This window comes from Cyprinus carpio, chromosome A16 (genome assembly GCF_018340385.1).
Source record: "Cyprinus carpio isolate SPL01 chromosome A16, ASM1834038v1, whole genome shotgun sequence".
NCBI classification, from domain to species: Eukaryota; Metazoa; Chordata; class Actinopteri; order Cypriniformes; family Cyprinidae; genus Cyprinus; species Cyprinus carpio.
This window is the reverse complement of record NC_056587.1, coordinates 17,819,452-17,890,577: the sequence shown is the minus strand read 5'-3', so window position 1 is coordinate 17,890,577 and position 71,126 is coordinate 17,819,452. Positions and strand designations below refer to the sequence as shown.

The 71,126-nt window shown below is 36.2% G+C and overlaps 6 protein-coding genes and 1 long non-coding RNA gene across 10 annotated transcripts in view; all 7 read left to right on the top strand.

Annotated features, from left to right (window-relative positions):
- LOC109094687 (semaphorin-4A-like) overlaps nucleotides 1–1,511 on the top strand; it is an 8,512-nt gene extending 7,001 nt beyond the window's left edge. Inside the window, exons 13-14 of the mRNA XM_042773066.1 lie at nucleotides 4–71; nucleotides 777–1,511. Of these exons, the coding sequence (XP_042629000.1) occupies nucleotides 4–71; nucleotides 777–1,447 (739 nt within the window). The 3' untranslated portion in view covers nucleotides 1,448–1,511. The remainder of the gene's footprint in view (nucleotides 1–3; nucleotides 72–776) is intronic.
- A 4,072-nt stretch (nucleotides 1,512–5,583) lies between these two features.
- LOC109050011 lies at nucleotides 5,584–10,425 on the top strand. 3 transcript variants are annotated; one of them, XM_019067676.2, is made up of 8 exons: nucleotides 5,584–5,725; nucleotides 5,877–5,977; nucleotides 6,535–6,645; nucleotides 6,723–6,779; nucleotides 7,527–7,643; nucleotides 8,039–8,107; nucleotides 9,053–9,166; nucleotides 9,285–10,425. In XM_019067676.2, exons 2-8 carry the CDS (start codon nucleotides 5,918–5,920, stop codon nucleotides 9,369–9,371), a joined length of 615 nt encoding a protein of 204 aa, XP_018923221.1. In that variant the 5' UTR covers nucleotides 5,584–5,725; nucleotides 5,877–5,917; the 3' UTR covers nucleotides 9,372–10,425. The 3 variants fall into 3 exon arrangements, with proteins under 3 accessions (XP_018923221.1, XP_018923223.1, XP_018923222.1); XM_019067677.2 differs by having other exon boundaries at nucleotides 5,705–5,757; XM_019067678.2 differs by lacking the exon at nucleotides 8,039–8,107.
- A 1,915-nt stretch (nucleotides 10,426–12,340) lies between these two features.
- Nucleotides 12,341–14,485, top strand: LOC122148032. The gene is made up of 3 exons (XR_006162021.1): nucleotides 12,341–12,424; nucleotides 12,527–12,662; nucleotides 13,538–14,485. It is a non-coding gene; the product is annotated as an uncharacterized LOC122148032 (long non-coding RNA).
- Nucleotides 14,486–27,740: 13,255 nt separating this feature from the next.
- Nucleotides 27,741–38,399, top strand: LOC109053432 (metaxin-1-like). Its single transcript, XM_042773065.1, has 8 exons — nucleotides 27,741–27,885; nucleotides 32,359–32,428; nucleotides 33,524–33,603; nucleotides 35,100–35,192; nucleotides 35,268–35,450; nucleotides 36,282–36,358; nucleotides 36,475–36,632; nucleotides 36,740–38,399. Exons 1-8 carry the CDS (start codon nucleotides 27,805–27,807, stop codon nucleotides 36,958–36,960), a joined length of 963 nt encoding a protein of 320 aa, XP_042628999.1. The 5' UTR covers nucleotides 27,741–27,804; the 3' UTR covers nucleotides 36,961–38,399.
- Nucleotides 38,400–39,447: 1,048 nt separating this feature from the next.
- LOC109053455 (thrombospondin-3a-like) lies at nucleotides 39,448–53,301 on the top strand. The gene is made up of 24 exons (XM_042773317.1): nucleotides 39,448–39,463; nucleotides 40,005–40,232; nucleotides 41,079–41,285; nucleotides 41,609–41,862; nucleotides 42,520–42,622; nucleotides 42,727–42,753; nucleotides 42,844–42,926; nucleotides 43,004–43,055; nucleotides 44,187–44,335; nucleotides 44,515–44,655; nucleotides 45,320–45,394; nucleotides 45,473–45,625; nucleotides 46,215–46,325; nucleotides 46,704–46,811; nucleotides 47,139–47,298; nucleotides 47,388–47,506; nucleotides 48,009–48,061; nucleotides 48,243–48,445; nucleotides 48,527–48,705; nucleotides 49,437–49,485; nucleotides 49,563–49,759; nucleotides 49,855–50,027; nucleotides 52,600–52,739; nucleotides 52,915–53,301. Exons 1-24 carry the CDS (start codon nucleotides 39,448–39,450, stop codon nucleotides 52,974–52,976), a joined length of 3,042 nt encoding a protein of 1,013 aa, XP_042629251.1. The 3' UTR covers nucleotides 52,977–53,301.
- Nucleotides 53,302–55,177: 1,876 nt separating this feature from the next.
- LOC109102288 (hemojuvelin-like) lies at nucleotides 55,178–62,119 on the top strand. Of its 2 annotated transcripts, none has more exons than XM_042773063.1 (5): nucleotides 55,178–56,539; nucleotides 58,374–58,439; nucleotides 58,522–58,688; nucleotides 59,268–59,779; nucleotides 61,137–62,119. In XM_042773063.1, the coding sequence occupies exons 3-5, from the start codon at nucleotides 58,586–58,588 to the stop codon at nucleotides 61,752–61,754; spliced, it is 1,233 nt and encodes a 410-aa protein (XP_042628997.1). In that variant the 5' UTR covers nucleotides 55,178–56,539; nucleotides 58,374–58,439; nucleotides 58,522–58,585; the 3' UTR covers nucleotides 61,755–62,119. The 2 variants fall into 2 exon arrangements, with proteins under 2 accessions (XP_042628997.1, XP_018971171.2); XM_019115626.2 differs by having other exon boundaries at nucleotides 55,179–56,539; nucleotides 58,512–58,688.
- A 2,022-nt stretch (nucleotides 62,120–64,141) lies between these two features.
- Nucleotides 64,142–67,669, top strand: LOC109102290 (thioredoxin-interacting protein-like). Its single transcript, XM_019115629.2, has 6 exons — nucleotides 64,142–64,762; nucleotides 65,473–65,548; nucleotides 65,636–65,783; nucleotides 65,874–66,233; nucleotides 66,501–66,803; nucleotides 66,901–67,669. The coding sequence occupies exons 1-6, from the start codon at nucleotides 64,507–64,509 to the stop codon at nucleotides 66,907–66,909; spliced, it is 1,152 nt and encodes a 383-aa protein (XP_018971174.1). The 5' UTR covers nucleotides 64,142–64,506; the 3' UTR covers nucleotides 66,910–67,669.
- Nucleotides 67,670–71,126: the final 3,457 nt, after the last annotated feature.

Genomic DNA, 71,126 nt, shown 5'->3' with positions numbered 1-71,126 from the left:
CAGACGGCAGGATGTGGAAAGTGGAAATGTCAATGAACAGTGCACAGACTTCAAAAATACTGCTGCTACAGGTAAACACATCTTCTGTGCGTCCCACAAGACTTGAATTTTAATGTCATAACCAACCTCAAGAGTGTTATTTGCAACTACATGGCGTTTATTTGTGAAGGTGCCAGATTTTCAATTCATGATCACCAATAAGCAGTGGCAGTTTCTTGCAAAAGAAAGAAGTGGAAGTTTCTTGTAAAAATCTAGTATGAAATTTTTCGCATCCAGGCGGCTTAAAGGAATAGTTTACAAAAAAATATATTTTTGCTCAAATTTACTAACCCTCGGGCAATCCAAGATGTAAATGAGTGTGTTTCTTTATTGGAAAAGATTTGGCAAGATGTAGCATTACATCACTTGCTCACCAAATGGATCCTCTGCAGTGAATGGGTGCCGCTATTATGGATTATGGGCTGGTATCATTAGTTTAGATTTCAAACGTGTTAACGATGGATTTGTTTCTTACAAACATGCAGCCTTTCGCTTTACAAGACGTTAACAGATGGACTGGATTACTTGTAGATTATTGTGATGTTTTTATCAGCTGTTTGGACTCCTTCTGATGGCACCCATTCACTGCAGAGGATCCACTGGTGAGCAAGTGATGTAATGCTAAATTTCTCAAAATCTGTTCAGATGAAGAAACAAACTCCTATACAGTACATTTTCAGCAAATTTTAATTTGAACTGAAATATTTGATTAAACTGATACCTTTATCTTTCTCCAGTGACACGGATTGCACAGTTTAATGAGATTGTGGTTCTATCGTGTCAGTCTCGGTCCAGATTAGCGGAGGTGACTTGGAGGTTTTCAAACAACAGCATTGTTCCCCAGTTTCCGTACATGCAGCGGGAAGATGGCAGTCTTGTTTTCACCGTCACTCCAGAGACTGTGAACACCTACCACTGTGTATCAGAGGAACTGGGGTTCAAGCAAACCATCACCTCCTTCGATGTAACTCTCCCTGTTATGCCTCGTTCTTTCGGTTCTCCATCACACCAGCAACCTGAGGTCACCCTGGACTCCGGTCAAGGCACGGAAATAGAGCCCATCCCTGATGACTACACAACACTTGAGCTTGATGAACCTGAACCTACAAAAATGGAAAGGATGGATGCATTTATGACACCAGACAGGAGCGGTGAGAAAAAAGCCAGGACTAATCATCAGTCTACTATGAACATGAACAGGAATGCAGGAAAAGACACTGTTTGCATTGCACAGAAGAGTTACTACACTGAAATGGTTGCTTTTTGCCTCTTGTTTGTCATTTGTCTCTTTGTATTCATTGCTTTTGTGGTCCTTTGGAGGCACAGCATGAGGTGCAACAAAACCACCCCTCAGAAACAATCTAAAGACACTGAATCAGACAATATCTGGCAAACAGAACTTGAATAAAAAAAATGCTGAGCCCTAAAACCAGCAGAATCTCCACTGGAAGATTAAACAAACAAAAGAATGATTCTTGAACCATATTTAGTTAGAAAAATAACAACATTTCCACTATGAAATAAATCTGAGGCGATTGCTGGAATGTTACCAATACATTTCAATACCAATATTTACAATCATTTGATTTTATTTATAGTTTATGATTTTAGGTAACAATGCTTGTTTTGTTAACCATTGTTTAGTCAACTCTGAAATACTAAATATTTTTAGGATTTTAGGGTAAGACAGCTCTGCATGATGAAAAAAAAAATCATCTTGTTTGCAAAAAAGGCCTAATAGTACATAATTTGATGACGCTGAATAAAGACTTTAAATATGAAACAATATATAAGAGAACAAAGAATAAATACTTTATATATGATTAATGTATGAATATAAAAATAAATACTTTTTTTATTTGTAGATTTAATGCACTAAAAATAACAAAAGCAGTAAAATGTCTAAAGTTTCAAAGGGGTGGAACAAGTGGGAATCAGGATTAGGCATAAAAAATTATGTCTTGTGAATCATTAACACATGTGCAAATTGTCTGAAAATTTAACAAATAATTGTAATGTTACCTGGCTCAGAGAAAGATACTGTAATAAACCTCTAATTTAACTTAAAGAGGTTTAATCAAATTAATGGAGTGCAGAAGGTACATCACAACAGCAGGACTTCATAGAAAATCATCTCTTTATTGACAGTTGTATGCAGAAAAATATAACTATTATTTAAAGAAACATTTAAATAAATTCAAATAACATTTACTCTGTACATCCTCACTTGAAGAAATGGCGCAACACAAGTGAAACTTCAACATAACCACTCTAGTGGTTATTCCCATCCCCACACGGCATGCTAGAAATCGTGATTATATAAACTTTAAAACTCACAACTACAACATACACATACACACAACACATGAAGAGAATTCAACACTTCCCCATTTCCAGGAAAAAAGACCCCACCCCCGGGGTCTAGGGAAAGGAATCACCCGTGCCGGTGTTGTGCCCAATTCGGACCCCCGCCAGATTACTAACCCCATGGTTTAGGCCAGGGTTAGGTATGGGGGAGGGGTTAGGATTAGGCAGTCAGGTGGGTGGTTCTATAATAGGATATATGTTTGGCATTTCATAAAGTTAAGAAAAAAAAACTGTTCACTGACAGAAATTCTTTCCAGTATCATTTTGAAAACATATTCAATTTTAATAATTCAGTGCTTTCCAAACACAAGTTACTTCCTTCCTAAAAAACAGATGTCTTTATGGTATTGTTTGTCAATTTGTTACGGACAAATTAGGCAATGTGTAGAAATTACAATAAATCATAAAATCAAAAATCCTTCTTGTATCATTAGAGATGTCTTTTTGGTATCGTTTGTCAACTCCTTCTATCATTAGACAACCAATGCATACCTTAAAAATGTAAAAAAAAAAAAAAAAAAAGAAAAGAAAATACCTATGTCTTCACAGAACTGTCCACTTGGAACAAATATTATTATACTAAAAATGTATTATATACAATATCCAAAAAAAAAGAGAAATGTTGTTGAAATATTACAAGGGTGCATCATATCTCAATAATGTTTATGAGATTTTAAACAACAATTGCATAGTTGTTTGCGAAAATAGTTCATAAACAGAGTTGACCCTTTAAGTAACAGAATTGTAAAGTAACAGAATTGATAGAATTATCCAGTGGACTGTCAATTCTGTTACACTATTGTCAGCATAGTTTACTCTACCTTGGTAACAGAGTTTGACAGCAACAGAATTGACTATTTTATTTTATTTTTACCAAAAACTCCACTTGCTAGCATAAATGCTAAGAGCACGTGGCACTAGTGAAATCATGATTAAAACACCTTTCAATAACCCAATTTGTGATCAGTAATACATTTTGTATTCTTTTTGATATTGTTGTAACAGAGTTGAGGTTCTTCAAAATAACTCTTGGTATAAGAACTTTTAGATTACAATATTTTCTCAGAGAAAGCACACAGACTTTTCAGTGCTTCAGATCTTATCAGTGAGGGAAAGTGTCATTGTTTCCTGTATCTTACATAGTTGTGAGAGATAATTCCACCAATTTAAAGGCAAAATATGGTATGGTAACAGAGTTGATGCAAAATTTATGGATTTGTGGTGCATTCACAAGTAAACATTTGTGTTATCTTATTAAATCCTTGTAACATGGAGTGTTTAATAAATATGCTCATTTATTTAAAGAAGAGGAGGTGGTGGGAGGGGGTGGAAATTGTCTACAATTTTCCAAAAGTTTTTGAAAAAATCCTGGATCCTGAATCTTTTATTTATTTATTTATTTATTTATTTATTGCATTAAATTAAAATAAAATTTGCTTTAAAATTTAAAATAAGTTTTAGTTTGTAGTTTGGTTCAGGTTAATATATAACTATATTTCTCATATAGTGAGCAGATTCTCATATTTACTGTATATTTTTACGTCACACATGCCTGGTGTGTTGGATGAAAATGATGTCAACCCTTACGGCAGTGACTCCAATCTTCTGAAGGTTAGGGTGGATTGTGTCTCCAATCCCTGAACAGCCACACAGTTATGGCCAAGGTTTATCAAGTCAAAATTTTAATAATCATGTAGAGTTCTTTCTTTTTAATGGAATTGTTCGATATAATACAGCATATCCATTTCCCACTAGATGATTTGTAATTTTTTGTAGTTTCATCTGTTACACACACTTTTGTATGGTAATGTTCTTTGGGACCTTTAACACACTTCTTGCTGATTTCATGAACAAAATGCTCTATATTCTACATGCTGCTGTTATGTCATCTGTCTATGAAAGTCATGATGGATTCTGATTGGCTGTCAATGTTTTTAAAGTTGGTGGAAAAAATTATTCTGAAAGTTATTCTTAAAACATTTCCTCAATACTTTCCTAGTGTTGGGGAAAAAGGGCACAGTTATTTTAACTTTCTCTCCAATACAGATTCTAAAGAAAAGGCTTAATCATTAATTTATGGAAGCCAATTTCAGCTGCATAAGAAAAATCATGCTTTGATAAATAAATGTAAAATTATCACATACTAAGTCAAAATTATGACAAAAAGTTTAAATTGATATGAAAAGTCCAAAAATGTTGTAATTGTGATATAAAAAGTCAGAATTATGGCACACAAAGTTATAATTATAAGATAAAAATATGAAATTAAAACATAGCAAGTCATAATTATGGCATCATTATGAAATAATACATTTATCTCTTGATTTTGACTGTCAGAATGTCGGCTTATGTCATAATTTATATATATATAATTTTTAAAGCCTTCATTATAACTCACGTAATAATTCTGATTTATTTGTGTCATAGATTTGCCTTTTATGTAATAATTATGACTAATGACAATAAAACACCAGAGTTGGATATATATTTTACTCCAGTGGTTCCCAACCTTTTTGACAAGGTCCACCACAGTCCAAAGATTTTTACTCCTCACCCCCATTGAGGAGTATAGGTTTAAGGAGTAACCTCCTCACACCCATTTTTTAATTTACAGAAATTAGTAGTGTCCATAGATTAAAATAAGTAGCTAAAATAATAATGATCAACCCAAAGGTTGCAGGTTTGAGTCTCAGGTCGGGCAGGAATTGTCAGTGGAGGGAGTGAATAACACTCAATACCACGACTGAGATGAGACCCTTGAGCAAGGCACCGAACCCCCAACTGCTCCCCAGGTGCTGCAGCAATATGGCTGCCCACTGCTCCAGGGGTGTGTTCACTGCTGTGTGTGCGCACTTGGATGGGTTAAATGCAGAGCACAAATTCCAAGTATGGGTCACAATACTTGGCCACATGTAACTTCACTTCATTTAAATCATCTTGAGGCCCCATGAACGTTTGCTGGACCTCTGGTTGAGAGTCACTTCTTTATTCTTTACTCTAGACATGCACACCCCATGCACAGTCCATATATGCAAGACATTATGTACACAATTTACAATCCTGCAGTTTCTCCCAAGACACTCTTGACTCAGCTCTTATCCTTTATATAATTCATAACCGGTTTAAAAATACCCCGCTCTCAAGCGCATGCAGGGGTGTTTTCTGGAATATGGGCTGGTGGAAGGAGTGTATTCTGCTCGGGACCGAGCCAACCTGGTTTTCTCCTTGTTTAGCCGCCGCCTCCCCTCATGACATCAACACTGCGGAGAGCCGCCGCGCGCTCAGACTCTGCTGCAGAACGGCACGCCAGTGCGCAAAGGTAAGCGAGCGCTTCTCAGCACGCACGATCACGTTAGTACACTTAAAAATAGTGAATGGGTTGAAAATATCATTCAAAATATGCATGAACAACGCGTTAGCTCGTATGCACGCCGTTTCGTTGATGTGTGCTGTTGTGTCTGTGTTTGCAGCGGATCGTGCGGTATTGATGAGTGATTGGTGATCTATCAGCATGTCGCTGTACGCGTCTCAGATTAAAGCGTTTAAGAGCGCGGAGCCCAAGACACTTGGCGTGAGTTTTATTACAGCTCACTGTCACATTATTATATCGATAATTTGCCACTGAATCATCAGCTACAGATGTTTTATCAACTAGCCTGTATCGTTGCGCTTTTATAGTCTGAACACATTGTTTACATATTGTTGGAATGTTGCATATGTGTTTAAATTCAATAAGTGCTGTCCTATATAAGATCATATTTAGGCTTTAGTTTAATATGTAGCACATGTAGTATATTTAATAAATAATATCTGGCCAACATCCAAGGACACACCCATATCTGAGATGCAACACACACGTACACACTGACAGTCTGAACTTAATATAATCAAGATAAAACAGTTATAAATTAATTTCAACTTGGCTTATTTACCTTAAAAAAGTACAGTCTTATTTTTTTAATCAAGAACAGAATTGATAATAGGAATAATAATAATATGACATACAGATAGATTTTACAAAAACAAACAAGAAAATAAATAACTAAATAAAAAATACTAATATATTTCAGCATGTAAAACTACAGTTTATTTGCAATAGTGATTGTAATTTTGTGTGCTTTGGTTTAGGCTATTGAGATCATAATTGGTGTGTTTACTGTCATTCTGAGCACAATTGTGTATAAGCTGCACTACCATATCCAGCGTGAAATCATCATCCTCATCATCAACGGTGCTCAGGTACAAATACACACACACTGGAATACATTTAAGATGTTTAAAATCAGTCATGTGACATATGGCTCTGTTTCCTACAGCTTGTCATAACTGGTGTTGTCCTGGTGCACACTGGGAGGAAACCATCTAAATGTCTGGTACAGTATGATCACACATATATGAATATCATCTGAAAATTAGAAAGTGTTTGAGTGCAGTCAGTTGTCACAAATCAAGTCACCTCATTTAAATCCTTTTAATGGCCTTCCGTCTAAAGGACCTTGCTCCTCCTCGTCCTGTATTGACCAAATACTGTAAGTGCAGTCTCAGCAATAGCCTAAAGTGTAATCAAACTTTTCAACAAAGGTCCTCTTTGCATATAATGTATTTTGGCCAAGAACCACCCACTTAGATTGCAAGACATTACTTGAATGACTTCTGAAGTGACCAACCACAGTTTATTTTGTTTTTATGGGACAGTTCGGAACAGTGTTATTTTAGTATCAATGAGATACTTTTATAGTTTTTATTCATTTTTTGAATCAGCTTTTATGTCTATGTAGTTTTTATTATTTTTTATATTTCTCAGAGTTTTACTAATTTTAGTAGTTTTTGTTTTTTTAAATATATAGTTTTGGTAAGTTTTCAATTTTAGTTTTAGTTCATTTAGTAAATCAACTTAAAATTAAAATGAAGAAAGGTTGCCTGGGCAGCTATAGCTGAAATAAAACGTTTTTACAGTTTATTTTATTTCTTTAATTTTCATTTTAGTTAACTATAATAAGTGCCAATATTTTCACTGTATTTTTCAGCATTCATTATTGGAAATGAGGTTTTTACTATTATGTTATTGGAAATGAGATTATTATTTATTGTTGAAATACGTGTCTCTTCATTTGTTGCAGGTGCTGACAACATTTGTTCTGCAGTTACTAACAGCAGCATTTGATATTGTTGGATTTGGGCTGATGGCCAGACACATCCCATTCAGAGGAGACTCGTACTACTACAGGGACACAGAGGTAAACAAACAGAGACGCCCCATCCTGCTCGTCCTCGAGCCACGACACCTGCCTTCTCACAAGTGACTCAATATTTCAAATACTGTAAAAAAAAACAGATCACTCAGTTATTGAAATAACACAAGAATGTCTTCCTCTGTTAAAAAAAGGGAAAATGTTATACTTCAAATGGCCCGCTTGCATTGTTCATTGCCAAACAAAGATTTCAGTTGAGCTGGCAATTTTTATTTCTGCCTGTCATGAATGTGGAACAGAAAAGCAGATGATCTTGAGTGTAGGAATCAGGGAGCTGTACATCGATCTGAACGTCGGTCTCTGTCAGACGGCAGACTGTGGTTGAGTGTGTGTGAGTAGAAAGAGAGATGTGACTCCAGGCTCTCTCCTGCTTGTTTCAGTGGTGTTGTGACCCACTTCACTCTCTTTCGGCTTGCTGTGGAGATGGAGAGAAAGAGGCACAAAAAGAGGTGAGTCGCATTACAAGCTTTACGATGCAGTGGGAACACTACACACGCTGAGACTCCAAGCTGGATTCAAACTGTCATTCGGTTCAAGATGAATATAATATCAATTTCCCCTTAGTTTTAGACTGGTGCCATGCACAGTTCTTAGTGTTTAATGAGAGAACTCATGCCACAAGCATTTATTAATTTAGAATAACTGCTCTTTGATGCACAAATTAGACTAGTAGTCGACCAATATAGGTTTTTAAATGACAAATGATACCAGAGTGGCATAGCTGTATTGATGCATCAGTGTTATTGTTAAATAAACCAATAAAATCTTTGCTAATTGAAATAAAGCTGAAATAAAATGTAACTTAAAAATATTTTAAATAATTAATATTAAATTATTTATGTTCAATTATAATATTTAATTTAATAACTAATATCAAATAAAAAAATTAAAATAGAAATATAAGACAGAAAAACATAAACATTATACAACCTTAAATTTAAATTGGCAACTGCCTAAAATACAGAAAATCACGTAAGAAAATTATTAAAACTTAAAATGTTAACTGAAAGTATAAAAATAAAAGCTAAAATACAATAATAGTATATTAATAATACTAAAAAACACTGATGTATATAGGGTGAATGCAGAGTAATTCTAGCAAATTTATATTCTACATTTTCTTCACAAAAAAGTGTAAAAATAGAAATTGCACATAAAACAACTGGCCAAATATCAAAGTCTATAACTAAATTAGAATTTTGGAATATGATGACTGATTAATTGAAGTATAACATTTTCCATTTTCCCTCTCTGTGGATATTCATATTGTTTTTTGTGTTATTATTTGCATATGATTGTGCTTTACATGTAAATACTGGGGTGTTTGTATATATAGTTTTATCATAGAACAGTGCTGTTGGAATATACTGTTGTATTTGTGGTTTGTATTACAGTTCTTAGTGAATGGGATCTTGGTGACACTGATCGGTTTCCTGATGCTAGCATGTGCCATTGGTTTGGTTGTTTCTCTTTTTGGGGTCTACGCCCTTTCTGTTAGTGCCATAAAGGTACGTATTTTAGCATTGCTCGCAATATCTGAGAATTATGTTCTGTTTAAGGTATCTATTAATGTTCTAAGGCTAATTTGTAATGAAACTGATTATCCAACTGACTGTTTACCCTCAGGAGCTGACTCCTATCCCTCACTCTACACCAAACCAGCATTATGTTGATGGCGTTCAGACCCAGAAAACGATCCATGCCGGAAACTGACAAAATAAGAGGCAGAAGGGCACAGTTTTAGCACAGTTTTTCACCAACTGCAAAAGAGGACTGTTTCACCTACAAACCACTCACAGGTAACCAACCACAACCACAGGAAAAAAAAAAAAAAACCTTTTGTGAAGTTGTAAATAATTTTTTTTTTTAAATAAAATGGATAAAATCTCATTTTTTGCTTGGCTGTTGCTCTCACAGGCTGTAGGAATGCTGTAATTTCGAATGCTCAACTTAATAGTTATTCGTACTTCATGAATTTTCGCTCTTACAAACTGAAGCTTCTTAGCATGCAATTCTAACCAAATGTCTACCCAGAAATCTAGACCTGAATCCAGTGTTATCGATGTATGTTAGATGGGTAAGCGTGTTTATCGCATTTTGTACCACTTTTTGCATGACTCTTTATATCGGTCAACATGTTTGTTTTAGCCACATGAGGACATATGGGTGCTACATTTATCACGTTGATATTTGTTCATTTGAATTGCAATTTGAAAATAAAAGCACTTGAAACCAACTACACTGTAAGCAAGCCAAATTATTTTATATATATATATGCTTACAAAAAAAAATCCTTTAAATAAGAGCCTTGATAAATGTGGCCCGTGTTCAGTGAAACTCCTCTAAAGCAGAGTAATGTGAATTTAAACACCAGTGAATAACTAAACAGCATCGCTTGGCTTTTTTGTCATCTTGTTTAATCCGTACTGATTCTTCAGGAAAGCTATGATGACTGCCAACTCTGTAAGTGCCACCACTTGTGACCAAAATCATGGACACCCTAATGACTAAAGGTCAGAGGTTGAACCCTCAGTCAAGGGCTCGACTTTGGTGATGTAAAATCCTCTTGTGGAAGCATGTGTCGTCCGTTCTGTGTCTGTAGATCTTTGTCTTATGACAGCATGTGAGATTTACATTGTGCCTGTTCTCAGTGAACTCTTGACGTGTAGTAAAATGAAAACAAGTAGTATGTAGTAATATGGCTGTGTTTGTGTTTGTATTTGACTGAATGACATTTCAAATAAACTTGATTTAATACACAATCTGATACTGTCACATTAGCAATTTTTTTTCTTACAATGCACACACAATTAAATCAGCAGATATTAATATGAACTCTCAGAAAATCATTGTCGAGAGTACAGTTTAGTCCTGCAAATTAGTTGAAAAATCTAATTGTATTTTCAAAGGATTTTATAGTAAATTCCCTTCCTAGACAATCTGAAATAGTGTAATAATTTTATAATCAGTTTTATACCTGAATAATTAAAAACTAGGTTATATAAACAGACTTTTATTCTAAAACGTCAGAAGAAGCTCATGAATATGTATTATGTAGCATTACGTCAGACCAGTATGCTTTCCTGATTTGCAGAAAGGGTTTTAGTTAATATTCATAAGATGAGCCTTACAGCAGCGTAAGTGGACTTCTATTTTGAAACATCAGAATCCATTTTCCGGGGATCTGTTTGGATGGTGTTTGTTATGGTTTGAGTTCAGAGTCTGGACAGTATGAGTGTGTGTTCTGCTGTTAACACTCATTCATGCCCTCTGACAGTTTCCTGGATAGTTAAGTTATTCATCTTGATGAGTAGGCTACTGTATGTAATTCAGTATGAATGTTTTGTTTTACACTATAATATTTCAAATTATGAGGGAAAAACTTAATTATCATATTCTGTGCTGATGTTATACAGTATGGAGAAGGTCCGAAAGAATTCTAGTTCATCTGTCGAGGGTGCAGGTCAGCAGAGCTCAAATATATCTTGTATAAAATATTAATAATAATATGTTTCAAATAATAGCCTAATAATAATTTTATCTGTGTATTTTGTATATATTATAATTTATTTAATTTTACTTATAAATGTATAGTTTATATATATACATATATATATATATACACACATAATAATACAAACTAGTTAACTAATTAATAATAAATAACACACACACACCCACAATATTACACTATACTATATACTATAGAAATGTATATAGTATGAATATAGTAAATACATTTTATAGTAAATACATTTTACATATATATATAAAAGCAATAAGGCAATAAGGTACTCGAGGCATGCTGTATTGTGAATAAGTCATGGCTGAAGGGGTTTTAGGCAATCCGGTTGTGTAGTGGTGCCTTGAGAAGTGGGTATACTCTTAATTTATGACCCCATTTTTTTAATCAGCCCAGCAAAGGATGAACACTCTGTGTTATAAACAATGACATGTAAAATTAGTCTTGCATATATGGGTCAGTAGTATTTGCACACTGTTACTTAACTTCTGCTGCTTGAATTCACAGCGTAAGGATTATTATGAAATTAATATTAGCCACAGAAGAGGTGCAGATTTTGCAATAAATATTTCAAATAAAATGAATAAATAATTGACATTTTGTCAGAACCTCTAGTAAATGACATGCTATTATTATTATTAGTACAAGTAAATTTCATGCTATTATTATTAGTAGTAGTAGTAGTAGTAGTATTACATGCTATTATTATTATTATTATTTTCCAATCTCTTTTATTTGGCTGAGACATCAAATACACTGCTGGACAATAACCAATAATTTTTATTCTATAATATATATACAGTACATATATATATATATATATATATATATATATATATATATATAGTATATATATATATATATATATATATATAATTATAATAATATATATTTATATATTATATATATTACAAATTTTTTTTAATTATATATATTTTTTATATATATTTGTATTATACAACTATATATATTTTTTAAATTATTATATTTTTTATATATATTAATTAGAAATGTATTATTAAATAATTAATTTGTTTTTTTTACTGTAAGATTTTGGTGTGAAAGCAGCTGTGCTGCTGCAGTCAGCCAATCAGAGACTGTTGCTAACGCGTCGCGCCTCCAGCCTCCGGATCTTCTCCATGTATGGGTTTCACCGCCGCGCCCGGTGAGTGTGTCATTTCCCAAATGATTCCTCAGATCCACACTCGCATATGTGTGTCTGCTCATGTTTATGATTTACAGAGTGAGCTCATTTTGTTCAGTTTTGTCTGGTTCTGTGGACCACAATTTTAAATAGTTATTTTAAATAGTTTCTTTATCAATTTCAAATCTTACTTTCCACCAGAGACTGCGATGCTATCGGCTGCAGTACAAACAGCCACAGAAATGTTGCCAGCATGTGAGTGTGAGAATACTTTGGGGTTCAGGACTAATGGATGTAATTTGTTTGTTCAGGTGGCCATGTGGAGCTGGATGAAAAGGTACATGCTGTATTACATAAACAGTGCATTGTTAATCAATCAGTCAGTCAAGTAATTTTAAATTAATTTGAGAGATTTAGTTTGTGATTGATTGATGTTTTATAATTCATATACAGTGGGGTCCAAAGTCTAAAACTACTTGATGAATATTAAGTGTTTTGCATTTTAATTTAATACAATATTTTCATTACAAATTATATTATTAGCATAGCAGACTGTAAGTAATCCAGGGTTTTTAAAGTACTTGAGCTACGTGAACTCCACAAGTTTGTTATAATATTTTTACAAAGTCACAAATGTACTTATAGGATTATTGACCAAGAAATAGTGAAGAATTAGTTCTTTATTTTAATATGCTGGTGTTTTTCTGGTGGTACTGGGGGCAGTAAGATCTTTTTATCTTATGTTTACCAAGATGCTTTTATTTGATTAAAAATAGCAGCTGTTACTCCATTCAGTCACATGCTCCTTCAGAAATCATTGCAATATGCTGATTTGCTGCTCAAAAAGAATCTTTTTTATCGTCAATGTCGAAAACAGTTGTGCTGTTTAGTATTTTTGTGGAAACTGTGATACAATTTTCAGGATTCTTTGATAAATAGAAAGTTCAAAATAAATTTTTTTTTTCGTAACATTCTATATGACTTTACTCTCACTTTTGCTCAGTTTAATGGTTCCTTGTTTAATAAAAGTATTAATTTCCTTAAAAAAAAATCGTACTGACCCTAAACTTCGGAACATTATATATATATATAATATATATATATATATATATATATATATATATATATATATATATATATATATATATATATAAAATATTCTGAATGAATGCATGATACCATGGCTCATTGATTTCTGTGCTTGCCAACTAGCTGTTGGATGCAGGACTCAGGGAGCTAAAGAAAGAGACCGGTCTGAAACTGACCCCTGATGAGATCTCCTCTCAGCTGCTCGGCTTGTGGGAGGTGTGTGTTTATAGCACAGTGTTTATGTGAGACCTGCAGCCAAAGTCCAGAGGGGCCACTGCATGCTGAATTTGACAGATTGAGGCAGATTTTTTGCAAACCACAATTGTGTAACCTGGAACAGTCGGACGCTGCACACATCTGTTGTCCATCTCAGAGTTTTAATCGTTAACATTAAACTGTTGGCTCAAGATGTAAATCTAATCAAGCTAATCCAGAAGGTTTACTTTCTTTTTCACGAAACAAACATATATCAGATGATAAAGGAATGGTGCATCCATTTATGTTGTCATCATGTCTTCATCTCCATGTTGTTCCAACTCTGTATTATTTTTATTTTTTCCATGAATACAAAAGATTTAGACAGAATATCCAGACTGCCCTTTTCCATACCTGGAAAGTGAATGGAAAAGGACATTGAAAGGATCATAAATGATTTATGGAAGTTTGGGTACATGACATAACAAGTCAAGTACAAGTCTTTTGAAGACACACACTAAATGAAGGTGAGGAGCAAACTGAAACATTAAACATCCTGGTTTACCAAAATCTTAATCTCTGCTGTAACATTCAAATCAGTTGCGGTTGCATTTAATCAAACTTTTTGGCAGTAAAAATTACCATTCACTTTCACTGAATTGAAAAGAGCAGTTTGGACATTTTTCCTATGGAATAAAGTCAAAAATACAAAGTTGGAAGTAAATGACATCAAAATCTGAAAGCACACTACCGCTCAAAAGTTTGTAGTCAGTAAGATTTTTTTAAAATGTTTTAGAGAAAATGTCTCTTATGCTCAACTAGGCTGCATTTATTTGATCACAAATACAGTAAAAACAGAAATATTGTTAAATATTATTATGATTTAAAATAACTGTAATTTATTCCTGTGATGGCAAAGCTGAATTTAAATTTATTTTATTTTATTTATGTTATGGAAAGTATTATTTTTATGCTCAAGAAACATTTCTTATTATTGCTTACATAATCTTATTATTATCCAAAAACAAAATCATAAAAAATTTAATTGTGTGGAAATTAATAAAATATTAAATACAAAAAAAATAATAAAAAATATTAATTGAAAATAAAAAAAAAAAAATAAATAATTAAATAAATAAAAAAAAAAAAATAAATAAATAAATAAATTAAATGTAAATTGTTTATTTGAACTTGTCAATTTATGTTAGAATGGTATTATAAATGATTTAGACCATTGGTTTTTAACAAGGTGCCCAATTTTATAATATAAAAAATAATTGATAATTTAAATTGTCATTTAAAATGAAATAAAAAATTTAACGAAAAAAAATATAAATAATTAATTATTAAAAAAAAAATACAAAAAATATAAAGAATGTCTTTACTCTAATAATTAAAATAAATAATAATTTTGCTGAATAATAAGTATTGCTTAATACACTGAACATTTTAAATGATAAACGTCTAACTGTGTGTGGGTCTATGCAAGTTTGTTTTTTGGGGGCAAAATCAATGACCTGCCACAGTCTTAATCTCTATTAAAGGAATTTAAAAAAGTTAAAAACCCAAAAAGCGAAAATTGACTCCGGTCCCATCCAAGATAATATAATGATTTTTTGTTTCTTCATCAAAAAACAAATTTGGAGAAAAACTTGTTTGTTTCAGAATGAGAGTTTGTTTGTAAGAAACCAATCCATCATTAAGACATTTTACCTTCAAACCTTCAATTCTGGACTAAAGTCCAAAATGCATAATAATGCTTCCTCTACTACAGATAGAGGACTTTTAGCTGGAAGCAATGGTTTGAAGTTAAAAATGTCTGGATGACTGGAGTCATGTGGATTATTGTGATGTTTTTATCAGCTGTTTGGATTCTCATTCTGACGGCACCCATTCACTGCAGAGGATCCATTGGTGAGCAAGTGATGGAATGCTACATTTCTCCAAATCTGTTCTGATGAAGAAGTAAATTTTCATTTTTGGGTGAACTGTTCCTTTAAGTATTAATTCTATTGTTTTGAGTATCTGTTTTCTGTATGTTGTCAGAGTGACAGAGGTGTCTCCACACGGTGAGCTGATTGAGACTTTGCTGCCTGTTTCTGTGTTTCTTTAACCGGGCCCCAGATCGCAGCGAGGACATTGAACGAATCAGCACTGGAACCAAATTTGCCTTAGAACTGTGGTTGAAAACACTGGAGCCTCATTCTGAGATGGGCTGACGACTCTTCTCTGCCTGCTTCTGTTTATGTACGTTACTATTTAACCGGTGCCTTGATGAAGACAGCACCACCTGCTGGACTGGAGCTATTTCAGCCCAGCATTTTATTCGGGCACAACATTCAAATCAAAATGTTGTCGAAACAGCCTTAGCATAAGATATTGGATCAGAATATGGGTTTATTATTATCAGAATGTTTATTTAACCCTTGTCAATGTGTAACATTTTAAACATTTTTATTAATTACAACAGAAACAACGTCTCGGCCCACTATAAGTGGGTGGTACAAACTTTCTTCTGGTAAAGCTGGCAAATTAAAGTTAAATGAATGCAATGATTATCCTTTATAGTTTTACATTTTTCTTCCACACACAACTACAAATGCTTTGTTTTAAAGGTAAACCAAATTATTTTTTTTAGTTCACATGACCAGCAGAACATTCACTTTGTTTCAGTAACCACTCAGTGATCAGACACTTCCATATGCAGAATAAATTGATCGTGTCAAATACACCTGTTAATTGGATATTTCTTGAACAGCTTGTGTGTGTGAATTCAGGGTCAGTTTAAACAGCAGAGACAAAAATATGGGGAAAAATGAATTTCATCACAGATTACATTTGACCGCTAAAATAATCTGCAGAATTTCACTTGCCTCACCTTTCCTCTGACACATTTATGTTCTTGTTGTTCAAATACTCAGTCTCTTAATTTCTCAATCAGGCACATTTTTACCCTCTTTGCTTTTAAAAAGGATTTGAGCTGACAAATAGACACAGAGCCGTCTAGTTCTGTTTGGTTTATTTCATACTAAGTTTGTCACTCAATGCACAAAATAGCTTAAACTCCTGTTTTTGATCTGTGGTACAACCAGGCAGTGTCAACAAATATTTTAGGATTTTTTCCCAATGAAACAGTATTTTTCATTAAAAGAAAAAGAAAAAAATACCTAGTCACCCCACTGCCATTTTGAGAAGCTCTTTTTAATTTCACTAAATCCCTGTTAATACAGCACATGACTGTCATCATTCTATCCATTTTTACAAGTTACAAATTACTTTGTGCAGAGGTATGTAGTAGGAAAATAAATTCTAAATCAATCATAATGGCATGTAAAATCATTTCCCTGTCCGTTTAGCATCCTGCTGTGCAGTGCCGGATATATGACAGTTATCCATCCAACGTAAGGGTTTCTGCAGGCCTCATTCTTCTTAAGCAGAAGAAAGGACAATGTTGGGGGTCAGAAAACCTGAATTATGGAGTTGAAGAGAGTTTGAGCTCTGCTGGTTTTTTTTTATTTTTTTTATGTAAGTGTGTCATGCTCACTACTGCATATGTGTGTTTTACTATACCTGTGTCCTTCATTTGTTCACCATGTACATTCCTGTCTGGTTTTTCTGAGGTTTTTCTCTGACATCCTGTTAAAACAAGAGTCAGTTAACATTAGATGACAATGAAGGGCTTGTATATACTATAACGTCCATCAGCGTTAGAAACAACTTTTTATGTCAAAAGGTAATTGTTAATGTTAATGTTAATGTTAAGTACTTTAACTTAAAATTATTACTATTATTTACTATTATTTATTTAAATTATTGTTTTTGTTTATTTGATTTTATTTTGATAATTTTATTTCTGTTTAGATGTTGTATATATATATATATATATATATATATATATATATATATATATAGTATATTCCTGTCACGACACGCACACAAACAGGTAGATCCAATTGCAGTATGTTTTATTAGGATAATCCAAATCTCATGGTCAGCCAGGCAAAGGTCACAATCCAGGTAAGCAGTCCAGAAACAAGAAACATACACAACATCCGAGAACCCACGACAAACCCAGGGTGACATTCAACAAGGACTCCCTCAATGACAGAACAACCGGGGTATTTATACACAAGTAAATGACAATGCTAACGGGGAATTGGCTGAGTGCAATGATTGATAACCACGGGACAGCTGAGTGCAATGAGCAGTGATGAAACAGACAAGACTATGGGAAATGCAGTTCTAAAGTGGTGAGAGTGACGATTAAGGGGAAGTGAGACCTCTAGTGGCCACCCAGGGAGACACAGAACAGACACCGTGACACTACCCCCCCTCTAAGGAGCAGCTTCCAGATGCTCCTCAGAACAAAATAACCAAAAAACAAAGAGACCAGGAGGGAGGTTGGACTGGTGGAGGCAGAACAGGGGGAGGGATGGCGGGCCAGGCACGTGTAGGGGAACTGGGACCGGCAGTGATGGCTCCCCTGGTAGCCCAGGTGGCTCGGTCAGATCAGGGGGCCATGGTGGACCCGAAAGTTCAGGGGACCACGAGGGACCAGGCAGTTCAGGTGGCCACGGTGGACCCGAAAGTTCAGGGGACCACGAGGGGCCAGGCAGTTCAGGTGGCCACGGTGGATCAGGTCCATTCTCGTTGTGCAGACGGGCCAGGGAGGAATTCGCCATTTGAGTGGCCCGAACGGAACCTGCCAATCGGGGAGCCAGTAAGGAGCAGGCTGTGGCGATGGCCAGGTCACGGCATTGGGAACGGCATCGGGAACGGCCTCAGACAAGGGCACCGCCTCGGGAACGGCCTTTGCATCGGGAACCACCTCGGGCACCGCCTCGGCATCGGGGACCGCCTCGGCATCGGGCACCGCCTCGGCATCGGGCACCGCCTCGGCATCAGACATTGCATCGGGAACCGCCTCGGCATCGGGGACCGCCTCGGCATCGGGCACCGCCTCGGCATCGGACATTTGCATCGGGAACCGCCTCGGGCACCGCCTCGGCATCGGGCACCGCCTCGGGAACCCTTGACACACCTCCACCTGGAACGACCGCGGCCTGCTCGGGAACGTCCTCCTGGACGGCAGCGGCCTGCTCTCGGGAACGTCCTCCTGGACGGCAGCGGCCTGCTCGGGAACGTCCTCCTGGACGGCAGCGGCCTGCTCGGGGAACGTCCTCGGGCTTGGAGGAACGGCTGATGCCTGTCTCCTCCTCCTGCGGCCTCTATGATGACGTGCCGGTGGCTCCTTGACGGAAGACTCAGGCGTTGAGTCAACAATCTTGTCTGCCAACACAGGTGTAGATTCGACCCTCCTGTGCAGTGGTGCTGGGCTGGTGGTCATCTCGTGCTGTGGTGCTGGGCTTGCGGCCATCTTGTGCTGTGGCGCTGGGCTGGCGGCCATCTTGTGCTGTGGTGCTGAAACTGGCGGCCATCTTGTGCTGTGGCGCCGGGCTGGCGGCCATCTTGTGCTGTGGCGCTGGGGTGGCGGCCATCTTGTGCTGTGGCGCTGGGCTGGCGGCCCTCTTCTCTGGAGACACAGGTGTGGTCGAAGTATCCCATTGAGCACGATGGCACAGGTAATGGGGTAAACCCCCAAAAGTCTAGGATCTCCAGCCCCTTCATCTCCCATTGAGGTAAAGGGTCATCCAGGACAGTTGTTAAAAAAAGTCCTTCAGTGCTGCATCGTTATAACCCATCCCGACCGCCATGGTCCAAAACAATTGCGCCAGGCCACCCCACCTCACTCCCCCTTTGACGAAGGGTGGTTAAGTTCCGGAAATCTCCCCCTCCGTTCCTCCATGGTGGCTGGGGAACCGATTCGAAATCCCACACCGCTGGATCTAGGCATGACGGAGTCCTTCTGTCACGACACACACACACAAACAGGTAGATCCAAATTGCAGTATGTTTTATTAGGATAATCCAAATCTCATGGTCAGCCAGGCAAAGGTCACAATCCAGGTAAGCAGTCCAGAAACAAGAAACATACACAACAACCGAGAACCACGACAAACCAGGGTGACATTCAACAAGGACTCCGTGACAATGACAGAACAACCGGGGTATTTATACACAAGGGAAATGACAATGCTAACGGGGAATTGGCTGAGTGCAATGATTGATAACCACGGACAGCTGAGTGCAATGAGCAGTGATGAAAGACAAGACTATGGGAAATGCAGTTCTAAAGTGGAGTGACGATAAGGGGAAGTGAGACCTCTAGTGGCCACCCAGGGAGACACAGAACAGACACCGTGACAATTCCTTTATGTATTTACTTTATATTTTTGTATATTTGTTGTTTTCTTTTTATTTACTTTTTTCATTAATATAGTTATTTCTGTTATTAGATGTCTTTTTTCTTTATTTTATTTTATTTTCTTACTGTAAAATGTTGTTTTTATTATTTCAGTATTATTGTGTTACATTTTATATAGATATATATATATATATATATACATATATATATATATATATATATATATACATATATATATATATATATATATATATATATATATATATATATATATATATATATATATAGTGAATAGTTACATCTCTGTTTCTTCCATTGGGCTGTTTCAGGTGATTTAGATCATTTTGTTTATATCATCACTGTGAATCATCCAACTTGTTATTAATATAAGTGCCAGAACCCTAACAAACACCCCCGTTCAGCTCTGTTCAGTTAATCACTCTCTGCTGCTCTGATCAGCTGTCCATCAAAACCTGCTGCTCGGATGCATTCATCCCTGGAGGCCTCAGAGAGGGTTGGATTCAGAGTTTAAGTCTTTCTCTCCTGGCTCCCATTATTGTTCAAATGTAGGCAAGGCATTGTGAGCGGTGACGCCGGGGCTACTGGACGATGGAGGAGACGTGGATGGAGGCTTCACAGTCTCTGGTTGAGAGTCGAGTTTCCCACGCTTCAGGTTTCTTAGTCAGAGCCACACAAAGAGGGGCCTGTGCAGGCGATGGTGGCGCTGGAACGCCAGGTAACAGTAGCCAATTTTCCCTAGTTCTGATCTGTGATTGTGGGGTTGGTGTTTTACATGGACAGAGATGGTGATGGAGAACCCTTCTGAAAACCCCTCTTTTTCCCTCCACAATAAAGCTGCAATTCTATTTATATAGTTAAAAGTTGCAAAACAAGATTTATGTTTATATATAGTCTTTGACTTGTTATATTGTTAGACGTATTTTGTGAAATGGTTAAAATGCATGCTTTTCAACAAGTTTTGTCATTAAATTACAGGTTTCTTGATACTTTCTGACCATAGGGCTGCATTCACAAAGTCAGTGTTTTCACTACCTGCCTTTAATAACAGGTGTGACTCAAATTGTCCCGTTCATACAGCAGCAGGCAAGAGCAGATCCATTATGTCTGTATGAGCAGGTAACTGTAGCTAATCCCTTCTTTAACTTGAGAGTAAATCCTGTAACTGAAAACTATAGTAAATATCAACGTGTATTGAGTCTTTTACGGTATTTAATACTTAACTTACTCCTGCTACTTTCATGCTGCATCATAAAATGCAGTGGTTTAATTTTGTCTATTATTTATATACTATTACAAAGTACAAAAGCTGTCACTAGGGCAGTACCTTTTTAAAATGTACCCTTTTGTACTTCTTTTTACACCTAAAGAGTGCATATAGTACCCATATGGTACATATGAGTACCTTTTGAAAGGGTATTACCCCAGTGACAGAGAATGTAGAATTTTCTTTAATATTTTTTTATATTTTCATTTTAAATTTAGTAATTTTATTATGAACTTTTGTTAATTTTATTACTTTTTTTATATATTTCTATTTAGCTAAAAAAATTTATATATTTTTTTTAATATTAATTTAGAATTTTAATACTTTAAGTTTAAAGTAATTCTTTTAATTCATTTTAAATTAGTTGTTTTTTAAGTTATGTAATATTTTTAAGCAATCTAATATTTATATTTTTATGACAACTTTATTTTATTTTTTTATTTTAAAATTTTTTTATATTTTTTTATTTTTTTAATATTTTTATTGATTATATTGATTTTGTTGTTTTTTTGTTAATGATTTAATGGTTGAAGAGAATAATAAGATTATAAGCATAAGTTTGTAAGTTTGTGTTCTGTTCTTACAGTATAGCACATGCGCTTTTAAAATTCACGCTTGAAAGTTCAAGGGAGTCGCTTTTGTTTAGTTTCACTCTTTTTCATGACCAAAAATTATAGGAACAAAATAAGCTAATCTGCGTCAGAATGAGTTATGAAAAGTATCGCACCGCTTGTTTGCCGTTGGATGTATCAAATGTGCTTTGCGTTGAATACATAGGGATGTCTGGATTGAAGTACATGGGAGGATTCATCTCTTCAACTTCATTCATGAAAACTCTTCGTTTCGGACAACAGCACCAGAGCACCACCTGAGAGGAGGAACACCGTTGTCCTTTAATAGTAAACTGTTAACACTGACAAAAACACCCCCAAAATGTACCACCTTGGCTATTCTGTTAAGTATTTCACCACGAACATCTTGCTTTATATATAAAAATGGTAATGATTTAGTAGCATGGTATATAGCCTATCAAAGGTTACATTATTTATATATATATCAATGTACTGCTGAATAATAGTTCAGAAGTTGGTCAGTTTTATTATTTATTCAAATGAATATACAATCAAATATGTGACATACCACAAATGGGTTTGTTTTATTTTAAAGTTGGTACCATTGTCTTCTATAAAACCAAAGGTTCATATTACATTGATCCTAAACCCTCGATCACTCACCAGAATGATGAGGATGAGGAGGAGGAAGAGGCTGACAGCCGCCAGTGCTAACAGGGCAACCGCCCATCCAGGCAGCAAAATATTGTCCGAAGTAGGTGAATAGTTCATGGCTGTGGTCTTCGAGGGCTGAGCTGTTGAAAACACAGTGGAGCTGATTGTCGGTTTCTCAACAGTGCTGTGAATGGAGGTAAATGTGCTTTGGGGGGCTGCAGTCGTGGTGCTATTGGGGGCTTTAGTCGTGGAGCCATTTGGGGTTGCAGTGATGGTGGCATTTGGGAATGTAGTGATGGTATCAATGGTGGTGGTGCCATTGGAAGCTGTAGTGATGGTACCAATGGATGCTGCTGTGGAGGTCCTATTGGGGACTTCTGGGGTGGTCCCATTGGGTACTGCATTGTTGGGTGCTGTAGAAATACTTGTATTATCCATCAGTGAGTTGGTTGTGGTGTTTAGGTGCATTGTGGTGGTGTTAAAGGGTATGGAGGTGGTGGAGTGGATTGGGTTTGTGATGTTTCCTACAACAGCACTGGAGCTCAGCGGGAAGGAGGTGGACATGTTGGGTGAGTGTGTGGATGGAAGGCGACTGGTGAAGGATTCAGCATCCGTTATGATGTCAGGAGTGGAAGTGAGGGGCGTGGTCATGGAGGACATGGTCATAAAAGGTGTTTCTTTGTGTGTTGTCGTTGGTGGTCTGCTGAAGTTCTTCTCTTCCTCAAGAGGATCTTCACCTGGTAGTTCATCTGTGGGTGGGATTGAATTTGTTAGTTGATAATGTTTTTGTCAGTTTTATATGGATAAGCTTATTTCTGCCACAGAATAAGTTTTATATGGATAAGCTTATTTCTGCCTTTTTTTTCACAGTTTATTATTTTTTTAGGTTTATTTTTATGTTTTTAGGTATTATTTTGTATATGTAAGTATTTAGTAGAATTGCAAGATGTCTGAATTCTGAGAAAAAAGTTAGAATTGTAAGATATAAAATCAGAATTCTGACTTTTTTCACTATTCTAGGTTTACATCTTGCAGTTCTGATTTTTTTTTTCTCAGAATTCTGCATGTGTATGCAGGTCATAATAGGTGTCTAAAAAATTTAAAATAATAAAAATAAAGAACTGAGATGTAAACTCAGAATTCTGAGGGAAAAAGTCTGTAACAAAAAAAGAAAAAAACTTGCAATTGTAAGAGAATTATCAGAATTGTGAGAAAAAAAATCACAATTATCTTTCTTATGTTTTTATTCATTGGTGGAAATAAGCTTCCATATGTTTAGATGGTCAGTACTTAATGTCAATGTTAATGAACAATGTGAAAACAATCTAAAATCTACCACTTTTGACTGTTATTTTACTTTCAATGTAGCTGAGGTCAATCTCTAGTGCCGGCGATAGAATTTGTTTGTACGCAGGCAAAAAGATTCCTCTCAGGAGCTCTGGATTGACTTGAGTCGGCCCAAACAGCAGGCGAGAAGAGGCGATCACAGACCCATTACTGCAAGAGAAACATTATAAGATCAGACAGTCTGTCACTCTGTTATATTGGATGTAAATCTAAGATTATGAGTTAATCAAACCTGAAAATCATCTCATCTGCCCCCAAATATATCAGATGAGTGGTGTCATAAGATCTTTCATAAATATCTGCAAACTGAAAAAAGAAAAGTACAACGAGGGAAAAAAAAAATCAATATTCCTAAGAGTAAGACCAGTTTACTCATCTTAACTAATAGCAGAAACCTTTAAAATGTTTGGTAGTTTTTTAGATAATCACACTTTAAATAGTAGCATAATGTCACTATGTTTTTGGTACCATAGTAAGGTACTAAGGTTTCCATTACATTAATGCTTTTGGCAAAGGATTTTAATCCAAAACAACTTACTGTTCACTGCACTCAAACTATACATTTAATCAGTTAATTTTATCACTTTGATAATACTGGTATTTGATAAAGTGCCTATAGCTTATTATGTTCATAGTACCATGACAACACCATGGTTTCTTAGGTGTACGGCATACACTGTAATTTCTTTTAAATATAGCAAACTATTCTGTTATTAATACTGTGGCAGTCCCATGTTATGATGTTATTACCAAAGGTACTTTGATTTAATGCAAGGTATTTACATTTGAATGATAAATGGTACTTTTCTGTAAGTGCAACCATTCAGTAACATAATATATCAAAGTACTGTGGTATTTTTATCTGAAACCATCACTGTTCCTGGGATATATTCCGAAGGAGTTCTAGATGACCATTAGTCACTGACCTGATCATTTAAATGATTCACTTTCATCTATAGTGTACTGTATGTCTGGTGGGGGATGTAATATATCCTAGAATACTGTAAATATTCCATGAGTGCTTTACATATTCAAGCATGAATAACAAGAGACCCTCACCAGTTGCTCCACCTCTTGCTTGAGTGTTGTATACTCAGCTGATTGCTGATCAGCCAGTGAGTCATTATAAACACGGTTAGTGATTCTGAGATCCATGAGAACTGAAGTCAAAGAGTGTGGAGTCGAGGCATCTGTGCTTTCAGTTGGGGAATCCACCGCAGACGTACTGACAGAGTTTACACCTAAATCAGATTTTGATATAATGATCATGAAAAGTTTTTGTGACATATTTAAAATGTGAGTTTTAAGGTTTTTATTTCTTCAAAATAGGAAAATGTTTTCACCCTCAGGATAAAAGAAGATACTCTGAGGAATATGTTTTTGTCCATACAGTGAAAGTCACTGGTGTCCAAAACAACAAACACAATGACTTTTTTGTTTGAACAAAAAAACCCTGAGAAAATTTTCCAGAATATTTTCTTTTTGTGCTTCACAGTTTGGGGTGAGTAAATGATGACAGAATTTTCATTTTTGGGTCAAATATCCTTTAAAACTGATTTAATGAAAAAAAAAATTGTCAGTTTTTCATATTTCACATCATTTTTTTCATATTTTAATTTTTCATAAATCACTTTTTTAAAACATAGTTGCTACTCACCCATGAAAAGTACAATCCAACCAACAACTAAGACGGTGGAGGCTCTTGGTATAATCTTCATCATCTCTGAAGACGAGTAATCCTTCAGTGTGTGATCTCTGCCAGCACGATGAGTCAAAAACAACTAATGTTCTGGACTCTGGAGAAAGTGGCTCTTTATCAGAGTGAACAGTCTTTTTATTGTTTGAGCACCTGAGCAGGTACTGCACACAGGTGGGTGGAGCTCCTGCACCTCATTGTCTCTGAGGAGTGAAAAAAGATGATGCCTTTTCTAAAACCTCGAAAAAAGAAAAAACACAAATCAGATCTCAGTCATTTCTCTTTGACAGCTATTACATTGAAATGAGACTTTTGCTCATCTATCCTGCTTTTCAGATACCAAAACCCCAGTGAACCCACATCAGTAAAGTTTGCAACTTTAATCATTTCTCTAAATATGATTAGTGTCTGCATAGTATATAACTCTGATTTGCTTTTGAATAGTGAGATGAAACTGTGGGAGTATCACAAGGGCCCAAGCTACCATTTATTTTAATAATAGCAAATCATGTTCACTCATTGTTTTTTCTTTCTTTATTTACTTATTGTGGAAATGGGGTAGGTTATTATATATTTATGGTCATAACTTCTCACCATAAATAGCACATCTCACCTCTGCTGAAATGAATCTATGTGATGACATCATCTGTGACATCAGCAGTGACATTATACAGCAGAAGTGTGTGTACTGTATGTGTGTTTTTTTCTGGCTGCAGCAGTGTGCAACTCTCTCCTCAAGACATTTTAACAGCCATAACCACATCTGTCTGCCTTTTTTAAGTATCCCATCAGATAAATAAAACAATAAGTGTCTTTTATTGTGCCAGTTTGCATTAGAGTTAAAATAATGTTTTTGTCAGTTTGTGTTTGTTTCAGATGGTTCAACAAAATCATCTGCATTCATATAAATATTTAAAATCCGTTTATGTTTTTTCCTCCAGGTCAGAGACACTTGGTAAGAACTCTTCCTTTCAGATCAGTGATGTTTTATTCACTTGAGGTTTGAGTGTTTGTCTGTGTCTGAAATTTGAGTTGTTATACGGGTCATTTGGTTCTTCCACAGGGCTTCAGTGAAGTGTTTTATGCCACCCTGATGTTTGCTTGTGGGAGGAAGGACGTCATCTTACCACTCACAGTCTGAAATGTTTTGTGACACCCTGAATTTATAGTTGCTTTAATTATTTTACATTAAATAATAATTATTAGTATAATTTTCCAGTCCTTTAAATATTATTGCATGTTCCTTTAAAACCATGCTCATAAGTGACATACATGTGCATGGTTCCTTTTGCCCTTTAGTCTGTTCTTGGAACAGTTTCAGGGAATTCCGGAATGTCCCAATGATGCCTAAAGCCCTTTTCCAGACATTTTCTCAATATGTTGAATTTTTCTTGTCTTTACCCTCGATGGAACTTAATTATCTAAATGGGAACACACAGTTACATTAAGTGGTCACATATGTTTTCCCAGACCACAGACTGAGTAAAAGTGCTCTAAAGAAAGAGAAGAGGATCACTGAAACTAACTCAGAGTTCACACAAGCAGACGGGATGGGTGCTCATGTCCTGAACAGGAATGTACTGGAGTCAATCAGTCCCATGAGTTTCTGGAGATGATGTCATCATGTGTGCATGCAGTTTTGGCTCATGATTTCTTGGCAGCTGTTTGGCATGGAGACTTGCAACACATGCGGCTGATTGTCCAATTGGCAAAATATTGTCCAAATATGACATCTCTGCTCTCCCCTACTTCAAACACTGATAATACACAACACAAAGGCACACAAGTTCAGTTAAAGTACCTTACAAATAATGCCATGGTAACCAAACTTCCTGACAAAACACAATAGACATATTGTTACTACAAAAGTATCAAAAAAGTCAAAACAGATATTAAAAGACAGCAATATTCCTACACAGTTAGCAGTGTATATATAGTATGTTTACAAAAGTGAATTATATATATAAAAAAGATCTTTCAGTTACCATAAACAACACAAACACTATCAAAACTTTTTATTTCAAAGATTTTTTTGTCTGTTTAATGCTCACCAAAGCTGCATTTGTTTGATCAAAAATACAGTGAAAACACAGTATTATTATTGTAATTTAAAATAACTTTTATTTTATTGTTTTAATATGTAATTTATTGTTGTGACAGCAATGTTGAATTTTCAGCAGCCATTAGCTACTCCAGTCTCTCAATGTACATCTTAAAGCAACTTAATAATACACATACATTTGAAAGGTATTGTGAGCACACTAAAGCGTCAAAACTGTTATTTAAAACAGTTATTTTAGCTTTGAATGAAAGACTTGTTGGGACTTTTATTTGTCGAAGCATCGGCTCCGGGTCACAGGTGTTTGGCTTCTAAAGATGGCGACACCCAGTGAGCTGTTCTGCTGGAAGGCTGGTTTGGGTTTACCGTCAGTAAACACGGACTGTCTCATCGTGCTGGTGAGTTTTCGTCGCTGGCGCGTGTAATCTGGATGTTGATACGGGCTGGGTTCTGCTTAAGTTTCCGTGTTTGTGCAGAGAATCGCTTCGGTATCGATCACTTGGTACAGTGATATCACATACAGTAACTTAGTCATACCATTGCTATTAACCTGGCATATTTATAATAAAAATAGTATTTATTTATTTATGCCAGGATTTTTATTACATTTATACCTAATTTGTTTTCTTTGCGTGGTAGTTTATATAAATATTTGTATTATTATTATTATTATTATTATTATTATTATTATTATTATTATTACTATTATTATTATAAACCATAATAGTAATAAACAACAGTTGTAACCACTATTCATATTAAATTGTATTTGAAGTACCTTATATTCACACACACACACACACACACACACACACACACACACACACACACACACACACACACACACACACACACACAAAATCCACTCTAATCCATTTATCCATTCTGCAAACCACAGGGTCACAGGGAGAGTTATTTGATATTATCTTATCTATTTTCCAGAATAAAAATCTGATTATAATTATTAATCTAATATTTTTAGTTAAGTAACAGCCTTCCAAATTAAGTTAACTCGTTGCTTTTTTTTCTTGTCAAATGTGTTTTGCAGGACCATGATCTTACTAAATACCAGGCAGATCATGCTGCCCTTTGAAATGGGAAAATCTCCACTGTTTACTTCTCATGGTTTAAGATCTTGTGTTTTAACATCTCCGTTAATTCCACAGCCAAGGTGCTTATCTACAGATAGTTTTGTTGCATGAATCATCATGTGGGATACATTTCCTCCATTGCTCTTATTTTTCCACTTTAGTTTGGTCACACCAGGACGGCACCTGTCTGTGCTACTGTAAACCACAAACCCAGCGCTGTTGTCTGGAGTTAACGTCAGTCTCATCTCCCTTCGGCAGCTTTGGAGACTGCATTCAGATCCATTTTATTCCCAATCAACAACTGTTGTATGTGGGTACAGGACCAGGTTACTGTTGCTGAAATAGCATGTTAAAGTGATTAGATTGATCAGTGCTGTGTGTTTTGGATGCTTCAAAGAGTGTGGTGGGATTTTTGTGTTTTGGGAGTTTTTTGGGTTTGTGTGTGGTTGTTATGGTGTGTGTGCGTTTAATTTTGTCTGTATGTAATCTGGGGACTATGATTGCTCTCTGTGTCTAATTTACTAATGTGAAGTACAATTAGAATCTTTCAGATTATCTCCCTGCACCAGAAAGGGTAGAGTTGCATTAAATTATTACTGCATGTGAAGGTCTGAGGATGCCTGGAGATTTGCCTGGTAGCTGCCAACTTGAAGTTAGTCCTGTCACTATCATAATATTATTGACAGTGATTAATTGTTGTTTATGATTAATTATATGAATGTATTTATTTTATGAATGTATTTATTTTTTTCATTAGAGAAGATTAAGATGTTTGTCACATTTACTTACATTTCAACTGCTTTGGAGTGCTCCTATAAGAGAAATACATTTAAACAACATAATTTAAAAAACTATTTCATTGCATTTCTTGTATTCATTTAAAAAGAAAGAAAGAAAAAATATATATATATATATATATATATATATAGCGATAATGAATGAGCGATAATGAATTAATTTAACATTATTTAATCATATAATATAATATAATATAATATAATATAATATAATATAATATAATATAATATAATACAATATAATACAATATAATTGTTTTAATTATTACATGAATACTTTTATTTAAGAGATCTCTTGTGATGATAGATGCTTGCTTTATTCTACAAGTTTCTATCTTGATTTTAAAAGTATGCCTATTTGATTTATATGATGTCAGTTCTTTTTATATGCAGTGCTTGATGTTTTACAGTGGTCTTGGAATTTATACTAACACTTAATATGGATCCAGTGTAATCTTGTCAAAAATACTATCCCTTTCTTTTCATGGTAAATTAATTTGCTTGGTGCACCATTTACATTTTAAAATGAATTTTAAAAAAGTGCTCTGATTAGGAAAAAGTATGATGTGTTACTGTTCAGCAAAAATATTTTCTCTAGCGTTTGTTTATTAATGAATTAACCTCTGGTGTGTTCGCTTTGTTTTGGTTATGTTAGAACACTGTTCCTTAACGACAGAGCAGTGATTGGTCATGCAGCAGGGTGGGGGCGGGGCTTAAAACCAGGATAGTCCAATCATCATCTTTGCCACTTTATTTAAAGATTTTAGTGGCTCAAACTAATTATTACCATCTGCACTTTCAAGAGAAGCTGTTCTGTCATCTGTGGCCTAATTTCAGTGTGTTTATGTGTACAGCAGGAGTCTGATGAACTGCTTTTACTGTGGGCTAAGTGGATTTCGGCCAGCTGTAGTTTTCCTCCTCGTATTTTCTTTAGATGGTACCAGTTGTTCACATAGGAATGATTTATTTCCAAACTTGATCCTCTCTACTTTACAAGACACAATTTAGTATTCTGTAGGATTCAATATAGTAATAAAGCTGAGGTTATGATGTCAGCCTTTGATTAAGTTCACGGCGCTTTTCCAGCTCACTGCTCGAGTGCAACCAGGAAAAGGAGAAAATTTCAGAACTCAATACTCAGCTTTTTCCACAAATATGCTTTCCTCTCCCCCCTTTTACAGTCACAGTGAGTGCTGGTAGCCTAATGTTAAAGAAATCACCCAAAAATTATTTTTTCACTGAAACACAAATGATCTGAAGCATCTTTATGCAGCTCTTTTCCATTAAAGGGCAGTTCATAGTGACTACAGCTTCAAAACGAACATTAAATAAGTCCATACTATTCATATCTCCTGAAGCCTTACAAAATCTCTGAGGGACAGACTGACGTATTTTGTGGCATAATTATGTTCATCCATTTTCTATACACACGTAATCTATGTAGGGTCACGTAAGAGTTCTAAAATAAAAATAAAGTTATTCCCTGAAGTTATTTGTTATACTATTTCCTATTTATTTTATTTGTATTAACTGCTTCATTTATTGTATTTTATAATGTTTGGAGCTTCACAGTGAAGGTCAGTTGCTCAAGAACTGCTTGAAGATTCTTGAAAATTACATGAGGTTAAAGGGATACTCCACCCCAAAATGAAAATTTTGTCATTAATCACTTACCCCCATGTCGTTCCAAACCCGTAAAAGATTCGTTCGTCTTCGGAACACAATTTAAGATATTGTGGATGAAAACCGGGAGGCCTGTGACTGTCCCATAGACTGCCAAATAAATAACAGTGTCAAGGTCCAGAAAAGGTATGAAAGTTGTCATCAGAATACTTCATCTGCCATCAGACGTGCAATCTGGGTTATATGAAGCAACGGGAACACTTTTTGTAAGCGTAGAAAACAAAAATAACGACTTTATTCAACAATTCCTTTGTCAACAGTCTCCTCTGTGTCTCTCCATAGCATCGTATGCTCTTTTGTATCATCCGCACCACAAGGATGCGCTGTTTTCTTTCAAATCAAAGCTAAATACATGTAGAAACAGTGCATCCTTATTTACTTGGCAGTCTATGGGACAGTCACAGGCCTCCCGGTTTTCATCAAAAATATCTTAAATTGTGTTCTGAAGAAGAACGAAGCTTTTACGAATTTGGAACGACATGGGGGTAAGTGATTAATGACAAAATTTTCATTTTGGGGTGGAGTATCCCTTTAAGTAATTACAGTAATGACAGATTGTGGTTTTTTTTTTTTTTTTTTTTTGGTGAACTATTCCTTTAAGAATCAAGGCTGATTTTTCCTGAGTCATTCTTGGCTTCAGTCTGAATTGTAAAGAAACGCTCCAGGGACTTTAACCCCAGTGATCAGCAGTATAAGATGTTTTTAATGGAAAGAATCTGCTAAACGATGTGCTGAAGGTCTGACGTCTGAGCCAGGTGTGAAGTGCTCAATCTGTCAGCTCTCAGCTGCGTGTGCTGGAATGTGAAATTATGTCCCTCTTATCGGATGGCGTCGTAAAATGAGGCATCTCGTCTTAAACCCCTAACCCTGTCCAAGAGCTGAATGGAGCTGTTTTGTTGAAGTTAGCTAATTGTTGTTTATTTAGGTTGTGTTCTTGCTTTTGTTGCAATACACTCTTATCTTCATCTGTTATATATGAGGCAGTGTTGTTGCTTCTTGTAATTTAGTGGAGCTTGCCAAGGAAAACAACACAGCTCATACTTAGGTTGATTTGTAAATTTGTACATAAATGATAACTCAGGTGATCACTTAAAATTGCTTTTCTAGCTCGTAAGATTTATAATGTTGGCCTAGCAGATTGCAAACGGTAAATAAAATCCTGTAAAGTTGCATTGGAGGAGGGAGCTGTATCTAGAGACCAGAATGCCACATATTGGAACTTGGAAGCTTAAATCTTGTTAACAGAACTGGGATTAGTGTACCTAATGATAATAATAATGTCTTGTATATCATTTTCCAGGCATACGCTCGCTTTGCTGGAGCTCCGCTCAAAATTCACAAGATTTCTAACCCCTGGAGAAGCCCCACAGGTAAGCAGGCAGAGTTTTAACAATCTGTTTCTTGGCAAACACTCAACATTCATTAAGACGAAAGTTTAGCATGTTTTAACTGACACACACAGGCCTCTTCCTCTTTTCTGCTGAGCTGCTGATAACTTGCATCTGTATGTTTTCTCTTTCCACATTCTTGTCTGTCTCCATTATTATGTTACTTGGCTCCTGAATTCTTCCAAAGATTCTTCTTCAATATTATTCCATATTGAAGAGCAATGTTCCTTCAACAGTTGTATACTGGGTAGACCCTTTAACTTTGCAAGAACAACATGTGTACTGCAATCACTTTGACATTCTTTACAAAGAAATTAAATAGAAATAAAGATCATCTAAAGCATAACCGGTAATTAGCCTGTTTATCACATTTTAGTGGACATCCTCTTTGGATGTGTAGAACCTTAACAAATAAATAAATTAATTAATTCCTTTGTTATTAAGGAGATAATTATATATATATATATATATATATATATATATATATATATATATATATATATATATATATATATAAAGAATACTTATTCAGCAATCGTGCATTAAATTGACCAAAAGTGACAGTAAAGACTTAAATTTACACTGTATGTTTATCAAAGAATCCTGACGAAAATGTATCACAATTTATATATATATACATACATCTTTAATATATAATTTATTAATCAGCACAACTGTTTTCAACATTGGTAATAAGAAATGTTTCTGAAATATCATGTGACACTGAACACTGAAGTAATGGCTTTTAAAATATAAAACAGAAATAGAAAACAGTTATTTCCATTTTTAATAATATTTAATAATATTTTACTGTTTTTATTGTATTTTTGATCAAGTAAATGCAGCCTTGGTGAGCATAAGAGACTTCTTTCAAAAACAATTTTAAGAAAATCTTACAGACCCCAAACTTTTTGACCAGTAGTGTATGTTGGTTGTTATGTAATATTGTTATGTTTTCTATAGGTCATGCATTAGTACTATTGATATCCAGAGTGATAGTCAAAAGCTTCATTGATCATCTTTATAGGCCTATAGAAAAGAAATGTTTTTTTACTGATGCTCATGTCTTCGCTGAAGGTTCACTTCCTGCTCTCAGGACCAAAGATGAAGGCAGCTGCTCCCAACCCAGTCAGATCATCATTCAGTTGAGGAAACAGGTGATTATCTCTTGCCCGCAAAACCTCGCTGCTATCATGGTCACGGATTTCTTTTCATCATGCATTATACAAGTGTCCCTGTATATTTCACTCATCATGGGCTCATTTTATACCAAACAAAGCTTAATTTTGTAGTTTCGGGTTCACCCGAGTACCACAGCCTTTCCAGTGAAGCCTGCTGTCATTATAAAAGCTCCTCTAATTTTCTCATTAATCATGTTTGATTGCACAATGAAGGTATCCATTAAATTTGAATGGAATGAGACACAATAAACATCTGTTTTCAGGAAAGGTTTTAATTAGGTGCATAATCAAAACCCTTCCTCGAAACACATCTATAGTATCTGGTTCTACCAGTAGTAGTGCTGTTCTACCCAGAGCCGTTCAAAGAGTCAGGAGCTTTATTCACAAAACACTACACAACTTTTTGGATGCTAGAGTGCTGCAACCCAAGTCCCAACTTCTGGTTCCATAGTCCCAGGGTCAGTGGGTTTTTTGGTTAAATGCCTGAAATAACGTCAGTTGTTAACACAAGCTCAAGATATTTTCACATTTTATTGTACGACGTAAAAAAAAATATGTAATACTACAGTGTGATGTTTTTAAGCTTTTACGTGACTTGGCTGTTGCTGAAAAGTGGCTAAATGAGAATACAGAGGTTGTCAGAAAAAGAAAAACTTGCAAACTATTCTAATTCAGACTCTCCAACTTGAAGATTAAAAGATTTAGCGTAGTTTGTTTATAGCCAAACTTTACCTTTTTGCTTCTGTTTTATGCATTCAGGCTTCAAAATTCATAAAACTTTTATTAGCGAAGATTTTCTTGATGAACTACATTTTTGGGAACCATAAACTTTTGTTGGTCACAGAGATTATTTACTGCAATTATCAAAAAGTCGATGAAAAAAAAATCTTATTGGTGCAGCCAGATCTTCAGACTGATGGTAGAAGGTCTGGACTCCATTGTAATTTTCATTGGTAAAGGACCACTCAAAAGGCCATCTGAGAAATGTAAAACAACCAATCACAGTTTGTTTTGTTCAGTGTCATGTTTAGAGCTGTGAAAATGTAGTCTAGTCAGTGTCCCTACAATAACAGATTGGCGGGCAATCTTTTTGTTTCCATTAAGTGCCTTCCATGAGGGGGTTTAACATCACAATGCCTTTGGTTCCAGGTGGAATGCAAAAGAATGCGACACATCTCACAGAAATCTTGTAGAATTCAACCAATCAGATGACAACTTCGAAACTACCAAAATTTGTGTGTCTTGTGCATCAAATGCCAGTGGTCCATGGAGTCTTTGGTAATGCTAACTTCTGAGTTGGCCTAAAAAATTACGTCATCCCAGCAGCACCATATAAATAAGCCATTCATCAGGCGTAAACACTGGCTCTGCTTGAACTCTCTGACATGACATGATTTTGGGGACGTTGTCCTGTACCTGTTTTTCCTGAACAATAGCAGACATAATAGTAATACTGGAAATTTGTGTTTCAGAAATACAACGCAGACTATGATCTCTCTGCCAAGGAGGGTGCAGACACTCTGGCCTTCATCTCATTACTGGAGGAGCGACTGTTACCTGCACTGGTGAGCTTCAAAGCCTGAACCTTTAAAAGAAACGCTTTGGTGGGTACTTGCTCAAACTCTCATGTCTCCCGGCAGATCTACGCTTTATGGATCGATCCTAAGAACTACGTGGAGGTGACGCGCCGCTGGCATGGAGAGAATATGTCCTTCCCACTCAACTTCTTCCTGCCGGGCCGCATGCAAAACAGGCAGCTGGAGCGACTCCGTCTGATCCAGGGAAACAGTTCACTGGAGGCGGGAGAAGAGGCAGAGAAGGAGGTTGGTAGAGTTCTGGATATTGTGCTTGATTGTGTTTGTTTTGTGTTTTGTTGAGTGGTCTTTGTTGTGACAATAACACCTCCTTGAGACACCAGGGCAGCTGTTAGACTCTAGCCAGAGGCAACAGTGTTTTGGTCCCTGAATAAACACTGATAGAGCAGCAGATGTGTGGAATCTGGGCTCAAATAGAGCAGAAGTTCCGTTCTGGCAGAGAATTCTATGTAAGATAGTTGCTAGTCTGAAGTTGGGAAACAACTCTGCTTATTTATGAGACTGTGAATCACAGTGCACATGCTGGGGTTATGCTCTCTGTGGCTGAATGTTATTTTTGTAATGATTTTGCTCGTGATAAAAAACAATGTTTACTTGAAGAATGCTGGTAACCAAACAGTTTTGTTTCCCATTGACTTCCATTGTATGGACATAAATACTATGGAAGTCAATGGGAACCAAACTGTTTGGTTACCAGCATTCTTCAAAATATCTTCTTTTGTTTTCTGCAGAAGAAAGTACAGTAAGTCATACAGGTTTGGAAAGACATGAGGGGAAAAAAATTATGTCTTTACTAGCACATTCACACCAAGAAAGAACCCTATATTAGCGTCCACACACCAGTGCATTCTGTTTATTATATGTCTGCACTCAAGCTCTTTAAAGGTGTATTCTGATTGGCTGTCGATGTTTTTATTGTTAAAAAAAAAAAAATTCTGATAGTGATTCCCACAATAACATAAATAGAGAAAAAGAGGACATAAGAACCTGTAATCTAGTTGTTTCTTCTACATCCTCTCAGTCTATATTCTCTTTAACTCTCTCCACCTTTCCCTCCAGCTTTACCATGATGCTCTGGAGTGCCTGAATCTTCTTTCTCAGCGTCTGGGATCGAACAAATTTTTCTTTGGAGATTCGTAAGTGTTTTACACATCAAGGTTGATCTTTGAGCTTTACTATCAGTTGATTTATGGGTCAGGTTTAGTACATACAATTTATATACATCTGATGTTTTTGTGTGTGTGTGTTAAAGGCCCTCTTCTCTAGATGCGTATGTGTTTGGTCATCTAGCTCCGCTTATTAAGATCCAGCTGCCTAACTGCCGACTGCAGCAGAACTTGAAGAATCTGGACAACTTGAACACATTTTGCTGCAACATCTTGAGCTTGTACTTCCCCAGCGAGATTAAAGGTGACCAACAACCGCAATAAAGTGTTTGCAAAGAACAAAACATCCATTGTTCTGTCTGTAGAATAAGAGTCATTGAGTCCTGATGTTCGTGTCTGTTCTGTTTGCAGAGGGCGTCAATCGTCCGATGTCCAGCACACAGCAGGGGAGCGACTTTGACAACGAGCCATACAAGAGACGCAAGCAGCTGCTGTCAGTGCTGGTCGCCGTGGCAGCGATGTTGAGCTATGCTCTCCTCACCGGCATAGTAGCTATTGAGCATGTGCAGGAGGAGGAGCATGTAGGCCCCGCCTCACTCAGAGGCCCCTCCCATGAGGAGGAAGAGGAGTAGTGAATGAGGATGATTGATAGTAGGACTTTTTAGTTGCACTGGGACGGTCACGTCTGCATGGTGGAGGAACACACAGGAATGGATTTATGTATTATTTATTCCTTGACTTGAGCTTTAATTGCACTATAATCTTTGGTTTTATATCTTTGTTAGACGACTTTATTTTTTCCATAGAGCTGCACTTGTTGCTTTAATCTCTTGACTGGGTATATTCACCTGTGTTTTCTTTTTTTTACCGAAAAAATAAAAAGCAGATCTCTTTATAGCTACTTATGTTAAGCTACGTTTAGGTGAGAAAGCACCTAAACGTGGACCAACTGCTTTATTACAGAGGGTTTTAAACCCTTTTGATAGCTTTGTTAATGAGATTGAGAGATTTACATCTCTTATGTGCTATGGCCTTGTTTGTTTTGAAACTCAGTGTTTTTCTTGTTTTAATGCACATTTTATTTGCTACCTGCATAAAACATCTTTTCTGCTCTGCTGTCAGTATTGGTCTGCTCTGAAATTAACTTATGTTAATGTAATCCTGTTGAGGGAAATAGGAAAATACCAATATTTAATCAAGTTAGACATAAGGCATAAATCACCAAAAACAAATCATTTATTCTCCATGAATTTATTCTCCATTCCAAACCTGTGCAACTTGGTTTCCTATGTGAAACAAGAAGGGATATGTTTTGCAAAATGTCAACATTGATTTCCTCACAATTAAAGTGCCGATTTTGTGCTCCAAAAGGGGAAAGAGTAGTTTAAACAACTTGTCTGCTGTTTCATATATTATTCACTAAATTATATAGAATTATTCACTGTTAAATCATATTCAAATATGCATACTTGATCGCATGACGTGAGAACAAAAAGCATTTGGAATCAATCATTCGTGTGTTGCACATTTGAATATTGTGCCAGAATGATCCAAAACAGTATTATGGCACATTGTATAGAAAACATTGACTTAAACATGACCGAAAATGTCTTTTTGTGACAATATACAAGGGTGAGGTAAAAATTACATTTTTGGATAAACAAACACTTTGAAAGTGACATTTTCAACTTACTGCAAAGGATAAAGAGAAAAACTTTTCTTACGTTATTGAGGATTAGAAATTGCACTTGCATATTTTTTTAGGAGATGGTAACAGATTATTAAAGCCAAAAGTTACTGTCCAAATGAATCTTGCTGACAAACCACAGAACTGGCTAAGACGTTTCAGTTCCTGTAACTTTCCATGAGGGTTTCTGTAAGGCAATTAAACTACACAAGTGACTTTTTCTCTTGAGTTAAACTCAGTGAAAGAGAAACAATGGGTTGATGAAGATGATTGTTTTTTGAGGGTTGTTTCTTAATGTTTGTAATTTGCCTAAGTATCTTTGTTTCACACCATTTTGCATTTCTATTTTCATAATTTAAGGGGCAAATAAACAGTCCTGAATAATCCCGATGCAGTGGGTTTCTTTTTTTCTAAAGATGCAATGCTGCATAGACACAAAGGGAGTTGCTGATTTTATCTGTTGCATTGTTGTAACAAGTGACCCTGAGGACTGTGTGTGAAGTGGAGGTTGTAAGAGAGAAATATATTTTCTTTAAGCTACAGTTTACCTGCCGGCAGTGTTTCCGAGCATCAGAGGTGACTGAGCAAGGGCTCTGTGAATGAGTGCCCTGGGGAGACACAGCTGTGTGTTACAGCACCAGACTGGAATCTCTGTCTGGCTCCTGTTCATTCCTGGGTTTGTTTACTGTATTTGTGTGTGGAAACCTAGTGAACCCCCTCCCCAGCACTAGATCCAGAGCAATCAGGAGCTCCCCGAAGCCACACAACATTGTTTAATGACCTCAGAAGAATCATCTGGGAAAGAATTCCTGTTCGAGAAGGAAAAATGCATTCAGGTTGTGCTCATTTTCCACACAGGGATTGAGACGGGGAGGCGGTGGGTGGGGTTATGCTCTGAACTGTGTGTCATGGACCAAACTGGTTCTGGTTTTGTTCAGGGTGTAAAACTTTGATTCATGACTCCATTGTGAAATTTTTTACCCCGAGCTCATATTTTCCCTTCTGGGAAGAGGGCAGTTTAACAAGCTCCTTATTTAAAGTGGTTACGGGTGGTGCGTAGAACAAAAAGCTGATTTTATTTTTTCTGCTTGCAGGGTCCAGTTAAGCTCAAGTACAGAACTGTTCCCCCGACACCTGCTGTTAAAAGCTGTTTCTAGGGAAACTCAGAGGTAATGAAAAATAAACATCACTCCAGGACAGACTGGCGGGACTGGACGCTGAAGCTGAACAGCCCTCACTTTGCTTTAAAATGTCAGCCGCATTTTCTTTCTTTATGCCAGCAGATTGTGTTTGCAAGCAGACTGGCACAAAATCAAGAGGTGATCCTGGAATTAGCGGAATAGATGTCAAAGCCAGTGTCTGCATTTGTTCTTTTGACACTAACAACAGTTCTTATGGTATTAACCATGTATATTATTTTAAGTATTCAACCATGGAGTACATAACAGGTATTTAAAATACACCGGAAAGTGGTGTTGGATTTACTTATAATCAATTGTCACAGTTACATTTCACAAATAATTTCAGTAACACGTTAATTAATTGTGAAATTAAGTTATTAGAGACTTTTACCAGAGATAAAAAAAAAAAAAAAAAAAAAAAAACATTATCACAAAAGTCTACCAGAGTATTGATATGTATACATGTACCAGATTGGTATTTTTTTTGATGCCAAGCAGACACTTGCAAACGGAAGTCACGTCCATTTTAATGGGTAACCATAGCAACAGTGCGATGAGAGCGGTACATCGGAAGAACATTATTAATATTTTTGAAAACATTATATTATATGTATATCGCGTAAAGATTGAAAAATCTTTAAGATAATTTACCTTGCTACAATTTTTTTTAGTTTCGCGAGACTTGCTACGAAACCAATGCAGACACTCGCCACATGACTTGTGCTACTTTGTATCTCTCTCTCTCTCTCTCTCTCTCTCTCTCTCTCTCTCTCCGTCTCTCTCTCTCCGTCTCTCTCTCCCTCTCTCTCTCTCTCTCTCTCTCTCTCTCTCCGTCTCTCTCTCTCTCCTGCACACACAGCGCAGGTTTGTTCCAGTGGAAATATTTCGTGTTTCAATGCATCGCTGACGACTCTGTTCTGGATATTTTCTTCATCACTTTTGCGTGTATTATATGTTAACATGAAGGTTTGGGTGAGTCTCTTCGTGTTTACGTTCGTCTGGTTCGCAGAGAGCGCACAGAAACAAGACGTACCGGGTAAGTATTCAGATTTTTTTTTTTTTTTTTTAACTTTCATAACTTTCATAATTAGTTACACTAGCCTCCCTCGGGTAGTTATCAGTTACAAACTTTATATTTCCTATATAATGTATTCGCTCTGTTTTGAGAAAATTTGAGAAACATTTTTACCTCGTCCAGTTTCATAAAAGCTCTGATAGATGAAGAGTCAGTGGACATGATGAGATGAGGTTATTCGAGGAGACTGTAGTAGCTACCAGGCTATAGTAAATTCCTCATTTACTCACTCTCATGATGTCAGGTTTTTTTTCAGTGGGTCACTTCACCCATTTCACAAACATAATCTGAATGATTAATTCACAAATAGGTCTGATCCAGTTCAACTAACCGACTTTTGAACAATTTTACTAATTTTAATTGTTTAATTTTTATTTAACCAGCCAAAAAACTTAAGAACAAGACGGTCTGGGAGGGGAATGAGAGCTATTAAGAATTATTAAAAATAAATGGATTACACCAGGTGGTAAATAGAATAATGATACATAATAGAAATTATGTATTAGAAAAGACATAAATAAATTCTAAAAAATTTGCTAAGATAAGAGAATGGAATTATTGGTCATTATTAAAAAACCTTTACCGTTCAAAAGTATTGACTACTTTTGTGGTGCTTTTATTGCTTTTCATTTTATTTCTTATTAGAGTTTGAAAGCTGTGGTCACTATAAATTGTACAATAAATGAGTAAAGTATTCTGCAGAAATTCTCCATTCTCGGGAGAATATCAGCATATGCATTTGGAACAACGTGGCTGTATTCATTAACTGTTCCTTTATTTCTGGCTATCTCTGTTTCTGTCTGTCAGTGATAGACGTGTTGAGTTTGGAGGATGTGAAGCAGACCGTGGCTGCGGTGGAGAAGATCTCTTTAGCTCTGAAGACTCTCAGTGATGTGTATGTGATGTCTTCCTTCCGGCTGCCTCCTAAACTGGGAGGAGTTCTGCTGGGCCTCTACAACAAGCAGGATAACAAGAAATACCTGGAGGTTGCCATCATGAGCAAGATTAACAAAAGTAATAACTGTTTCTTCTTTTTTTTTTGTAATCTATAATCATAAACAACTTGCTTTTTCTCTGAAATAGCTTTTCTTTTTCATTGACATCACTGCGTTGGCTGTTTCGTATTGTTGACCAACATCCAACAGCTTGTTGCTTATTGTTTCAACATATGTGCGTTCAGATTTGACTCCATTTTGATATAGAATACCCCCTTTTAACCACCCAATCATTTGTTTTCTCATTGAATATTCTGTTTCACTTATAAATACATTAGAATAAAATGGGTTGCGGATGTGGTGTCTGCTCAGAACATCTCTAAAAGGTTTTTTTTACTGTAGTTCTGGTCCGGTATGTTCGTGAAGATGGGAAGCTGCACACAGTCAATCTGCAGAGCCCAAATCTGGCAGACGGACGGTCTCAGTCTGTTATACTCCGTGTCGGTGGCCTGCGCAGAGAGTACCTGAGCCTCGAACTCTATGTGAACTGTCGTCTGGCTGACTCCGCCCAGCGGCTGCCCCCATTGGTCTCTCTGCCAAGAGATGCAGAGCTGGTGGAGATTCGTAATGGCCAAAAGGCATACACTCGGATGCAGGTGAGACCAACATAATATGACCTTGATAATATGATGACTTCATTATGTTTTCACAATACCTGGACTACCATTCACAAGTTTGGGGTCAAATGTGATTTTTAATCAAAAATGTTAAAATTGTGATTTAGTTATTTATTTATTTATTTTCAGTTTAAAATAACTGAAAATATTATAATTTTAAAATTTTATATATTTCTGTAATGGCAAAGCTGAATTTTGTTGATTTGTTGATTTCACATGATCCTTTAGAAATCATTCAATCAAAAAATACTATCAATGTTAAAATAAAAAACAGTTATGCTGTTTATATTTTTGTGGTGGAAACTGATATACTTTTTTAAAAAAAATTCAGGAATCTTTGATAGGTGAAGTTTAAAGGTTCAGCATGTATTTGAAATAGAAATATTTTGTAACAATGTAGAAGTCTTTACTATTTTGATCAATTTAATGCATTCTTGCTTAGTAAAATCTGGCCCCAGATTTTTGGGCAGTAGTGCGTACTATTATTCTTTCCGTGGATTTTTTTTTTTTAAATATATGAACTGTGTGAATTTTAATGAAATAAGAGCTTAGATGGTTAGATTGGTTAAGAACTGAAATGCGGATATGAAGGATAATATTATATCAATACTATAATCAAATGTTTTTTTCTTCCAGGGTTCAGTGGAGTATCTTAAAGTGTCACTAGGGGGCACTGTTGCCCAGGCTGGGGCTCTTACTGACTGCCCCTTTCAGGGAGACGCCTCTTCATATAACATAGGTTAGCCAGCAACACAGGATTGTACATGGAGCTTGAATATGCAGGATTTTGATTGCTTGTGAAGTCTATGTCTGAAATATTTTTGTTTAAACTTTGTTTTTCAGTGAACGGTGAGGTTAATTCTATTCTAGGTGAGTCGGAATTGGTGAAGTCATGATATCCAATGTGTTTGTTTTTTATTTATTGATTTAATTTGAAGATAATTGATTCTTTTTGTACAGGTGACCACACTAAAGCTCTGATTGGGCAGTTGATCATCTTTAACCAGATCTTGGGAGAGCTGAGAGAGGACATCAGAGAACAGGTGTGAGTGAGTTAGTGTGTATATGTGAGGGAATCTGTTCTGAACATGTTTGATTTATTTGTTTTTGCACTGTTTAGGTGAAAGAAATGTCTCTCATCAGGAATGCTATTCTGGAGTGCCAGATGTGTGGTGAGGAGCAACATCAAAGCATAATACCAACCTGACAAAGCAACAAAAAACAGTTTTCGGTCCTATTTGTAGTGATAACAGTTGGGTTAAGAAAAAGAGTGATAGCCAAACTAGTTGTTTGTCATGCCTTTGTACATACCAAAGGATTCCTGACAACATTAATAGATGTATACTATTATAATACAATCTGTTTATTACATGTGATCAGTGAGTGAGTGAAAACACTATCATTAAATGTCTGTGGTTGGTAAGTTTTTAAAAAAAAAGTCTATTATGCTCAATAAGGCTGTATTTATTTGATAAAAAAAAAAGAAGTGAAATATTATTATATTTTAAAAATATGCAAAGCTGAATTTTCAGCATCATTTCTCCAGTCAGTGTCACAGTTTCATCCTTCAGAAATTATTTTAACATGCTGATTTGCTGCTCAAGAAACATTTCTTAACATCATCATCGTCATTTTGAAAATTAATGGTTAATGTTTTTGTGAAAGCTATGATAATTTTTTGTCATTTTGTCAGGTTTGTATGATAAATTGAAAATTCAACAGCATTTCATTGAAATATAATTTTTTTTGTTTTGTTAAATGTCCTTTAATCAATTTAATGCATCTTTGTTTAATATAAAAGTATTAATTTCTTTAACAAAAAAATCATGCTGACCCCAAACTTCTCAATGGTAGTATGTCATTACTTTTTTGCCTACACATTTAACAGTTTAGAAAGAAGGTGAAATATGTATTAAAACTGCTAAAATAATACCTGTTTTCAAACAAATTTGAAAATTGTCTCCCATTTTTCAGGCAAACTAAAAGACTCTCCACAAACCTTCCAGTATTTAACACAGCACACTCTATAGAATGTTTCCCATAATCCCATAATAGAAATTCAGTAATGAGCTCTTGTGAAAATTTAGAAATGTTTATCTCTGCATAATTCTGTTTCAGATAGTACTTTTTAATAGTAGGATGTATGGCATGTACACTATGTATGCGGGAAGCAGTATTCTAATATTCCATTGCAAATATATCCAGACAGAGGGCTTTAAATTCTTTTGTGTATGTATAATTTACATGATATTAGATTCCTTCAGCTTATTGACTTATTATGATAATATGTCTCTTTGTTTTAGGATTTCATGAGCCGCGTTCACGCTGTCAGCCCAACCCCTGCTTCAAGGGCGTGGCCTGCATGGAGACGTTTGATTTCCCAGGGTACCGCTGTGGCCCCTGTCCGGAGGGCATGATAGGGAACGGCACACACTGTCAGGATATAGATGAGGTAGGTGAGGGCATTTAGCGCTGGTTTTATCTTTGTATACTGATAAGTCTTGGTCCAGAAACCACTGTAACTGTTTATGTCCATGTTCCAAAGAGTCTTGAATAAAGATGCCTTTGTTTTTTATTCATAAGTGTTGTTTTGCTAAAGCTGTTTCATATTAGCATGTCTCTCCCCATCAGTGTGCAGAGGCTCAGCCGTGTTACACACCAGGCGCATGTGTCAACACAGCAAAAGGGTTTACCTGTGAGCCCTGCCCACCCGGACTCTGGGGTCCTCCTCTCTCTGGATTCGGTGTGGAATATGCTAAAAGTCACCGTCAGGTACCGTGCATTTATTTGATCAGAGATACAGTAAAAACAGTAGTATTGTGAAATATTATTACAATTTAAAATAACTGTTTTCTATTATAATATATTTAAAAATGTGATTTATTCCTGTGATGGCAAAGTTGAATTTTCATCATCATTACTACAGTCTAAAGTGTCTCATGATACTTCAGAAATCATTCTAATATGCAAATTTTTCTGCTCAAGAAACAGAAATAGAAAGTTCAAAAGAACAGCATTTATATGAAAAATAAATCTTTTGTAACATTTTAAATGTTTTTACTGTCATGTTTTAATCAATTTAATGCATTGAAAGAAAAAAAATCCTTTGTTCTTCATACAAAAATGCATTTGATAGGTTAATTTTGAATGCTAGTGTCTATAATTAATCATTTTAGCCAGATATTTGAGCAGGTGCAAGCAGCTGGTGTATCAAAAAAAATGGCAAAACTTTTCAAATAAAGGTGAAATAGTGATTTTTGGAGGAATATATAATTCAAATGTTCATTTGAATGTCAGTGTGTAATGTGCTAAGAGTCACCACCAGGTACAGTGTCCCCAAAAAAACTATTAAGACACTTAAAAATGCATTTCCATTAGATAGTAAAATGGCAAAACAAATAGCACTTAATGTCTTTTTCTAATGAATTTGTTTCAGGAATGCTCTGATATAGATGAATGTCTTGATTTGGCCAATGCCTGCACACCCAACTCCATCTGCATCAACACCATTGTGAGTCCAGTCCTTTTTCTCTGAAATCATGCAGAGTGTATATGTTAACGCTTTTTAACTACTTCTCCCTTCTCTTAGGGATCATATCGATGCGGTCAGTGCAAGGTTGGATATGTTGGGAATCAGACAACTGGATGTTTCCCTCGGAAATCGTGTGCTACGCTCAGTTTCAACCCCTGCGACACTAACGCTCACTGTATCATTCAGCGGAACGACGACGTTACCTGCGCTGTATGTCTCCTCAGTTACCAGTATAACATGTGTCCTAACCAGACGAGATGTGTAAAGATTTCAGAGACAAGCAGTTTATCTCACAATCTCATCCAATCAGAATGTATTCAATTCTTAAAACAATAGTTCAACCAAATCTGAAAATTCTATTATCAGGTATTCATGTTCACATTGTTTCAAATCTGTATACTTTTCTTTCTTCTGTGGAACATAGTCTCAGTTTTGGTTACCATTGACTTCTACTGTTTGGACAGAAAGCAGTGTTTGGTTACCAGCATCTTCAAAATATCTTCTTTTGTGTTCCACAGAAGAAAATAAGACATACGGGTTTGAGATAATGGTGAAATTTTTTTCTATTTGGGTGAACTGTACTTTTTTTAATGTACAATTGCGTGGAGCAGGATTTTGAACCAATGAGGTTTCACAGTGGGCGGGGCTACTGAGAGCAATGGAATATAACTGACAAGATGCCCTGTCACTCATAACTTATCAAGGCTTAGGACTAAAAAGAAATCAGATTTACATATCATATCATATCTTTATTACATCATTCTCAAGTTTTCTGGTAATTTCTGTCTGATTCTCTTAGTGTAATGTGGGATGGGCCGGTAATGGTCACACCTGTGGTAAGGACACGGATATTGATGGTTATCCGGATCGCTCCTTGCCCTGCATGGACAATGACAAGCACTGCAAACAGGTCTGCAACTCACAATCTTTTAACACACAATGCACACACTGATGCTGTATAAACATTCACTGAATTGATGTGACTCTCTGATGTGACCATATTATATTTTATATACTGATGGTTTATAGACTTGATTCTTTCCAGTTCATGTACCATTGTTCATACATCTTGTACATTTCAGGGAAATTAAGCTATTCATCCTAGAAGAGGTGATGTGTTTACATAGACCAAGTTTGTTTTGCATTTGTTTGGACTTTTATATGATAGATTCACCGTAGATTGCAGTCAACTTTTCCCAAGTCTGAACATAGGATTTTATGCTCTTTATGCTCTTATTCAGTTGCTTCAAGTGTTGCTCTATGGATATTCATATTCTGTGTTTTTCAGGACAACTGCATCTTTACGCCCAACTCCGGTCAGGAAGATGCAGATAATGATGGGATTGGAGACCAGTGTGATGAGGATGCAGATGGCGATGGAATAAAAAATGTAGAGGTGTGTTTGTGGCCCACATTGGTATAAGAAACTAAAATTATTAAAAATAATTTTCATTATCTGAAATAAAATGAAATATAAATGTTAGCTAAAAACGTTAAACTTCAAAACTTCAATGAAAATTAGAAAAGCAAATGTTGCCTGGGAATGAGTACTAAAAAAAAAAAAAAAACCTGATATAAAATAAATTGAAGCAATATAGAAATATAAAAAGAAACTAATAACATGACAAAAGCACATAACAAAATTACTAAAATTTGCTTAAGATTTTTAGATTTATATATTAATAAATACTATGAAAAAGGATTTTTTTTCTTTTTTTTTCAGGATAATTGTCGGTTGGTTTCCAATAAAGATCAGCAGAACTCTGACACTGATTCATTTGGTGACGCATGTGATAACTGTCCCACCGTTCCCAACATTGACCAGAAAGACACTGACAATAACGGAGAGGGAGATGCATGCGATGACGACATCGATGGAGATGGTAAAGACGGTTCAGATTGATGAATTGATCTGCTCTGTGTCCCTGCAACATCATCCTCTGAGAATGTGATGTGTGTGGATGTTTTGCAGGAATCCAGAATGTGCTGGATAACTGTCCCAAAGTGCCAAACCCAATGCAGACGGACCGAGACAGAGACGGAGTGGGTGATGCATGTGACAGCTGTCCTGAGATCAGCAACCCCATGCAGGTACTGAATTACATCTTAGTTTATATTAAACGTTTATACTTTATGCATTGATGGAGTCTCAAAGACAAAATTATCATTTTTGGGTGAACTCTTAATGTCATTCCAAACCTGTGTTTCTTTCTTTCTTTTGTGGACAAGAAAAGAATGCCATATTTGACTTCCCCTCCCAATTTTGGTCTGTTCCTTATACAAAGCTATCATATGGTTTCAGAAGACTTTAAATATAGCTTTTTAGGTTTTTATTTATTTCTCATTTTGATTAGTTACCAAGTATTTGTATTTTATTTCAACTTTATTTCAAGTAAAAAACAAATGTTTATAATAGTTTTAATTTTAGTTAATGATAATAACAAAACTTTTGTTAACTGTTTGTTGAAGGGAACTATGCCTTTAACAAATCATTTGAGTAATTGAAAAACAGCTTGCTTTTGCAGTCTTGTATATGTAGTTGTATATCATTAATTGTATTATTGTATAATAATCTCAATTATTACTGTTGCAGACAGATGTAGACAATGACTTAGTCGGGGATGTTTGTGACACCAATCAAGACACGTGAGTAAACACAACTCAAATGTAAATTCAAACATAAATCACACATTTAATAGATTATTTATTGACTCATTAACCTGTATATAATAAGACTGCTGCCCTCTAGTGTCTGATAGTTGCTCATATAGTTTTTCATCTCAGACACACATTTCAGCTCATGGTGTTTAATGTTGTGTGTTTTCAGTGATGGAGACGGACACCAGGACACTCGAGATAACTGTCCCATCATTCCAAACAGCTCTCAGCTCGACTCGGACAATGACGGCATCGGAGATGACTGTGATGATGACGACGATAATGACGGGGTGCCAGACAATCACGCCATCAATGGCATCGGACCCGATAACTGCAGACTCATTTCCAACCCCAATCAGAAAGACTCAAACAGTAAGAGCATTCATATTCACTGATGGCGAATAATCCTTCTGATTTATGACTCACGTTATTATTATTTCTCTTGTCGTTTAGGTAACGGAGTCGGTGACGTATGTGAGAATGACTTTGACAATGATGCGGTGATGGATTTGATTGACGTGTGTCCAGAAAGTGCTGAAGTCACACTTACAGATTTCAGAGCCTATCAGACAGTCATTCTGGACCCAGAGGGTGACGCTCAGATCGACCCGAACTGGGTGGTGCTCAATCAGGTAAAGCATCATGGGATGCATCATCCTATTAGTGTTCCTGTAGCTCAAGTGGTAGAGCATTGCGTTACCAAGCGCAAGGTTGGGGGTTCGATTCCTCGGGAACACATGATAGATTAAAATTGATAGCCTGAATGCACTGTAAGTCGCTTTGGATAAAAGCGTCTGCTAAATGCATACATTTATTTATTTATTTATTATGTTTAGGTGCCTTCTGGCTTCAAGTGTGAATGAAACATACATTACATGAGTGTTTAGCACTCCATAATGTTCAAATTGCTTGATTTAGCATAAAAACATACTAAATAAATAAATAATACTCCTCTCTAAAGAAATTTGAAGTACACATTTAAGAATCTGAATATTACAGCTTGTTTTTTCTCAGTGGATGCATACAAGGCTCATATTTAAAGATATATTAAAGGCATTGACTTGATTTTTGATTTTGCATAGCTCCTGACAAAAAAAATTAAGAAATTATTGTCACTATCAGATATTTATAACAAAACAGAGGTCAAAAATTGAAGTTCATGACTCTGTCCTTTGTAATGATTTATAGTTTGTCAAATTTAAATTTAAAGACTTATTACTTTACTTATGCTGCACATAGAAATTAGTCTATAAATGGTTATGAATAATGTCATGCATATAGTTTAAAGATGAAGTCTGTAATTTTCTGTACTTTTCTATGTGGTAATAAAGAATGAATTAATACAGATGAATTTATGTTTTAGGGTATGGAGATTGTTCAAACCATGAACAGTGACCCGGGCTTGGCAGTGGGTGAGTTTGGTTTCAGATTTCAGAAGCTAAATGCCCAGTGGACTTGGAAATGCAAACTGTAAATCGGTTCTCCACAGGTTACACAGCGTTTAACGGTGTGGACTTCGAGGGAACATTTCATGTTAACACCGTGACTGATGATGACTATGCCGGCTTCATCTTTGGCTATCAGGATTCATCTAGTTTCTATGTGGTGATGTGGAAGCAGACCGAACAGACATACTGGCAGTCGATACCCTTCAGGTCCATGGCTGAACCAGGCCTGCAGCTCAAGGTGAAAATGTTGCCTTTGATTCATGGAAATATATTGGCTCGCTAATGTCCAAATGAGCTTTTGGGGAAGTAAGACTTGAAACTGTGTTTGCGTAGGCGGTGAAGTCTCGTACAGGCCCCGGCGAGTTTCTTCGTAATGCTCTGTGGCACACGGGGGATACGGATGGAGAGGTGAAACTGCTCTGGAAAGACCCACGAAATGTCGGCTGGCAAGATAAAACCTCGTACCGGTGGCAGCTCATCCATCGGCCTCAGGTCGGCTACATCAGGTGAGACCTCCTACAATTGGGGATAATTGTGTAGCGACACAGTTTGCACTGCTGTTTAAAAGTTTTATGTCAGAAAAATAAAAAAAATAAACAGGGATGCATTTAATTGATCACAAGTGACAGTAAAGATATTTATAATGTAACAAATGATTTCTATTTCAAATGAATGCTGTTTTTTGACATTTCTATTGAAAGTAAGTTTAGTAAAAAAATCAAGGTTTCCACAAAAATATTAAGCAGCTCAACTGTTGTCAAAATTGATAATATTAAGAAATGTTTCTTGAGTACCAAATCAGCATATTAGAATGATTTCTGAAGGATCATGTGAGAATGAAGACTGGAGTAATGAGTTGTTTTAAAACTAAAATCATAAAAAAATAAAAAAATTGTTAATTGAACTAAAATAAACATAAACTCAAAATAAAAGATGAGTTAGAGAAACGTTTTTCATTTATTTTAACTTCATGTACTTAAGTAAAACTGAAATCAAAATTAATAAAAACATTATAGACATAACTGAAAAAAACTAATAAAATTGACAAAAACAAATTTGCTAAAAATTTTAAATGAAAACAGAAAATATTAAAATATTAAAATATACTCAAAATATTAATAAAATCTATTTTGGTATCTCAGTGATACTAAAATAAATATTACTGTTTTTACTATATTTTTAAACAGATAAATGCAGCCTTGTGAGCCAAAAACATGAAAAAAGTTTTTGAATGTGATGTAAATTGTTGTAAACACCACCTTTTTTTAAACTTTTTTTTTTTTTTAGAAAATATTTTAATTGACTGCATGCCAAAAATGTTAAATTAAATTAAATTCAATTATATTTAAACTGGTGTATTCCTTTAGTAAAAGTAATAGGGTGTTTGTCCCTGCTGAAACAACTTTTTTGTTTGTCCAGTTGTGGGTCGCTTTTGTCGTCACAAGAGGGCGCAATACCAGCCTAATAGTGAGTTTTATTGACTGCACTGGCAGCGGATGGAAGCTTGTGCTGGTATACTGGAGAGAGGGTGGTGGGGGCGTATGACTAGTTATCCTTAAAATTTCTTCTCAATTGCCCCCTCCTCTTGCCCCCTCACACCCCTGAGACTCTGCTGAGTGGTTGGGCCCCTGGCCGCCCTTTGTTGTGGTTGCTATGCCAATGAAATCCTTGGCAAGAATTTTCTTGGTGGCTGTTCATATGCAGATCCAACGGAAACTACTGTAGTGGACGGGCCATTAAAAAAAGAGAGAGAACGGAGCACAGAAGACAGTTAAACATGTATCGTGCATGATTTCCTGTACTGTGTAAATTCTTGGCATTGTGTTGTATAAGTGAGTTCCAGCAAATGCACAAAATTTGTTTTAAAATGTGTCATGACAGAAAATGACTACAGTAACTTCTCATTTGATAGTTAAGCAGTTCTGAAGCTTTCCAACTTTGAGTCTACATGATTATTGAACACTTCAGATCAGAACTTTCCAAAGTTTCTAGTAGTTATAAATACCTACAGAAGGAGAGAGAGAGCTGTGTGGTGCCCAATATGTGTGTGTGTGTATACGTACAAGTGTATGCACAGTTTTGTGAGACAACGTGTAGCTGAGGCTTTGTAAGGGCCCTTTCAAACACACACAAATAATGATTTGTGTTTTGTGTTAGGTGTGAGTAGAGCACAGTACGGACACACAGTAAGTGACATTTGACTGTGCTGCAGACATGTTCCACTCATACATAATGCAATTTAAGTCCGGCCTGCTGCTAAATCAAATCAGATCTCATTTATTATCAGGTAATTAGAGGGTGAGCAGGTGGAGTTTAGCAGCAGCTCTCGGCTTCATTCAGATCCGAATATTCTAGAACAACGGTTCTGGGTTCTGCCGGGTTGTGACCCAAAATTGGGTCAACAATGCTAAATGTGAATAATAAAAATCAACTAACCTTTTATGTGTGCATTTATGATGGCAAAATAAAGAGGGTTTTAAGTGGGAGGAGAAATTTTTCCAATTTTGATCGTGTCCAACAAGACTCTAAAATACTTTGGTGCACATTTATTTTTCATTTGGTAGAAGATGATCTTTTTAAATATTTTCTACATTTGAATAATTACATTAATATAGTTTTACAGAGAAAGAGATTTGAAATATGTTTTATGCTCACCAAGGATGCATTTATTTGATCAAAAATGCTGTGAAGTAGTAATATTGTGCATTATTATAATTTAATTTTTTTTCTTTTTTTAATATATATTAAAATGTCATTTATTCCTGTGATGGCAAAGCATTTCTCCAGTCTTCAGTGTCACATGATCGTTCTGAAATCTGTAATGTATTAAATATATATATTCAAAATTATAAATATATCTATTTGCAGTTTGTGGTAATATTAATGAATTTCAACGCTTAATCTCAAGGATGTTTTTGCTCATTTTGCATGATAAATAATTTTGGTGTGGTTCACTTGGTGTTCAGTATTAAATCTAGATCCAGTTGAGAATTGCTAATCTTGAGTCCTGCACAGTAGTATTGTACAGTCACATATAAGAGGGCTTTCATGTGTGTTCATGTTGTGCTCCTGTTGCAGGGTGAAGCTGTATGAAGGCACAGAGATGGTGGCTGACTCCAATGTTGTGATTGACACCAGTATGAGAGGGGGGCGCCTGGGCGTCTTCTGCTTCTCTCAAGAGAACATCATTTGGTCCAATCTGCGCTACCGCTGTAACGGTAAAGATGAATCCACTCTTTGATATTTAAATATTGATCCCCAGACCCTCAAAGTCTTCAAGAAATCAAAAATCTATAAATTCTGAATAAATATGTTTATTGACAAAAAATAAAAACGGCATTACAACACTAAAAACAACGCACTCACAAAGCAAATGAAACATATCTTTTCCAGATACTGTTCCAGAGGACTTCAGTACACATCGTAAACAGGTTCTAATGCACATAAAGGTTTGAGGGGAGTGAGACGCCCTCCGTCTCTCTCTCTAGACCCTCTGAAACCCAGCGTGGGGCCACTGAACTCCTGTGTGCGAGGGGCCAAACAACCAGGACAGAGGAGAGATTTACCCAGCGTCTGTGTCACTCTGGATGAGGAGACTGAATGAAAGGAGAGAAAAGACTTTTATTTTACGTGTTGTGTGTTTATGTGTCATCTCGGGGCTGTATAATGTGTGAGTATGAGTGTATGTTTGAGAGAGTCCTGTAGCGTGTGTTTACATTAACAAATGTCTTAAAATAAAGGGATTTGATGTATTTTCTAGAACACAACAAATACCCAACAGTACCATGGCTCTATAATCATTATTAATACATGACAAAAACAGAAATCAATTCTAAAAATACCAAAAATGACAGTTTAATATGTCAACTCCAGAATTCTCCTGTTCTGTATGCCGTTAATGATGAATGAGAGCTAAGCTCAAGCATATGTATAGAAATATATTAATTTAACATTAGTTTAAATAAAATTATATTAAACATTATATTTGAATATATTAATTGATATTCAAATACACTCAAATTACAAATCTATGCTATGTTTGGAATAGCTTGTTTGTATACTCTCAAACACAGTATGTGAATTTTCTGTATGCATAAATTCACAAACTCCTGAATTTGTGCAGTATGCATCAGAGCACACTGTATGGAATACTGTATGCAATGCAAAAAGTACACAGTATACGATGCATACTGCACAATATTCAGTAAGTAGTAAGCTAGTAACTGCAAAATACTCACACTGATGTTGAATATACACCTGCAGTCTGGCGCCGCCCTAGTGGTCGAGTTCTTCATAAGATGCGGTAGTGGCGGGAGGTTGCGGCGGGGGGTCGCGTGTTCCTCGTGGTCAGGGAGGCCGGGACGAGTGCAATATTGGCGGGAGATTGAACAACAGTGCACAACATCCCACACCTCCCAGACCGCGGGACTATAAACACACTCTCCTAAAGACTTCAGACTTCTTCAAAGAGCTACAACACAAATACAAAACATTGTTTCTATAGTAAGTTATGTATTACATTTAAAACACTAAAAAATATATATATATATTTTTTAACATCAAAGTTTAGCTTGTTTAAAAGAAAAAAAAGGTAAATGTTTTTAATTTAGTAGTGAGGGCCAATGTGGCAGGTCTGTTTTGGAGCCCATGAGGCCACTAAAGCCAAACACTGTTTGCATCTTGTAAAATATTATGAATATGAAGTATACTTTCCCACCAAAGTTTTACAACCTTTTTTTTTTTTAACTGAAAAAGACAATCAGTTAATAATGCTTGTATTAACTCAGCATGTTAAAACCTTCATTACAACAAAATTATCACAGGACATCTTGTGTAAATATAGTGTGTAGGAAAAGTTATATTATATATATATATATATATATATATATATATATATATATATATATATATATATATATATATATATATATATATATATATATAATTTATTTTATTTATTTGCATTTTGTTGCAATTTGGAGTGAGTTTAATATTCAGTTTGCGCAAGTTATGATGCAATTCGGGCATCAATGGCATTACGATTATTTGTTTTAATATAATATTGACAGACAAATATTTTACGTTTAACTTATGTTTTCTTTTGCTTTTTAAGTTTAAAAACGCGAAATCGGAATCGTTCCAAGTATTCCTGACGAACGTCTACTGCAAGTTGAGAATCACTGTTCTAGACGACCGGTTGCTTAGTAACGGGGTAATCTGTTGACCAGCCAATAGTCCAGCAAAACTGCACAACACAAAAGATAACGTATGTCTATGAAGAAAATAAAGTTGTTTAAGATAACAAGTCACACAACTAAATATCCTCAACAAATAATGATAATAATTATAAAATAGAAAGTTTTTCTCCTGGCCCAACAAGGAGTTCATGACTCACCTACAATTTCACAAAACTTCTTAAACCAAACGCTCTGTTAGAATCACATCGTTGTTTAAGTTGTTCTTTTTGTATAGTCCGGTTTCATGCTTTTGGCGCGTCTGCAAGCTCGGTGGTTCTGGTTTTGCCCAAAATGTGAGGGGCACAAAAGGACCTGCGGCCGCGCACCGCCCCGCCTCCATCCAGCCAACAAAGAGCTTGAAACTCACTGATGCATACTGCAGATCACACACACACACACACACACACACACACACACACACACACACACACACACACACACACACACACACACACACACACACACACACACACACACACACACACAGACAGTCCCAGATCAAACTAAAGACTATCACACTCTGATGCATGCGCACACTAGAGATGCCAGCCTAACCAGTATTCAATGCATGCATCAGTGCATGGACAGTATACACAGAACATCTTACAACAGTTGTTTTAATATATATTAAAACACGCCTAAGCGTTAAAAAGCAGGTGGCTGCGATGTATTCCAGTGTTTAAAGTTATTCTGAAGCACAATTTCTTATAATTTGCATCTAACTCGCTCTATTTGCGCACGTTCGTTCCGCGCTGGTCAACACCGCCACCTACCGGGCGCGTCCTGAACTGCAGCTCTGAGCTTTCGTTTCTGTTTATTTAAACACTAGAAAATATATCTAATAAGTGCAAATTGAGCGACCTAAATTATTGAAAGAGGGGCTCTCTGTAGCGTCTGTAGGAAGCCCGCTTAACACATCCTCAAAGACACGCATTTAACACCAAACTGAGAAAAGATGCAGGGAAATCACAAACAGCCCCTTCGCTTCAACTATATGCCATTTAGAGCCCTTTAGATTTTCATTAGAACATTATTTTGCATGTTTTGATGTTATGTAGGTGTTTTCCTTGTGACTGATTTCTACAGTGAATGCTAGGTGATTTCAGGACACACTATGTCATAAGTTCATTTTAAAAACCTTTTAAGACTTATGGTTTAAATTCTTAATGTCTATTAATAAAAAACTAAATTTAATGGATTTTTTTATTTTTTATTTATTTATTAGTTTTCAGTTGTAGGTTATGCACCTTCTTTTGTAACGCAGAATCAAACTATTTTCTTTGCATGTGCGAGACGCTCGAACCATTGACCTCTGTAAGTAAATAGCTGAATAAATATCAAAGTGCATTAAAGGCATGCGCTGAAAACCGGTGTGTTTATGATAATGATAATGAATTCAAATAATATGATCATAAAATGCAAGTTTACAATATTAAGTAACTGTTGTTGTACAGGAAAAGTAACTGGAGCATCGGAGGCCTTCAAAGTCAGTACAAAAGCTAAGACAAATACATAAATAAAAGACGCATAACATCTTTATATAGTTACACATTTGTGTGTTGACAAACAGCTCCCAGAGAGCCATTGGAGCAGCTCTCCGTCAGCTGGTGCGCGTGTGGCAGGTGCGCGCAGCCGGTGATTTACGCGTCTCCCTCGTGCGGGACGGTGACGCGTGGCTCAGGGGTCACACCGCACACGAGTCCGTCACGTGAGCGCGTAAGAGACACAAATGACTGGGAAAGATTTCAGCGACGGTATACAGGAGAGAGTCCTCTGATTCTGTGAGTTTCTAGCTGTTATATTATATATGCATGGATAGTTAACAATATAATTATATAATGTAATGTTTGTGTTTACATTGTAAAAAATATTTTTAAGTGCGTTTTCAGTTTTTCTACTTCAAAATTTCACGGTTAATGTGTTTAAGAATGGTGTAAATGTGCTTGAGAATGGTTATTTTTATGCATTTAACCAAACATTATAATAATTAACATAAGTACTAACGTTACTTTAAAGTTTTTTTTTTAAATTCTGGAATTATTTTGAAAGTATTTTTTCTAGTAGTACAGTGTTACTGCACCATTGCTGCAGTGTTTTCTTTGTAAGGGATTGTGTCCACAATAAAATTGTTTAACAGTACCATAGTACAGTAATGGTAATACTGTAGTACTTTGCTATACAATATGGTAATGAGCTATTATTATATTTATGGCACATGTAAAAATAAATCCTTGGTAAATAATGATACGTTTTTATAGATTTTCTGTTAGTGCAGTTAGTGTGTTTTTGTTAATTAATTAATATTCTTAGTTTCAAAAGCAGTTATGATTGAGTTAATCTATTTTGTTAATAAGCAGTAAGGTTTGTCATCAAGAAATAAAAGAGAAATTATTTTATACACTGTAAAAAATGAATAAATTACAAAGTTATTTTTTTTTAAATAAAACAGATTATTAGAGTATGCGTTACAAGAAAATACTATTTAAATAACTTAATTTCATGTTTAATTCAAAACGTTACTAGCCGAAAAAATTTAAGCAGTTTCTCAGTAAAAAATGTTACACCAAAAATTGTTACACCAATTGTTTTTTGTTTTTTTCAGTGTAAAAAAAGCTATTTGTTTACAACACAGAGTAATGCACATGTGCGCGTGGTGCCACAGGCAGTCAAACGTCCAGTCACATCTAACAGGAATGCAGGTGCTGATTCACAGGACTCTATGTTCTGTGTGTGTGACTGAAAGAGAAGCAGCTGTTTGTAGGTGGAGCCTGTGTCCTGAAACGTTTGGTACCCGATGAGGATTTAGACACGTATGGAGTGGAAACGAGCTTCTTTAAAAATGCTGGCACACCAGATTCAGACTGTTTCCACATGCAATGCACTTGAGTGAAAGAGGGAATGATTCTGAAGCTGAAATTAGACTGCAGAAGGCAAAGTCTCATACCTGCTTCTTTGCCGCAGAGCTTTCAGCCCTGTCTATTTCCACTGGGGCAGGTGCTGGAGGGGCAGGCCGGTTTGGTTGGGTATATATTTAGACTCCCCTATTTCTGCCCTGCAACTGTCGTAACTGCCGTCCCATCAGCTAGAATAAATATCAGCTGTCAGTGTTGGAGCAGACAGAAAAAAAAAAAACTCTGCTGACATGATGTGATTTTAATGAGATTTGAGATATTTGCTGAAAAAGTCTCCAGGTTTGTTCTGTTTAAACTTAAAAGATTTAAGTCTGTTTTGACAGATTGTTCATATCGGAGCTGTAGGTCAAGTGCAAACACACATCTAGGACTAGAGTTTACTCTTGCTTTCCACCACTGTTTGTTCTTAAGTCTTAGTAAATAACGCATCAGTGGTGAGAGTCCAAACTGCGAAATATCCCCCAGCACTAAGAGCAATGCTGATATACATGTGAAACCTCTTTGCATGACAGTTTGTTTCAGTCAAAACTAATTTAATCTATTATTTACAGTAGTTGCAGTATTCAGACTTATGTGAATTCATGGGAATGCTGGTCTCGTTTCACTCTGTGTTTCAGTGACTGTATGAAGGTGTTCACAACATGTACACAACAGTGTGAATGCACTTAAATGGCATTTATCAGATTCTGCTTTTTCTCCCAAGGCTGGTCAACATGACATCATCAGTCTCTTGATGGGACTCAAGAACTCGATCAGATGAGATCTTAAGGTATGATAATGCCTCCAGATTTGTGAGTGAATTTGTTTGGGTTTGTCTCCTCCGTATGGTTTTTTTATGTAGTGTGCTTCAGTGCCCAGAGTTTCAGCACCTGTGCGGGCACCTGTGAGCAGGCAGTCCTGCCTTTGTCTGTATGGATGGGAATGGCAGCATCAGCTGTTGGTGGGAATCATTTACACACATCATGGAAACACTTTGTGATCATTGTTATAACGCTCCTGCTCTTAAGTGCTCCTTCAGGTGAGAATCCCTTTTTAGCCTCACAAAAAAAGTTCACTGATGGTATCAAATGATAATATTGTGGTATTATTTATATACTGTTATAGTATTTAATATTTTAAATTAGCTTGCATTTTAGTTTTAGTCATTTTGTTATGTGCTTTTGTAATTAATTTATAATATTTCAATTGAGCTTTTGTAATATTTATAGGGTTTTTAATATTTCAATTTAGATATAATTTCTTTTTATTTCAGTTTTAGATTTAGTAATTCATCTTAAATTAATTGGCAAGCAACATTTCCAATATCATGTTAGTTAAAAAAAAAATAATCTAACACTTATATTTTATCTTCCAAATAATAACAACCATTTTAGTTAGAATAAACAAGATTGCATTAAAAAAAATTTACGTGGCACTCCAACATATTTAAAAAATATATGATTGGATAAATCACCACCCCCTAAAAAACATCATTGTACCATGGTACTTTGTTATTAAAACCTGTTAATTGTACATGTCTGTCTCATATATCCAGTGAATTCTGGAAACTGAGTCATTTTTTAACACTGTACTGAAATTCGTTTTTCTTTGCCTACAGTATGTGCACAGTGTCGAATCCTGAGATGTAATTCAGATTTTGTGGCTGCGACTCTGGAAATTGGCGTTATTGGAGGAGGGGGTAAAGAGGGTGCTAATGCTGGCTACTGCAGCGCCCTGCGGTCCTACGCACTCTGCACCCAGCGAACGGCCCGAGCATGCCGTGGAGACCTGGCGTACCACTCTGCCGTGCAGGGTATCGAGGACCTGCTCATCCAAAATCGTTGCCCCAAAACAGGCCCCACAGCTCAGCCGCGGCCCCTGCCCCTGCCCCAGGCCCCTCTCTCAGGGGACATATGCTTCTATGAGAAGGGGTTTATACAGAGGGAGGGCCGGCCCCCAGAGTACCTGCACTGCGGGGTGTTTGGGGACCCTCATATCCGCACCTTTAATGAAGAGTTCCAGACGTGTGCTGTGCAGGGCGCCTGGCCTCTCATAGACAACCAGTACCTGTACATCCAGGCCACCAGCACGCCCACTAGAGGGAGCTCTTATACCACTGTACTCACAAAGGTGTGAAAAAAAATCACAATCACATGCATACTTTTATCCTCTTGTACAACTCTTATATAATGAATATAATAGATACCCTAGAATGTATGACATAATAATATGTATTTGTACTGTAACAATAATCGCTATTTCTCAGAAATGAGTTGTATGTAACTAATTTTAAATTGAGATTTTCTCTAGAGGGTGCTCTTCATTGCTGCTATTAAACTTATTTTGACCAAAAACTGTATATGTTAACGCTGAAATATATGGGAGCTTCTGCCAGGGAATTAAAATAAAAAGGTAATAGCAACTTTTTTATCTCACAATTTTAATTTTGTTTCTTACAATAGCTAGTTTATATCTCGTTATTTAGATTTTTTTTTAAAGTCTGAATTGCAACTTTATAATTACATTTTTTTTTCAGAATTCAGAGTTTACATTAATAACTTGTAATTATGAGATATAAACTGGCAATTAAGGAAAAAGCCATAGAAAAACTTCCATAGAAATACACACAAAAAAAATCCCAGTCTGAATGCATCAGCAGTATTTTGCCAAAAGTCAGAACCATTCTGCAGATTTTGGGCAGTTAAGAGATGACAGATTTCACACTCAGACTCAGATTTTTGAGCTTCAGACTATGGTTGCATCCATACATCTATCATACATCTAGAACAAATGTAGTTTTCATTTACTTTTGAAGATGAAAAATCACTGGATTTTCCAGTTATGGCATCAAATCTTTCAAAGATAAAGGCACTTAAAATGTAGATTCATTCTGCTTTATTTTAGTTGAGTTATTAGTTGAGTTGCTATGAAATAATCTGTACTTGGTAGTTTTGGAATATATTTAGATTTCAAATTACAAATTCAGCACACTCAGATTATTTTTTTAGTTCATTCTGTACAGCCAGTTGTGAACCGATGATGCTTCTAAAACATTTTAGTAATGGCTACACAATGTTTTGAATATTAGTTTTCTTATATGCTATAGGCTTTTTGTGATATCAGCTATTTTAGAGGATCCTGTTTCTAAACAGCATATAAAAACAAAGCTATTCGTCACTTTATATGATGCTCAGACTTTCTCTTTACATTTATCTACTTAAACACCCAGTCAAAGTATTTTATATCACTTCTTATATGAGCCTTTTCAGCTAAGAGGGAGGTAACAGATTTGTCTTCTTTCAGCAGTGATGTTCAGTGCTTTCAAACATACTGGGTTAATGATATTCTACAGCCTGAAATCTATTGACGAGTTGCTATGAATAATTAACAGGACATGCATAATGAGATATGTGCATGAGTTTAGAATCAGTCCTCCTGTTTGAATGTCCTGCACCTGACAGTTCTCTGCTGTCTGGTTTTTCATCAGATCACGGTTATCTTGAAGAACTGGCGTGAGTGTGCAGAGCTACAGATATATCAAGCGGAGCTGGATAATGTTCCCCCGGCGTTTGTGGATGGTTCTGTGACCGGCAGAGATCGCAGAGGCCATCAGAGCCTGCGCATTCACTCTCACGATCCTGGCCGACACGCTGAGGTCTGGGCTAAGCACATTGGGACGACGATAGTTGTGCGTCAGCTCGGCCGGTCACTGAGTCTGTCTGTCCGCTCCCCTCGTGCGATTGTGGAGTCCTATACGCCTGAACAGGACTTGCAGTTGTGCGTATGGGGGTGTCCGCTCTCACAGCGTCTGGAGACGCCGTACGCGCATCCGTCCATGCCTGCATACGCTCACTGCTCCTCACTGCTTCCGGTGCGGGATGTGTATTTCCAGGCTTGCTTGTTTGATCTACAGGTTACTGGAAATTTGAACTCCAGTGCATCCGCTGTGGTTGCGCTAGAGGACGCTCGTGCGATGATCTCGGACCCTGATAGGGTCCACCTGCTGACGGACAGATCAGGTAACAACCCTCCATCATTGCCGATGGTGCTGGCCTTAAGCGTCCTTGTAGAGACCCTCAGACATGCTTTCTTGGGCCCAGTGTGACATCAAAAACACTGCACTAAAACAAGCCTTTTGTGATATTTGAAGGATATTTATACAATTGTTCTATGTTTACATCTCAGTGGTTTGGAAGTTTATGTTTTGTGAATAGAGGCTGTCTGGAACGGCCATAAAAAACAAAAATGCAAACATTTTATTGCATTTGTTTCAGTATTAAATGCACATAAAGTGTGTGAATTATCAATATGACATATTTGTGGATATTTTTATCTGGATAAACGTGAATAACCTATAAAAAAAAATAAGCAAATATGAGTGACTTGCTCATGCAACTCAGTGTATGTTTTCTCAAAGGTGGATGAAATTTATGCAGAAATATATTTATAATAAAGAAAAAAATTAAAATATTTCCACACCCCACATAGCATTAATTAATGAAGGTCATCAGAATTATTCTATTTAGTTTAGTTTTTGGTTTTATTTTCAGTGTTTTCTAGTTTTTTGTCCTTTTTTATTATTAAATTTAGTTTTCATTTTAGTTTTAGTATTTTAGGACTGCCAGAATTAATCCATTACCTGATATAATTTTAAAAAAATATTTTATTTTTATGTTTAATAAAGGCGGGTTAATTAAAAAAACACATTTTATTTTAGTTTGCAGTATGGAGAAAAAACAGATGATAATAAAACTAATAAAAAATAATAAATAAAAGAAAACAAAAAAAAAAGAATCAAGACTAAATATAATTGCAAAGTAACAGCATTTTTTATTTTTATTTTTTTTTTCTCTAATTACAATTATTTATTCAAGCTAAAATAAAGAGTACTGAATTATTTTCATATCAAACTAGTTCTTATGATTTTAGAACTTTTTGTAAATTATGAATTTGGGAAATTTCCCAGGAGAAAATTTTTTAAAGTTACAGTAATGCATCTTTTTATGTTGGTAAATAATGGTTTAAAGTTCTTCAGACTTGAGTGACATTGGATGGTGTTCATTTGTATGAACTTGAATGTTTATATTATAATGGTGTAGGTTATGTGATTGAAAGCTGTCTTTTCCCTGCACTCTTACCTTTAAAAGATTCACTATACTTTTTATGCTCGTTTTATGTTCATATAATGTATAGAACAGATATCACATATACTGTAGACTGCTATCCAAAATAGAGGGAGTCAAGCATTACACATGTCCCACCTTCCTTAAACAGCATTGTAAATGGAGATGGAGGGTTCAGGACAGACAGCATAATGAATGAGGTAAGCAGCTGTTTGTTTATATACATCTACTCTTATCACCATGAAGATTGGATTTTATAAACAGACTCCTCCTAAACTTTCTTTAGGGACCCGTGCAGTGAAGTGTGTTGGATCAGTCAGCAGATGGCAGTGCTCATCCAATCGGAACAGTCCATATGAACTGAGTCTCCATCACACATGCACGTTTCTGAGCATGTGGACTGTTCATGGTTGTATTTGTTTGGCTAGCTCTGATGACCACTGTACTTCACTGTACATGTCCATTCAGTCTAATATGTCTAGCATATTTAGTTTTCACAAAGTACCAAAAATAAAATATAATACAAAATGATTTGAACATGTACCAGGGCAATATCATTGATTTTAATATGTACCAGGGTAATATCATGTTTTTTTGGACATGCACCAGGGCAATATTATACCATTTTGACGTACCAAAGTAATGCTTTTTATGGCATTTTGAAACGTACCAGAATAATACCATGGTATTTTGGACATGTACCAAGGTAATATTATGATTTTTGGCCATGTACCAGAGAAAAACTGTGGTATTTTTGACATGTACCAAGGTGATATTGTAATTTTTGGCCATGTACCAGGATTGTACCAGGATATTTTGACAATATACAAGGGTAATACCATGTGTTTTGCACTAGTATGATATTTTGGCAGTACCATGGTAATAACATGTTTTGGATATGAACCTAGACAATTCCATGGTATTTTCGACATGTACCAAGGTAATACCATAGTATTATCCTAAGTATATATGGGGTGCCATTTAAATACTATGGCAAATGCATCTGGTCTTCATTTGCTACTATGGCATACCCTTAAATAAACATAATGTGGCAGTACCGTCATACTTTGCAGTATCATATGATAATACTGCGCAATGCATTTACATGGTACTCTATGTACTTCTAAGAATACCAAATTTTTTGGTGTCATTCAGATTAGTTACAAATAAATTCTTAATGCATAGAGAAATCGCTTCTATTATGAACATGTCACACATGCGTGTCCGACTCTAACATGTTGTTTTGGAGCGGGGCACAGGAGTATCCAGTGCGCGTTCATACTCCACCCCTGCTCCACATTATTACTCCACCTCCTCAGCGACTCCTGCCCCTTACCCATGAGCTGTCCACGCGCTCTGGACGGGCTCTCATTGGCCTGGGTGGACGCAAACAGCCTGTGTGTCCTATGAGAGAGACGCGCGTGGAGAGATCCACGAGGCGCATGTGGGTGTCCAGCACTGATGCCCATGTGTGTCCAGCTCTCATCATCAGCACAGCGGCCGTGTGAACTATAAAACCGCTCACACTTCCTCTCAGTGTTAACTGACAGATCATCAACAAACGACCAAAGCACCTTAGAGTAATTAAATAGTTAATAACACCAGCCATACTAGTGAGCTTATTGCGCAACTGCTTAATTCAGTTAAATTAGAAAGAATTACAATTAGGCCTGCAATTAAAACGTTTAGTGACATTATTGGAATTAATATTCGCACAATTAATAAAACAGCAAAATGGGTGTACTAACAAAGAAACCCAAGACCTTCGATGTTCAGTTTAGTGACCCGAACAAGAGCGCGTACAGCGGCGGAGATAAAGTGGCCGGGCGGGTGATCGTGGAGGTGGCGGAGGTGGTGCAGATCTCCGCAGTTAAATTGTTCGGAATTGGATGCGCTAAAGTTGATTATAATAAAGGGAAGATGCACTGCAGGGATGAGATTGAGTACCTGAAATATGAAGAAGTTCTTCACCTCGATCATCAGCCAACAGGTGAGACACAAACTTTGGTTAAGTTAACTCGGTGTGCGAATTCAGTCAGTCTTTTCCGGGGGGCTTTTAACGTCGTTTTTGCAAAGCTATCTAACCGTCAACAATCTTAAAGATATGTTGAACAAAAATAAGTAACTTGCCAAATTGAAATATATTTACCAAATCTATGATAACGTGATAAATAATGACTTTACTTAAGTTTCTTCGATGTACTGTTCAGCGTAAAGCGTTCAGGGACGTTCTGTTTCTATAGTAACACTCTAAAGCGCACTCTGACTAACCTATAATCTTACTTTAGTTGTAACTAAAAAGTTTTAAATCGTAAATGTTCTTATTTAAAACATAATACATTATTTAAAGAGCTCTAATCTTTTGTTCTGACTACCTTTGGGGTGGTTCAAGCGTGTTCTATACCCCCTAACAAGTGCTGCTATGTAACCTACTACTGAATAAGCATGGACTAGATGTTTTTCTCCCCTAAAATTTAATTAAGATTTTGGTGTCTTTTTGGTGTCTAACTGGTGTCTTTGTTGTATTTAATATTGTGCATAGTACGAAAATCAAAAGGTGGTAAATTAATAAATTTGGGGTTGTAAGTTTATTAATTGTTTATTAAAAAAATCTTTCCTAAACTGAAAATTAAAAAGAAAATGAAAATGAGTAAATAATGACAACTGAATGTTTCTCAAAGCGCAATCTCTCCTTCGCAGATGCAGATGGCTCCATCACTCTCAGGCCTGGAAACAGATATGAGTTCATGTTCGGGTTCGAACTTCCACAGGCAGGGTGGGTTTTCTTTTCAAAATTCCCCGTTACAAATGTTGCATTCAAATTATCCACAATTTTAATGTAAGATCTACCCCTCCTGACCAGGTGCCTTGTTTCCTCCTATGTGGGAAAGTTTGGCTCAGTCCAATACTACGTGAAGGCAGTCATAGAGAAATCAAGTCAGCCATATGCGGAATGCAAGCGGTATTTTGAGGTGGTGGAACCCATTGATGTCAACACCCAAGAGCTGATGGTGATTAAGCCCAGACAAGTGACACATTTCTTTGAAATGGACGTGATTCAAATGTAAGAAACTAATGCAGCCCCTTCTGCTTACTCTCAGGATCCAGTTACAGGAGCAAAACAGAAGAAAGTCACCTGCATGTTTATTCCCGATGGCAGTGTTTCCGTGTCCGCTCGCATTGGCCGGAAGGGTTACTGTGAGGGAGAAGACATTTGCATCGACGCTCAGTTTGAGAACTCTTGTTCTCGGATTGTCGTTCCTAAAGCCGCCATCATAGCCAAGCACATTTATCGGGCGAACGGCCGCACCAAAGAGTTTCACAAGAAACTCACTTCTGTCAGAGGAGACCACATCATCTCCGGCATGTGTGACGTGTGGCAGGGGAGAGTACTTCCTGTGCCAAAGCTGAAGCCAACCATCCTGGGCTGTGACATCATCCACGTTGACTATTTTCTAAGGGTGAGTTCAATACTTGATAATCAATGCAGATGCTTCGGTCTGCACTTGCAGACCTGAGTTTATACTTTTAAAAATAAAGGTTCTTTATGGGCATAGATGGTCAAATGAAGAACCTTCATCACTCTAAGAATAAAATCTTTTAAGAACTGTTCACTAAAGGTTCTTTGGGGAACCTAAAATGGTTCTTCAAAGGCATCACTGCAAAAACCTCCTTTTGGAACCTTAATTTTTTAAGAGTGTATGATGTCTCTTTCTCTCCGGGGTTAGATCTACTTGCATATCCCAGGAAGTGAGAAGCTCATCCTAGATCTTCCTCTGGTCATCGGGACGATCCCCTACAGCGGCATGAACAGTCGCACCAGTAGCATGAGCAGCCAGGACAGCAGTAATACCTCCAGCACCTGCGTGTCCCTCCCGTCCTGTCCACCCAGCTATAGCGAAATCTCCCAGGACAATCGCATGGATAGTTCCTTCATTCCCCTCCTGAATGATTATGATGAGGATGACAGTCCTATATTCATGCGCAGTAGCGAGTATCATCTCCCCCCATCTCCCCCGGCATACACTGAGGTACACACGCACATATAAATAGATAATTATAAACATAGCCTCAACCCTAGTTGAGATTGCACTAAGGATTGTGTCTATCTTTCTTCTGATTAAACAGCAAAACTAAGACTGCATTGGACGAGGAGTTCTCCTTCACTTGCTGTCACCAAATTCTAAACTCCAACAGAAGATCAAATGCAGGAAGATCTCAGAATGAAGCTGCTAATGGCCCATGCATGCTTTACTCCAGAGTTGCGGACTATGAAATGCTGCGTCATGCCAAGAACTGGTCGACTGCAAGTAGATAAAGTCATCTGAAGCTGGACTGTGTTGCTGATGTAAGAATTCATCTCTTGAAAATGACCATTGACGTCTTCATGTTTAATTCTGGACAATCCTCAGCATCTGAGAGAGTTTTTATGTTTATAATTTTGCCATATTGGTATAATATTCTGTCTGCACTTATTCCAAATTGGAAAGCGTTTGTGGTAGAAAAGCCTTCAGATTAGGGACAATATTTTTGTGATGCATAAAATGTGATGCAGTTTTGTGTGACAACGGTTGTATATCATATTGAGTTATTTGTTGAGCTGCTGGTTTGCTGTTAGTCTAATCTTTCCTAGCAGCATGTGTATTTCTAATTTAATATAGAAATTAAATTATGCATTTATATGATTATATAGAATAGGCCTATATAGTTTATAGTATATCAGTATATCAGTTTTAAATAGTTTATATCTGAGTATTAGTGTCAAATTATACCACTTTGAAATCTGAAATTATGTGCTTTTTGTACTTTTGATTTTTTTTTTATTTGAACTTATCAGTTCTACAGATAACAACAGAATACAATAAAAATTTTAAATGATCAAACACAATCACGTGTCATTTGTATGAGATGCATTAGCTCAAAGTCTGTCTACATTTCTGGCATGAGGATGAATGTAGAGGAAAGGTTGTTAGCTGGAGACAAAAACATGTAGCAGTGTTATAAGCACCTGTTGTTTGTATCTGAAGGGAGTATTTTCATGCTGGAAAATATTCAAGAGCTATTTTCTCATGGTCAAAGCACGTCCATCCATGGGTCCGTGTTTAGCATTTCAGTTATGTAAGTTCTGATCCAATGGGCAACTTGAACATGCTGGTAAGTATGACTCATTCACCAAGCGGGACACAAAGGAACATATTTTGAAGAATGCTGGTTACCAAATAGTTTTGGTTCCTATTGACTTTTATTTTTTAAGTCCATGGGAGCAAAACTGTTTGATTCCAAACATTCTTCAAAATAACTTCTTTTATGTTACACCGAAGAACGAAAGTCATACAGGTTTGGAACAACATAAGTATGAGGCGCCGCGTAGGATTTAAATCAAACTTCGCTTATGAATACATGTATAAAACACGTGCATATACACCTATACATTACTCACATATACATGCATACTACGGGACGTTCACAAATACATATATGAAATACACATGCACACTAATATGAAATCGATACCAATACATATAATGTTAACAATGCATGCATACACACTTGTGAATAACTTGCGTATACATATAAACTTGACGCGTGCATACACCAAAAGACACTCGCATATATGTATAAGCTCGATCCATGCATATACACACACACTCGCGCATACATATAAACTCGCTGCATACCAACACAACTGCACATACTCGCATATACATATAAACTTGATCCGTGCATATACACCTATTAAACACTCGCACATAAATGTAAACTCGATGCGCGCATATACATCCATAAAACACTCGCGCATACATAAAAAATAACATTTACTAACGTATACAGTTCAGATAAGAAAGACACATGCTTTATTTGTGTTCATATATATATGCAAGTGATTTCGTATGTAGATGTGCGTGAACTTTTCAGTTTAAACGGAAGGCATTTCAGTGTAAACGGAAGGCATTTCAGTGTAAAAGGAAGGCATTTCAGTGTAAAAGGAAGGCATTTCAGTGTAAAAGGAAGGCATTTCAGTGTAAACGGAAGGCATTTCAGTGTAAAAGGAAGTCGTTAAAGCGTGAACGGAAGTAACCTGTCTATATACCGCATTTGCAATCATGGATAGGGATCGTTCTACAACTGAAGCAATTAGCATTTTGCGAAATGTTCTTTCTTCGCCCGCTATTATAATAACACGCAAACGATGCCAACATCATCCGCCGGTTGAGTTCACGGACCATAATATCACACTCGACAGCAGTTAATTGGCAGTCTCGATCTAGAAAAAGGTGAGAATTTAACTTCTTTTTTATTTTCATGAAATGCATGCAAACGCTATGCAAATTACACACACACAGAGAGAGTAAAATGTCCTGCCTCTATAGTTAAAAAATATAAAATGTGTTCCCAACTAAGTCCCAGTTTCATTAGTGAGTTTACCCATTTTCAGAATTAAGGATGTCAAGAAATTTTAAATGTGATTAATTAAAGTTTGCTTTTTGTTAAGCTGTATTTGTTTTTACAGGCCAAGGACACAATACCATCGGACTTTTAATAAGGATGTTATACTGTTGACCTCCCCTGATGATAATGTAGTAGTAAAGCAAAAGAAAAAACAGCACTTGCATGAGATTGTACACATATTAAATGCATTTGAATTTGACAAATCATGGGATAGAAATCAAAGAAAAAGCGCCGAATTATTTTGGTTTAACAATATATATTTTTAAGATGTTATAGTTATTGTAAATGTTTTACTGTGTGATGTATTATTTAAGGGTTTGTTAGGGGTTTATTTTTTTAGGGTATTACAGTAAACTTTTGAATGGGGTCATTTTTATAAATTCAGTTATTAGTTTGTCTTGTAGAGTATATGTAAACATCTCATGTGAAATAGCTTATTCTGGACAGAACTAAATAAAAAAAAAAAATGCAATTTTCATGATCCCTCAAATTTTGTTTCAACTATTAATATTTTGCACATTCTGCAAAGGGTATGTAAACTTATGAGGGAGGTTGTGGCCTAATGGTTAGAGAATCCAAAAGGTTGTGAGTTCAAGTCTCGGGCCGGCAGGGATTGTAGGTAGGAGGAGTGAATGTACAGCGCTCTCTCCACCTTCAATACCATGACTGAGGTACCCTTGAGCAAGGCACCGAACCCCCAACTGCTCCCCGGGCGCCGCAGCATAAATGGCTGCTCACTGCTCTGGGTGTGTGTTCATGCTGTGTGTGTGCACTTTGGATGGGTTAAATGCAGAGCACGAATCCCGAGTATGGGTCACCATACTTGGCTGTATGTCACGTCACTTATGAGTACAACTGTATATGGCCTAAAATAACCCTAAACCCTATAAGGAAGCCCATATGGGAAAGAAAAAAAGTAAATCAATTAAACTTCATAACAAAAAAAAAAAAAAAAACACAAACACACTCCAGTCTTACCAAGAGTAGTGGTCTTAAGGGATTTACATACAAGGCCTTCAGCTTGAACACCTTTAAAATCAAGCTGCTATCCAGTTCCTGACCTTCACTTAAGGTGTAATGAGCTTGTATGGGATACATCCCATAAGTATTTCCAAACTGCACACAATTAAACCAGTGGTACTAATAAACCCTTAAATAATACATCACGCAGTAAAACATTTACAATAACTAACATCTTTAAAAAAAACAAAAAAACATTTACCTTAAATCATGTGGCACTTTTTCTTTGATTTTTCTTAAAACCGTTCTATCCCATGCTTTGTCAAATTCAAACGCATTTAATATGTGTCCAATCTCATGCAAGTGCTGTTTTTTCTTTTGCTTTACTACTACATTATCGTCAGGGGAGGTCAATAGTATAACATCCTTATTAAAAGTCCGATGGTATTGTGTCCTTGGCCTGTAAAAACAAAAACACAGTTTAACAAAAAGCAAACTTTAACCACATTTAAATTGCTTGACATCCTTAATTCTGAAAATGGCAAAGCTCACTATTAAAACTGGGACTTAGTTGGGAACACATTTTATATTTTTTAACTATAGAGACAGGACATTTTATTTTCTCTTTCTGTGTGTGTGTAATTTGCATAGCGTTTGCAGCTATTTCATGAAGATTGCATAGAAGTTAAATTCTCACCTTTTTCTAGATCGAGACTGCCAATTAACTTAATGCTGGCAAGTTTGATATGAACTTTGCCGGCGGATAATGTTGACATCGTTTGCGTGTTATTGATGCTTTTGTATACCAGGGGTAGAAGGACGAAACAAAGTGCGCGATTCAGATTGTGTTTCTGCCTGCAGTTGAGCAGGCAACACATTCAATTCAACTGAATTGGTAATTGATCTTATAAAAGTGGGCGAAGAAAGAACATTTCGCAAAATGC

Bases quoted from the DNA above. Each gene is read 5' to 3' on its own strand.
- LOC109102290 (XM_019115629.2), top strand. From the start codon at position 64,507: ATGGGTGTACTAACAAAGAAACCCAAGACCTTCGATGTTCAGTTTAGT. The intron at 64,763-65,472 runs GTGAGACACAAA...TCTCCTTCGCAG, and splicing joins CCTCGATCATCAGCCAACAG to ATGCAGATGGCTCCATCACT. The intron at 65,784-65,873 runs GTGATTAAGCCC...GCTTACTCTCAG, and splicing joins TCAACACCCAAGAGCTGATG to GATCCAGTTACAGGAGCAAA.
- LOC109053455 (XM_042773317.1), top strand. The intron at 40,233-41,078 runs GTAAGTATTCAG...TCTGTCTGTCAG, and splicing joins ACAGAAACAAGACGTACCGG to TGATAGACGTGTTGAGTTTG. The intron at 50,028-52,599 runs GTGAGACCTCCT...CTCCTGTTGCAG, and splicing joins CCTCAGGTCGGCTACATCAG to GGTGAAGCTGTATGAAGGCA.
- LOC109053432 (XM_042773065.1), top strand. From the start codon at position 27,805: ATGGCGACACCCAGTGAGCTGTTCTGCTGGAAGGCTGGTTTGGGTTTA. The intron at 27,886-32,358 runs GTGAGTTTTCGT...ATCATTTTCCAG, and splicing joins CGGACTGTCTCATCGTGCTG to GCATACGCTCGCTTTGCTGG. The intron at 36,359-36,474 runs GTAAGTGTTTTA...TGTGTGTTAAAG, and splicing joins AAATTTTTCTTTGGAGATTC to GCCCTCTTCTCTAGATGCGT.
- LOC109102288 (XM_042773063.1), top strand. From the start codon at position 58,586: ATGGGAATGGCAGCATCAGCTGTTGGTGGGAATCATTTACACACATCA. The intron at 58,689-59,267 runs GTGAGAATCCCT...CTTTGCCTACAG, and splicing joins GCTCTTAAGTGCTCCTTCAG to TATGTGCACAGTGTCGAATC. The intron at 59,780-61,136 runs GTGTGAAAAAAA...GTTTTTCATCAG, and splicing joins ATACCACTGTACTCACAAAG to ATCACGGTTATCTTGAAGAA.
- LOC109050011 (XM_019067676.2), top strand. From the start codon at position 5,918: ATGTCGCTGTACGCGTCTCAGATTAAAGCGTTTAAGAGCGCGGAGCCC. The intron at 7,644-8,038 runs GTAAACAAACAG...TGCTTGTTTCAG, and splicing joins ACTACTACAGGGACACAGAG to TGGTGTTGTGACCCACTTCA. The intron at 8,108-9,052 runs GTGAGTCGCATT...TTTGTATTACAG, and splicing joins AGAAAGAGGCACAAAAAGAG to TTCTTAGTGAATGGGATCTT.